The sequence below is a fragment of the Equus przewalskii genome, chromosome 25 (genome assembly GCF_037783145.1).
Source record: "Equus przewalskii isolate Varuska chromosome 25, EquPr2, whole genome shotgun sequence".
Classification (NCBI taxonomy): domain Eukaryota; kingdom Metazoa; phylum Chordata; class Mammalia; order Perissodactyla; family Equidae; genus Equus; species Equus przewalskii.
The window spans coordinates 6,162,616-6,234,221 of record NC_091855.1 but is presented as its reverse complement, the minus strand read 5'-3'; the positions used below and the strand labels follow the sequence as shown (position 1 = coordinate 6,234,221).

The 71,606-nt window shown below is 39.3% G+C and overlaps 1 protein-coding gene across 1 annotated transcript; it reads right to left on the bottom strand.

Annotated features, from left to right (window-relative positions):
- Positions 1–15,901: 15,901 nt before the first annotated feature.
- On the bottom strand, positions 15,902–63,375 carry LOC139079417 (potassium channel, subfamily K, member 16-like). The gene is made up of 7 exons (XM_070594277.1): positions 63,361–63,375; positions 61,394–61,590; positions 53,260–53,374; positions 51,351–51,517; positions 35,212–35,380; positions 26,866–27,073; positions 15,902–16,123 (listed from the first exon to the last, which is right to left on the bottom strand). The coding sequence occupies exons 2-7, from the start codon at positions 61,538–61,540 to the stop codon at positions 16,120–16,122; spliced, it is 810 nt and encodes a 269-aa protein (XP_070450378.1). The 5' UTR covers positions 61,541–61,590; positions 63,361–63,375; the 3' UTR covers positions 15,902–16,119.
- Between the last annotated feature and the right edge of the window lie 8,231 nt (positions 63,376–71,606).

The following is a 71,606-nucleotide window of genomic DNA, read 5'->3' as shown; positions in this document are numbered from 1 at the left end:
AAGGCTCAGAAAACTTGAAGATCAGTCATTGGAAATTATCCAGTCAGAGAAGAAAAAAGAATGAAAAATACTGAAGAAAGCTTAAGGAACATATGGGACACCATCAAGGAGATCAATATATGCATTATGGAAGTTCCAGAGGAGAAGAGTGAGAGAAAAAGGGGCAGAAATCTCATTAAAGAAATAATGACTGAAAACTTCCCAAATTTGGGGAAGGAAATGGATATTCAGACCTAGGAAGCCAAACAGTATCTAATATGAAGAATCCAAAGAAATTCACATCTAGACACATTATAATCAAATTATCAAAAGTCAAAGAAATTTTTTTTTAATTATTTAACAATTATTATTTAATAAAGACATTACCACTGACATACATCTTAGAAATGTGTGAAAGAAGTTGATGAATGCTATTTGGAAGGATGGGCAAGAGAGATTCAAGAGCAGGGCTCTATGTAAAGAAAAATGCATTTTAGTTTATCTCACCCCTTTTAATTTAGAAAAATTCATGCTTAATATGTCCATAATCATTTTTTTCTGTGATGATAACAACTAAGATCTACCCTCAAAGAGAGAATTTTGGAAGCAGCAAGAGACAAGCAACTTGTCACAGACAAGGTTAACCCTATGAGACCATCAGCAGATTTCTCAGCAGAAGCAATGCAGGCCAAAGAGAGTGGGAGGATGTATTCAAAGTGCTGAAAGAAAAAAACTACTAACCAAGAATACTATACTTGGCAAAACCATCCTTCAAAAATGACAGATAAAAATCTTTCCCAGGCAAACAAAAGCTAAGGGAGTTCATCACCACTACATCTGCCTTACAAGAAATGCTAAAGGAAGTTCTTCAAGTAGAAATGAAAGGATTCTAAACAGTAACACAAAAGCATATGAAAGTACAAAACTTGCTGATAAAGGTAAATAAAAGACAAAGACAGAATAATGTAATATTGTAATGGTGGTGGGTAAATCACTTTTAATTTCAGTATAAAAGTTAAAAGAAGAGCCAGCCTGGTGACATAGTGGTTAAGTTTGTGCACTCTGCTTTGGCAGCCCAGGATTCACAGGTTCAGATCCCGGGTGTAGACCTACACACCGCTCATCAAGCCACGCTGTGGTGGTGTCCCACATACAAAATAGAAGAAGATTGGCACAGATGTTAGCTCAGCAACAATCTTCCTCAAGCAAAAATAGGAAGATTGGCAACAGACATTAGCTCAGGGCCAAACTTCCCCTCCAAAAAAAAAGTTAAAAGACCTAAGTATTAATAACTATAACCATAAAAATGTGCTAATGGATACACAGCAAAAAAAGATGTAAATTGTAATATCAATAACAAAGTGTGTTGGGGGTAAGTAAAAGTGTAGAGTTTTCGTGTGCAATTGAAGTGAAGTTGTTATCCCCATACTATAACCGTAAGTTGTTTTATGTAAACCCCATGATAACTACAAAGAAAATACCTATAGAAGATGCACAAAAGAAAAGAGAAAGAAATCAAAGCATATTAATGCAACAGATCAGCAAAACACAAAAGAAGACAGCAAGAGGAAAAGAGTAACAAAAGAACTATGAGACAGAAAGAAAACAGATAACAAAAAGGGCAATAGGAAGTTACTCCCTGTCTATAATTATTTTAAAGGTAAATGGATTATACTCCTCAATCAGAAGACATAGACAACTAAATGGATAAAAAAACCCAAACAATATTTAAGTACAGTCATGTGCCCCATAATGATGTTTTGGTCAATGACGGACTGCACATATGATGGTGGTCCCATAAGATCAGTACCATATAGGCTAGGTGTGTAGTAGGCTATACCATCTAGGTTTGTATAAGTACATTCTATGATGTTTGCAAAGTGATGAAATTGCCTAATGACTCATTTCTCAGAATGTATCCTTGTTGTTAAGAAACACATGGCTGTATATCCTGTCTACAAGAGACTCACTTTAGATAAAGCAAGCATTGACAGAACTGAAGGGAGAAACAGATATCAATGCAATCATAGCAGGAGACTTCAAAACACCACAGTCAATAATGGATAGACCATCCAAACTGAAAATCAATATGGAAACAGTGGACTTGAACAACACTATAGACCAAATGAGCCTAAAAGATATAAACAGAACATTCCATCCAACAGACTATATATTCTTCTCAAGAACATGTGGAACAGTCTCTAGGACAGATCATGTGTTAGGTCATGAAACAAGTCTTAATAAATTTAAGAAAATTAAAATCATACCAAGTATATTTTCCAACCATAGTGGAATGAAACCAGAAACCAATAGCAGAAAGAAAGCTGGAAAATTCACAAATACATAGAAATTGAATAACACACTCCTGAACAACCAATGGGTCAAAGAAGAAATCAAAAGGAAATTAGAAAATATCTTGAGACAAATGAAAAACTAAAACACAACACACCAAATCTTATGAGAAGTTGCAAAATAGTACTAAGAAGGAAGTTTATAATAAGCGTCTACATCAAAAAAAGAATGATCTCCAATAAACAACCCAACTTTATACTTCAAGGAACTAGAAAAAGTAGAACTAAGCCCAAAGTTAGAAAAAGGAAAGAAATAATACAGATTAGAACATAAGTAAATAAAGGATACAAAAATAGAAATTGAGTTGACTTTTGAAAAAAGATTTTAAAAAATTGGCAAACCTTCAGTTAGATTAACTTAGAAAAAAGACAGAAGACTCAAATAATTACAATGGGAAATGAAAGAAGAGACATTACAACTGATGCCACGGAAATGAAAAGCTTCATAACGGACTACTGTGAACAATTATACGCCAACAAATTGGGTAACTTAGAAGAAACAGATAATTTCCTACAAACATACAACCTACCAAGACAATCATTAAGAAACTAGAAGATATGAACAGATCTATGTGAGTAAGGAGATTGACACGGTAATCAAAAGATTCCTTACAAAGTAAAGCCCAGGACCAGATGGCGTCATGAGTGAATTCTACCAAACATCTAGAGAAGAGTTAATACTAATCCTTCCCAATTTTTTCCAAAAAATTGAAGAGGAGGGAATACCTCTAAATTCATTTTTATGAGGTCAGCATTACCCTGACACCAAAGCCAGACGAAGACACAACAAGTAAAGAAAACTACAGGCCAATATGCCTGATGAACACAGATGCAAACATCCTCCTTGTTGAGTTTAGCAAACTAAATTCAACAGCATGTTAAAAGGATCATATACCATGACCAAGTGAGATTTATCCCCGGGATGCAATGATGGTCAAACATATCAAAATCAATTAATGTGATATAACACATTAACAGAATGAACATTAAAAACCACATAGTCATCTCAATAGATGCAGAAAAATTATTTGACAAAATTCAACACCCTTTCATGACAAAAACTCTCAACAAACTAGGATGAAAGGAAATTACCTCAGCATCATAAAGGTCATATATGAAAAGCCCACAGCTAACATCATACTCAATGGTGAAAAACCAAAAGATTTTCCTCTAAGAGCAAGGACAAGGCATAGATGCCCATTCTTGCCATTTCTACTCAACACAGTACTGGAAGTGCTAGCCAGAGCAATTAGGCAAGGAAAAGAAAGAAAAGGCATTCAAACAGAAAAGAAGAAACAAAATTATCTGTTTCCAGCTGCTGTGATATTATATATTGAAAATCCTCAAGATTCCACAGAAAACTTTTAGAACCAATAAACAAATTCAGTAAAGTTGCAGGATAGAAAATCAATACACAAATATCTGTTGCATTTACACATACTAATGAAGGATTATCTAAAACGTAAATTAAGAGAACAATCCCATTTACAATTGCATCAAAAAGAATAAAATACTTAGAAATAAACTTAAATAAGGAGGTGAAAGACTTATACACTGAAAACTACAAAACACTGATGAAAGAAATTAAAGAACACAAATGGAAAGACATCTCATGTTTATAGGTTGGAAGACAATAATGTTAAAATGTTCGTACTATCCAAAATGATCTACAGATCCAATGCAATCTCTATCAAAATCCCAATGGCATTTTTTATAGAAATAGAAAAAAAAATTCTAAAATTCATAAAGAACCACAGAGGACCTCCAAAGAGCCAAAACAATCTTAAGAAAGAATGAAACTGGAGACATCACATGTCATGATTTCAAAATACAGATCAGAATGGGAGAAAATATTTACAAATCATATATATGTATACACATATGTATATATATATATATTTTGTGCGTGTGTATGAGGAAGATTGGCCCTGAGCTATCTGTTGCCAATCTTCCTCTTTTTTCTTTTCTCCCCAGAGATCCAGTACCTAGTTGTATATCCTAGTTGTAGGTCATTCTAGTTCTTCTGTGTGGGATGCTGGCACAGCATGGTTTGTTGAGTGGTGTGTAGGTCTGCACCCAGGATCTGAACTGGTGAGCCCCAGACCGCTGAACCAGAGTGCACAAACTTAACCACTCAGTCATGGGACTGGCCCCCACAAATCATATATTTGATAAGTGGTTAGAACCTCAAATATGTTAGAAATTCCTTCAACTCAACAGCAATAAATAAACAAATAACCTTATTTTTAAAAACTGGCAAAGGACTTGGATGGATATTTCTTTAAAGAAGTCAAATGACCAACAGGTATTTGAAAAGATGCTCAACATCACTAAATGCAAATCAAAACCACAATGAGATACCACCTCACACCTGTTAGGATGGCTATTATAAAAAAAAAAAAAAAAAAGATGGACTGGCCCCATGGCCAAGTGGTTAAGTTCATGCTCTCTGCTTTGTCGGGCCAGGGCTTCGCCAGTTTGGATCCTAGATGTGGACATGGCACTGCTCGTCAGGCCATGCTGAGGCAGCATCCCACATGCCACAACTAGAAGGACCCACAAGTAAAATACACAGCTGTGTACTGAGGGGACTTGGGGGAGAACAAGGAAAAATAATAAAATAAAATTAAATTAAAAAGATAATAAATGTTAGCCAGGATGTGGAGAGATTGGAACCTTTCTACACTATTAGAAGTGTGAAATATTGTAGACTCTGGGGGAAACAATATGCAGGTTCCCCCAAAATAAAAATAGAAATACCACATGATTCAGTAATCCCACTTCAGGGTATCTATCCAAAAGAAGTGAAATCAGGATCTTGGAGAGATATTTTCACTGTTCTGAACTGATAGGTTAATTGCAGCATAATAACGTGAATTGTCAATAATAATAATTGTGCAGCATAATAATTGTGAGTACACAATAGCCAAGATGTGGAATCAAGCTAAATGTTCATTGATAGATGACTAGATGAAGAAAATGTATTTCATATATATATGTATATACATATATATACAATAGTATATTATTCATATATGTGAACATATATACATATACAATAGAATATGGTTCATTTATATGTGAATACATATACAATATATATATAGTATATATACTATATATATATTGTATATACACAATAGAATATTATTCAGACTTAAAAAACAAGGAAATCCTACCATATGTGACAACATGGATGAACCTTGAAGACATTATGTTGAGTGAAATTAGCCAGTCACAGAAGGACAAATACAGCATGATTCTACTTGTATGAGCTATCTAAAGTAGTCAAACACATTGAAGCAGAGAGTAGAATAGAATGGTGGTTGCCAGAGGCTGGAGGGGGAAATGGTGAGTTGCTAGTCAATAGGTATAAAGTTTCAGTTACGCAATATGATTAAGTTCTAAAGATTTGCTGGACAACAGTGTGCTGTATTTAATAATACTGTATTTGACACTTAGACTTTTGTTAAGAGTAGATCTCGTGTTAAGTGTTCTTAACACTGCAAAAAAATAGACCTCAAGGAGGAGCATCATGGCAGAGCGAGTTGTTCCCCTTGCTTCTCCCCTCCAAGTTACCCACAGACCAACAAAGGAGTCCCTGCACAGCACACCAGAAGACCTGAGAGATCCGTACATCTGAACATCTGAAGGTGGGTGGACTGGACCTCCTGGAGGCAATGGAACTAGGGGAGCAGTAGTGGGAGCTTCTGAGACCAAAGGCCACAGGGACTGTGTAATGCCTGTGAATAGAGGCCCCAGGAACCCAGGCAGCCCACAATCCTGGGGGAGCCAGAAACTGCTGCAGGCAGGTGATCGGATGTCTGGGAACTGCGATGATACCTGACCCAGCCCGCTCCTTCTCTCCTGGTGGTGGTGCCTTTGACCTAGGTCATCACAGCAGTGGAAGTTGCATCCAAGACCCTGATAGCCCCTGGCAGTAGCAGCAGTGCCCATGACCTGAGGTTCCAGGAACCATACAAATGCCTAGTACCAGAGGTTTCACAAACCCTGGAAGTAACTGTGACCGGGGTACCCCTCCTCTCAGGGTGGTGGTGGTGTAGCCTACAATCCAAGCCCATGTGGCAGCTGCAGTGACACCTGCAAACCCAGCATCTCCAGCAGTGGTGGTGCCAGCACACCTATAAAACCCAGGAGCAGCAGTGCAGGAGGTGGATGCAGCAGCAGCACCCAAGCCCATAGAGAGCTTGCAGAGAGCCAGGTAATGGCAACTGTGGAGGCTATGACACCAATCCCCACCCCACCTACAGCAGCACCAGCAACTTCATCCACCCTACCCGTAGTAATGGCACCTGCAGACCCAACAAACCCAGACATGAAAGAGGAGCCTGTGACTCCAGCTCCTGCCCCACTCTACCCCACCCCCTGCTACACTGGGGGAACTCAGGACCCGGGAAGCCTGGGAAACAGCAGAGGTATGTGCCAGCCTGGTGACCCTGTGGTGACACCTGTGACTGCAGTGACATCGTAAGCAGCAAAGCATCAGTAACCTCAGAGACACAAGCACTGCAACAAAAGCATTGATGACACCTCTGCAGAGGCAGTGGAGGGTGGAAAGTGCAGGCTCAGGGCCAGTCTTCCTCAGCAAAAAGAGGAGGATTGGCAGCAGATGTTAGCTCAGGGCTAAACTTCCTCAAAAAAAAAAAAAAAAGAAAATATTGAAAGATAAAAGCTGTCAGCTGAGAATACTCTATCCAGCAAAGATATCTTTCAAATATGAAGGAGAAAGAAAGGGTTTCCCAGACAAACAAAAGCTGAGGGAGTTCATGACCACTAGATCTGCCTTACAAGAAGTCTTGAAAAGAGCTCTCTTACTCAAAACAAAAAGGCAAAAGTATACAAAAACATAAAAGTAAAAGGGAAAAAAAGCACTAAAAATAAGTATAACCACTTCAATTTAGTAACAAACTCACAATACAAAAAGGGACAATGTGTGACAACAAAAACATACAAAGGGAAAAGGAGAAGGACAAAACCTGCATGGGCAAATGGAGATAAGATGCTAGCAGCAGAAAAAGGCCTATCCCAGCCATGATATCTTTTATATAATTGTCAAGGTAGCCACAAAAGAAAGATTTGGAGCAGTGTCACAAAAAATAAAAAAAGAGAAAACTGAGAAACACATCACAGAAAACCACCAAACTGAAATGGCAGACAGAAACACAAGGAAAAAGAAACAATGGAAATACAGAGCAACCAGGAAACAAAAGATAAAATGGCAATATTAAGTCCTCACATATCAATGATCACCCAAAATGTAAATAGGTTGAATTCACCAGTTAAAGGACACAGATTGGCTAGATGGGTTAAAAAACAAGACCCAAAAATATGCTGCCTCCAGGAGATCCATCTTAGCTCTAAAGACAAACATAGGTTCAAAATGAAGTGATGGAAGATGATATTTCAAGCAAATGGTAACCAAAAGAAAGTGGCTATAGCCAGACTTGCATCAGACAAAATAGACTTCAAGTGAAAAAATATAATGAGACAAAAATTGACATTATGTAATGATAAAGGGGACAATTCACCAAGAAGACACAACACTTACAAATATATATGCATCTAACGTAGAACCACCAAAGTATACTACTACCAAAGGCAACTACTAAAAAACCTAAAGGGAGAAATTGACAGCAACACAATACTCGTAGGGGACTTTAATACCCCAGTAACATCAATGGATAGATCATCCAGACAGAAAGTCAGCAAGAAAATATTGATCTTAAATGAAACACTAGACCAGATGGACTTAATAGATATATATAGAACATTCCATCCAAAAGCAGTGGAATATACATTCTTCTCAAGTGCACAAAGCACACTCTCAAAGATAGACCATATGTTGGGAAACAAAATAAGTCTCAATAAATTTAAGATTTAAATCATATCAAACATCTTTTTCAACCACAATGATATGAAACTAGAAATCAACTACAAGAAAAAAGCTGGAAATTCACAAATAGGTGGAGACTAAACAACAGGCTACTGAACAACTGTTCAATCAATCAAGAAATCAAAGGATAAATAAGAAAATACCTGGAGACAAATGAAAATGAAAACACAACATACCAAAATCTATAGGATGCAGCAGAGGTGGTACTAAGAGGAAAGTTTATAAGAATACAGGCCTACCTCAAGAAATAAGAAAAATATCAAATAAAGTATTGAACACTACACCTAAAAGAACTAGAAAAAGAACAACAAATGAAGCCCAAAGTCAGTAGAAGGAAGGAAATAATAAAAATCAGAGCCAAAATAAATGAAATAGAGACTAAACAGACAACAGAAATCATCAATGAAACTAAGAGCTGGTTCTTCGAAAAACTAAACAAAATTGACAAATCCTTAGCTAGATTCACTAAGAAAAAAAGAGAGAAGTCTCAAATAAATAAAATCAGAAATGAAAGAGGAGAAATTACAATGGATACCACAAAAATACAAAAGATTATAAGAGAATACTATGAAAAGCTATATGCCAACAAATTGGATAGTCTAGAAGAAATAGGGAAATTCTTAGAATCATGCAACTTTCCAAAACTGAATCAAGAAGAAATAGAACAGAAGGTGAAATATAATGATGTACACCTGAAATTTACACAATGTTATAAACCAATGTGATCTCAATAAAATAATAAAAAAAGAAGAAATAGAGAATCTGAGTAGAACAATCACTAGTAAAGAGATTGAAACAGTAACCAAAAACCTCCCAAAAAGCAAAAGTCCAGGACCAGACGGCTTCTCTGGTGAATTCTACCAAACACGCAAAGAAGATTTAATACCTATCCTTCTCAAATTCTTCTAAAAATTTGAACAAGATAGGATGCTTCCTAATTCATTTTACAAGGCCAACATTACCCTGTTACCAAAACCAGACAGGGACAATACCAAAAGGAAAAATTACAGGCCAATGTCATTGATGAATGCAGATGTAAAAATCCTCAACAAAATATCAGCAAATTGAATATAACACATTAAAAGTTTCATACACCATGACCAAGTGGGTTTAAGTACCTCAACATAATAAAGGCCATATACAACAAACCCATAGCTAACATCAAATTCAGTGGTGAAAAACTGAAAGGTATCTCTGTAAGAACAGGAACAAGAAGAGGATGCCCACTCTTGCCACTCTTATCCAACATAGTATTGGAAGACCTAGCCAGAGCAATTAGGCAAGAAATCAAAAAGGGTAACCAAAATGAAAAGGAAGAAGTATAGCTGTCACTATTTGCAGATGACATGATTTTATATATAGAAAACCCTAAAGAATCCACCAAAAAACTGTTAGAAATAGTTAACAAATACAGTAAAGTGGCAGGGTACAAAATCTGCTTACAAAAACCAGCTGTGTTTCTATATACTGAAAACCACCTAGCATAAAGAGAAATAGAGAATACAATCCCATTTATAATCATGCAAGAAAAAGAATAAAATATCCAGGAATAAATTTAATCAAGGAGTTGAAAGACCTGTACACTGATACCTGTAAGACATTGTTGAAAGAAACTGAAGAAGACATAAAGAAATGGGAAGATAGTCCATGCGCATGGATTGGAAGAATTAACATAATTGAAATGTCCATGTTACCTAAAGCAATCTACAGATTCACGGCAATCCCAATCAGAATCCCAATGACATTTTTCACAGAATAGAACAAAGAATCCTAAAATGTATATGGAACAACAAAAGACTGTGACTAGCCAAAGGAATCCTGAGGAAAAAGAACAAAGCTTTAGGTATCACATTCCCTGCTTTCAAAATATACTACAAAGCTATAGTAATCAAAACAGCATGGTACTGGTAGAAAAACAGACACAAAGATCAATGGGACAGAATAGAGAGCCCAGAAATAAACTTACATCTTTGGACAGCTAATTTTCAACAAAGGAGCCAAGAACATACAACAGAGATAGGAAAGTCTCTTCAGTAAATGGTGTTGGGAAAACTGGGCAGCCACATGCAAAGGAATGAAAGGAGACCATTATCTTACACCACACACAAAAATTAACTCAAAATGGATTAAAGACTAGAATGTAAGACCTGAAACCATAAAACTTCTGGGAGAAAATATAGGCAGTATGCTCTTTGACATCAGTATTAGCAGCATCTTTTTGAATCTGTCTCCTCAGGCAAAGGAAACAAAAAGAAAAATAAACAAATAGGACCACATCAAACTAAAAGGCTTCTGCAGGGCAAAGGAAACCATCAACAAAATGAAAAGACACTCTAAAAATTGGGAGAAGATATTTGAAAATATCTGATAAAGGGTTAATACCCAAAATGTATAAAGAACTCATACAACTCAACAACAAAACAACAAACAATCTGATCAAAAAATGGGTAGAGGATATGAACAGACTTTTTTCTAAAGAAGATACAAAGATGGCCAACAGGCTCTTGAAAAGATGTTTAACATTACTAATTATTAGGGAAATGCAAATCAAAACTACAATGAGATATCACCTCACACCCATTGGAATGGCTATTATTAAAAAGACAAGAAATAACAAGTGTTGGAGAGCATGTGGAGAAAAGGGAACTCATGTACGCGACTAAATATCACACTTCCTGCATTAAAAAATTACAATGCAAAGGCAGTAAAAACAGTGTGGTATTCACATAAGGACAGACATATAGATCAATGGAGTAGAAGTATGAGTGGAGAAATAAAGCCATACATCTATGGTGAATGGATTAAAAAAAAAAAACACCTTTTTTAGAGCAGTTTTAGGTTTACAGAAAAATTGGGCAGAGAGTACAAAGAGTTTCCAGATATCCCTCATCTTGCTGCACAGTTTTCCCTATTATTAACATCTTCATTGGTGTGGTACAATTGTTACAACTGATGAGCCAATATTGATATTTACTATTAACTAAAGTTCATGGTTTACATTAGGGTTCACTCTTTGTGTTGTATGCTCTGTGGTGGTCAGCTGATTTTTTTTTTTTCCCTGAGGTAGATTTTCCCTGAACAGGCAAAAATTAATGTTTCATGTGTCTTTCTACTGACAGAGTTTTAATAAATTATAATGCTTAGAAACATTAATTCATTTGGAATTGCTCATTAACTATAAACATTTAGAATATTTTATACAAGTTAGTGTAGTTTCTAGCTTGGTTTCTGTATTAATCAGAGTTCTCCAGAGAAACAGAATATATAGGGAGAACCTATGTATAAATGCAGAGATAAAGAACCTATATACGTAAACAGACTTATTAGAACAGGTTGTCTCACACGATTGTGGAGGCTGAGAAGTTCCGTGATCTGCTGTCTGCAAGCTGGAGACCCAGGAATGCCAGTGGTGTAGTTCCAGCCTGAGTTTGAGGGTCTGAGAAGCTGGAGAACAAATGTCCTAGTTCAAGAGCAGTCAAACAGAGCAGATCCTGCCTTTTGCTCTATTCAGGTCTCCAACAGACTGGACGAGGCCCACCCACACTGGGGAGGGCAATCTTCTTTACCCAGGTACCCATTCAGACGTTAATCTCACTTGGAAACACCCACATAGACATACCTAGAATAATGTTTAACTAGATATCTGGGTACCTGTGTCCCAGTCAAGCTGACGTGTATAATTAACCACCACAATTTTCATCAGAAAACGACCTATTAAAAGGTCAATTCATTTCTAGAGACCCTTAACATTTCCATGATGTTGTATAGAAGCCTCTATTTGTCATATGGGAATGTACTCAGACACTTTATGAACTAAATATAATTATTATACTCATTTTACTGATGTGGAAATTGAGGGTAAATAGCTTGCCCAAGGTTATCCAACTAGTCAAAAGACAGGGTTGTGGTTCAAACTCCGGTCTATTTAACCTAGGAGATGCCACCCTTAACCACATCACTCTAACTCTCGTGTGAAGGCACACTCGAGGGGTTGTGTAGTGGAGGCAGAAAGACAATTACAAGCCTGTGACAGTGTGAATGGAGATCCTGGAACGATTTTAGGGCTTTTAGGAAGAAGAATCAGAAAGACTAGATGGTCAATAATCATATATGTATTTTTTTGGTGGGAGAGGTTGGGTGGGTATGTACAAAGGAAGGCAAGGAGTCAAGGATGACTGAGGTTTCCAGATTGGACATCTTCTACCCAAACTACCCGTGTTAGTACACTTGACTCTCACATGAGTAATAAAGATAATAGCAGATTACATTTGCCCAGGACAGGAGTCATGAAGCATGTTGAAATGAGCGTCTTTAATTGGTTCACAGAAACCATACATAGTGCAATAATGAGCAGCAGACAGACTTAGTCCTAACAGATCCTCCTTTCTCTCCCAAGCTGGTAGACAGATACTGGCTCTTGCCAGACTGTTATCATCAACACAGTGCGTTGGCGGGTTTGTAACAGAGGGAAACATACAGGGATGTGGTGTGAGAAGTATGCACTCCTTTATGATCTCTGGGCATACGGCTAAGGTCAGGAGGAGGAAGCTCATTGTGCCTACTGACATTTGCCAGTCCTACAATGAATCTTGATTAAAAAATTCATTACCTTTCTCTCTTTTGAGATGTTCATTAGTTGTTACCACCTTAATATAACAAAATTTTTTTCTCTTTCTACAAAAAGCATATCCTCATTATTGGGAGTATTAACTCACTGAGAGACACAGAAGTCAGCTAAGTCCCTCTAGCCAAGTACAAGAACCACACTCGCCAAAATGCTCTGAGAAATTTATCACTTAATCAGCCAGCTTCCAAAAGCAAAGTATCTTCTTTTAATTTCTTGGAAATTATCTTCATCCATGCCTTTAGCTTTTGAGGTGTTTTGACTTACCAGCAAAGGCCTGCCAATACCTTAGAGAAACTACTAGAAAGGGAAGCTGAGTTTGGGAAGAGTGTCCTTAAGGCAGAGATTAGCCCTTTCTTGGCTAAATGTTCCAAGTACCATTGGGGAATCACAGAGCTGTGCTTCTGGGCATTTATAAGGGCGATGGAGACGTGGGCTCTTTCCATCTTTGGAAGCTCTTAGTTTATAAAAAATTTTTTAAATGCCAAAATAGTTACAATACTTGAAGTATAGCCTGTCTACACTTAATAAATTACTACTTTCAATGAAGAAATATAGCATAACATAATTACGCTATTTAGAAGATAATTACACTTGCAAAGTTATATATTCATGACGCATTATGGGGTTGGACTATCATTGAATAGGATGCAAGCATAAAATTGTATGATGAAAGTCATCATCTTTCAATGCGTTCAGTAGATCCAATTTGGAGATCCACATTTGAGGCCCTTCACAAATGTGGGCCTCAAACAGATGGTATCTCCAGCCCCCATTAGGATAGGGATGGACCCAACTCACTTGACCCAAGAAAATACTTCTCAAATGGACCTTGGACGTAGTTGGCAAATGACGATATCTTCTAAGATAATTCTGCCCCCTCCAGTCAATTCTCCTCCTAAGACATATTTTTTTTTGGTGCTGTATATTGAGTGTTTATGACTAGGAAGTTCTAGAACTCAGTTCCTCTTAGGAATGACCCAGAGCGCTTTGTTCTTCATAGGAATTTCTTTTGATCCCACAATACATCCTTCCCGCAGAACCTCTGCAACAGTGTCAACTGGATTCCGGGATCAAACAGTTTGGGTTCAAGTTCTGCTCTTGAACCCAAGACTAATTAAGTGACCTTGAGAAATTACCAACCACTGTGAGGCTGCATCTCAACTGTAAAATGGGGATAGAACAGCCCCTGTTTCACAGGGAGATCTGAGGATGAAATGAGTGGCTGCAGGTGAAGGACCAGTGCCGCCTGACATCTAGTTGGGTACCAAAACTCAGCGAATGCTAGCCGGGGTGATTGTGACTCTTTCCCCAGAATCACACTCCAATTTCCCAAGGAACAGATTTCTATGTAGAAGATACAAAAACCATTCAAAACAAACTCTCTTTTTTAAACTACTTTTTCATATTTTTTATGTTTTACTTATTTTAAAGGGGGTTGGAGTGACTGCTCTGATGTGTAATAACCCTCATGTAGTACCAAACTCTGCCTCCAGATGTCAGTATGAACTCAACGGATTGAGGCAGGTTGACGTTCGAGTGAAGATCTTTGGATGCTTCTGGTTCCTGGCAAGGTCTGCCAGGTTAGGGATGAAGCTGTTTTAACTTAGAATCCACTCTAAAAACCAATCAACCAACTAACTAACCAGCAAGCCCCCATAATCTTTTTATGCTAATGGATAGCTTCTTGGGAGTAGATTATAGTTGAAGTTTAGAGAAAATAACCTTTCATTTCATAATAGTGCAAAAACAAGGGTCAGAAAAAATGTCGGCACAAAATATCCATAGAGCACAGTGATTTTTATGGGAGACAAAATGCAGGTTTCTCTGTCCCTGGCAAAAATATTGGGACCAGATTTCTAGGAATCCTAGATTTCTAGGAATCCTAGATTTTCTTTTTAATACCACACTTATCTCAGAAATACCAATTCAGTGTTTTTTTTTTAAATTAATAGACTTTATAAAAAGAGTGGTTTTAGGTTAATGGAAAAATGGAGCAGAAAACACAGAGAATTCCCATAAACCTCTCCTCTCTCTCCTCTCCAAAGCGGTTTCCTCTATTATTAAGATCTTGTATTAGGGTGGTACCTTTGTTACAATTGATGAACCAATATTGATACATTACTATTAACTAGAGTCCTTCGTTTACATTGTTTCACTCTTTGTGTTGCACAGTTCTATGGGTTTTGACAATGCATGATATAATCCATCCACCGTTACAGTATCTGACAGAACAGTGCTCTGAAATCCCCTAACCCTAACCCTACTCATCTCTTCCTCTCTTCCCCTGAGCCCCTCACAATCACTCATCTTTTCTGTCTGTTAGTTTTGCCTTTTCCAGAATGTCTTATAATTGGAATCATACAATATGTGTGTCATCTTTTCAGTCTGACTTCTTTCACTTAGCAATGTGCATTTTAGGTTCCTCTATGCCTTTTCATGGCTTGATAGCTCATTTAATTTTATTGCTGAATAATATTCCATGTGTGGATGTATTAGTTTCTTTACTCATTCACCTCTTGACATTTATGAAAAAGCTGTTATAAACATTTGTGTGCAGGTTTTTGTGTGGACATACATTTTCGACTCATTTAGGTAAAACCAAGGAGTGCAAATGCTGGATTGTGTGGTAAGACTATGGTGACCTTTGTGAGAAACTGCCAGACTGTGTTCCAAAGTGATTGTATCCTTTCGCATCCCTCCCTCAATAAATGAGAGTGCCCCTTGCTTTACAGCCTCACCAGCATGCTGATGTGGTCAGTGTTTTAGATTTTAGCCATCCTAATGGGTGGGTAGTTTTATCTAATTATTGTTTTAATTTGCAGTTTCCTGATAGCATTTAATGTTGACCATCTTTTCCTTATTTGCCATCTGTATATCTTTTTTGATGAGGTGTGTATTTTTTGCCCATTTTTCAATGTTGAGTTTTAGGAGTTCTCTGTATATTTTGGACACAAGTCCCATATTGGATACGGGATTTGCAAATATTTTCTCCCTGTCTGTGGCTTTCCTTTTCATTCTCTTAACATTGTCTTTGCCAGAGTAGAAGTTTTTAATTTTCAGGAAATCCAAGCTATCAAATATTTTCTTTCATAGATTATGCTTTTGGTGGTGTGTATGTAAAAACTCATCTCAAAATCCAAGGTCACCTAGATTTTCTCTGTGTTAGCGTCTAGAAATTTTCTTTCAGATTTGTCTTGAAATCTCTTGCCTGCTGACGTCCTCCCCCTTCCTTTCATCATCAATCTGGTTTACCTGGAAAGAGTATTAAAAAAGATGAGATATGAACATTTTCTATGCCTATCATTATATTTTTAAAATTTTTTTAGTATATAAAAAATTTGTTAGATTTTGTATATTTATTTTTATCACAACATGGCACTGTCATGGTTGATTCTTACTTGACTTAATTTTTCACTTGTTTTTGGTTGATATGAAAACCTTCTGAAAGACACCATCTATCAAAAAGAGATTTTCCATCTCTTTCTAGCTTACGAAGTATTTTCTCAGAAATAGATACTGAATTTTAGCAGATAGCATTTGGTAGATGACCAGTTTTCAAAATGTTTGCAGAGTTTTTTTCTTCTCTAGCGTATGTTCTTTGTCATCTATATTTGTCATTTTAATTCTATATTTCTTTTTTTCTCTGAATGCTGGATGAATTTTTCCTGATATTCTTCTAATTTACATTTTCGTCGGTGTCTATTTAGTATTTGTCATTTCTATTGAGTATTTAATACTGCTAGCCTTTTTATTTTTAATATTTTGAGTAACTTTTCTTTTTGCCTGATCGCATTTTCTGCTTTCAAATTAAAGAATAAGTTCAAATCATTAAACCACTTTTCTGTTTCCTCATCAATTATATTTCAGTGGTGGCCATTTATATGTCAGCTTTGTTACTTCTCTGAGCTTTATAAAATTTTAACGAGAATTTTATACAGCATACTATACACAAAAATATATAACTAAGAAAAAATGTTTACAGACAGTTTTGATATCAGTATCCAGTTCTTCCTCCCCATAGAACTGGCAATAATTCTTAACCCGTGTGCTTAAAAGAAGTTTAAGCAAGTTTTTGAACTTCTTTTCATGTGTCTCATAATTGTTCATTTTCTGTCTATGTTTATATGTGGGAGTCTTATTTATACACTGTTGGTGGTGGTATGAACACCATAAGTACTTATTCATTCATTTTGCATTTTAGCTCCAGTTATATTTCAGATGCTGTATTGTGTGTTTTTTACTTTTCCCACCCTCAGTCCCAAGCAGTGGTAGACTAACTAGCTGGCAGGGAGGCAATTAGGCAAACTCCTGCCGTCGTGTAGTCGACCATCTTTAACTTATGAGTGAGGGAAACATTTTAGGAGATGGCAGAGTAACAACCTAGGAGCCTGGAGGCTGTGTCACCCCTGATTTATTCTGTTGAGACTATCATATGAGAAATATTGTCTTTTGTCTTATTATGGAGTCATGGCTTAACTGGCTTGCACATAAAAACTTTCTTTGTATACTTTGCAAACACTTATTTCTGTAAGTTGTTCTCTGTGCTTATTAAATTTTCCAGCTCTTTCAAATCTCACCAGCTTGCATAAAATTTAAGGGAGTCCCAAAAATCTCACTAATTAAGATGCATCATATGTTAGTGAAATATTTTTAAAAATAAAAATTATGCAAAAAATCTATGATGAACAAAATGTCAAATTTTTAAATAAAGACAGGATCAGTATTTTTTCCTGCTTTTTCCTATTGCTTCAGACTTCAATATGGCTCAGAAGGGCACTGTTACTAATCCTGTCTTTATTTAAAATGTTGATACTTCTAACAATTTTGACTCTTTTTATTGAGTTTTTTGGCTCATGACCCCTTAAATTTTGTACCCGAGGCGATGAATGAGAGCCTCATCTGTATCATCCTAGTCCTGGCCCTCGTCTTTTACTACATATGTACAACCCACGGATTCACAGAATCATGTCCTCTAACTTGACCAGAATCAGGTTTTCCCAGGCGTTTCCAACTCACCAAGATCCCCTTTCTTTGACTTTAAGATGATACTCTATTCAGGTAAACCCAATTGATGAGGAAAAGGGGAGAAGGCCATCAGCAGACAACAAATTTCTAGAAGACAGAAAGTAAATAGAGGAGTGATGCCTGGTGGAGCAGCAAGAAGAAGCCAGAGCCTAGTACACAAAGAAAATCATGGCCTCAGCCCCAAAGAGTCTCAAGGCTTGGAAACTGCAGGGTGAGAGTGGCATGTGGAGCTAAAAACACAGGCATTTATCCAAAGAATATGATATCAACCATTCAAAAAGATTTATGCACTCCTCTGTTCATCACAGCATTATTCACAATAGCCAAGACGTGAAAGTAACCCAAGTGCCCATCAACAGATGGATGGATAAAGAAGATGCGGTTTATATATACAATGGAATGCTACTCAGCCATAAAAAGACAAAATTGTGCGATTTGTGAAAACGTGGATGGACCTTGAGGGTATTAGGCTAAGCAAAATAAGTCAGACAGAGAAAGACAAATAGCTTATGGTTTCACTCATATGTGGAAGATAAACAAACACATAGATAAGGAGAACACATTAGTGTTTACCAGAGGAAAAGGGAGTGAGTGAGAAGGGGAAAGGGGGAAACAGGCACATGTGTATGGTGATGAATAAAAACTAGACTATTGGTGGTGAACGTGATGCAATCTATTCAGAAACTGAAATATGACAGTGTACACCTCAAATTTATACAACTTTAAAAGCTAATATGACCTCAATAAATTTTTTTTTTAAAAGTCTGTGTGAGGAACTGTTAATACTCCAATGCTTTCTCCAATCCAACACTTCATAGTCACTGTATTTCGCAAACCCCAAACTGGAGGATATTTCTCTAAAGAAATTCAGTGCCCCACAAGCCAAGACTTCTCCATTCGGGCATTTAGAGACCTCCCGGCATAATCGATAGATCCCCTTCTGGCCATCTAAAAGCAACACCCACCAGTTGCTATGGTTTTATCCATGTGCATTCTCAAAGACTACAGCACTATTGAAGTTAGTCCCCAAAATGAGAGACCAAAATAAGCAAGCAGGAAACAAAGGGGCCCAAAGGAAATCAAGAGGGAGCAGGGGACAGAAGAGACCCCGATGAGTCTCCGCAGAGGTGAAACGAGAACTGGATGACAGGAAAACAAGGAATTGGCACTTTTTTTTTCAAAGTCTTTGGACATGAAAACGATTACATCCAAACCCAAAAAAATCAACAGAGTGTTGGAAGATAAAGCCAAGAAAATATTCCATAAAGTAGAGCAAAAAGACAGTGGTTGACATTTTTTGAGAGAAAATATGAGGTCTAGGGCATCTATCCAGGAAGCCTATCATCCCAGGAATGGGAACTCCAACATGAAAAAATAGTATTGCAGAGTTTCCCAGAGAGGAACGCAACCTCTTCCCCTTGAAAGGGCCACCAGGGCCTGACACAGTGGATAAATGAAAGTCCCACACATTGGATCATTACTGTGACACTTCAGGAAAAAAAAAATAAAGAAAATCTGAAGAATGGAGACAGAGAGAGAGGATTAAAGAAGAATCAAACAATGGGAAGCCCACGGACACGTGATTTCTGACCGCCACCTGGGTGCCAGAAGGATGTGGAACACATCATCACAGCCATGAGGAAAAAACATCTTCAAACTCAACCCCAGGATTCAAGAACTCATCCCCTCTGGCTGCCCAGTGAGAGCACAGATCCCTGAGCAGATCTGAGGGTATTTATGACTCAGAAGTAGTGCCTTTGACGGCGTAAGGAGAGGATGACCAACAAGCAGTGCCAAATCCACCATTCTAAGCTTGGCGAGTTTGCAGGGCACTGTTCCTTCCTACATTAACAGGATGGGCAGCAAGGGAGAATCACTCAAGGGTGACATGAGTGACCACTTTGTAAGTGCTCACTTTTAAGGCCTGTCCTTCAGACACACATTTCTTTTCAGAGATTACATCTACCATTTAGGCCGCTGTCCTTAGGAGAACAAAGGAGACCTCTCGAAGTGTTGACCTTGTGGACTAACCGGCTAGAATTTCACAGGGCATGGGAAAATAAAAGCTCAGATTTACACATGAGTCACTTAACTGGGAATTCTTTTAGTAAAATAAAATGATAACAGAATTTAAAACATGAAAGTAGCAAGCACAAAACATACATCTACCCAAACACACTGCTTGGGAAAGAATTGCGGATTGGTTTTGCATACCTTCTGGTGCCAGGAAGAAAAGGAAGCTGGAAGAGTGTCTGAAGGTGAGTTTCTGTCTGAAGGTTTACGGTATGCCTGGAGGCCCCATCTTCATTGTAGGTCCCCAGAGCCCTTGCAGTGAAAGGCTGCCCTGGGCAAACCATGAGACACAAAGTCTGCGAAGCTTCGGTAACTGACACGCTCCCGGGAACCACCTGCTCCTGTGGTGGAGGGGCAGGGGGACAAGACCCAGCATCTGTACTTCAGGGTTTTTTTATTGCTTACTAACATAGTCTTGACCTCTTATGCCCTTCATACTTTCTTTCTATTTATCTTCTGGTTTTAATTATTTTATTCCTCCTAGTATATTTACTCTTAACTTTATTACACCATTTTATGTGGTTTTTATTACATTTACCTGGATGTTTGAGTTGAAGTATGTTCTTAGCTAATTTAGTCTGTAGTTTTATAACCTGTATGTCTTTTTGCCACTTGAAAGTACAAAATAACATCTTTTCTGCCCATGTTCTGATCAAACTGTCGAGGGCCCTGTCTCAGTAGTGGTTTAAATGGCTCCCTTTCCTCCCTGGGGTGGCTCTTCTGCAGATAAACCCTGAAGTCTTTGGGAAGCATTTCCTGTCCAAAGGGCTAATCTTGGTTCTTCCTGTTTTACCCCTGGAAATGTAACCAAGCAGGAGCTCGTTCTGCTCACTGCAATCCTGAAGCCGATCAATTGCAAAATGCATCAGTGGTTGAGAAAGGGATTTATTCTATTAGCCAGCAAATTGGAAGACGGTGGACTCATGTCCCAAAGACCATGTTAAATAAGCACAAACTTTAAGCAGTTATATAGCCACTAGCAGGCTATAAACGTGGGGCTAAGGAACATTGACCATCTGGCATGAGCGACTGGAGATGACACACTAGGTTTTTCAATTGTCATCGACAATGGATGCCAGCATAGATGTTCTTCTCTGATGTCATCATATTCCTAAGAAACTCAAAAGAACAAAGTTATCACTTATCACCGCATGGAAGTACATGCATCAGCCAGGATTATTTCCTGGAGGGTAGCTATTTATCTCTTAGAGTGCAAGGTAAAACATATACAGTGTGGGTGAGTTACTCAGAGGTCATTCTGAGTTACAATATAACTTCCCTCAGGTCAACCTTGTCCTAGGCTGGTATCAGAACTAGAACTCAGACATTTCCCTTAAGGCCATAGGACATCACACCCCCCACTAGAAGCTGGTTCTTTGAAATTATACCAAAGCTACTTTCAGGGAAGCCAAGCTGACTTTTCTGGCCACAGCAGAAGCACTTGTCCCCAGTTGTGTCCAAAGGGACACCACCATTGAGCTCCTGCTCTGTTCACTGCCACAGGCCCCTGTGGGGATTCCTGCCTGAGCTGCAGTGGATCTTCAAGGCTTGATGGCGAATGAACCTCAGGCCCTTGACCTCTACACCCTCAGGACTGTGAGGTGATTTGGGGTGAACCTGGCCTGGGCTCTAATACCACGGCATTTTGGGTTCACTTATCCAGATTATTTCTCAGGAAGATGACATCAGGACAAGATCTCTGACTGTTGCATGTGATGGAAAAAGATAAAGAAGCGAGCAGTCTGGGTGACATTTGGTCATGTCCACCATGAAGAACTCTGTAATTATACTGTAAAGAGCCCTGAACCTCAATTAAAAGTAGAATAGCCTCATTTACTCAATCGTGAGAAAGAGTATATGGTTCATTGAGAAAAAATCCCGACTAATGAAAAACTGCAATTAAATATTCATTGGGACGGGAATATCCCAAACATTTTTGTTTCACAAAATCAGAGGGATCCATTTTAGGACAATCCACTGACTAAACCTGGACAGAGAACCATAAGATTGCAATTCACCAAAGGGATTAAAGCAAAGTGGAAAGTCCCTGAGGCCAAACAGAGCACGTTTTGGGGTAGCTGTAGGCTCAGAGGCTTTGGGCGTGGGGACACTGAACGCACAGCTCAACAGGACCAGGAAAGAGGAATGGTCGCCCAGCAATTACTTAAAGGCTGCTAGTTAATTTTTCCCCCTTTCCCAATATGGTTCCCTTGACCCTGTTGCTTCTAAAAATGTCTGGCACTACTCACAGATGCAGGTATAACGTCATTTCCTGTAAGACCACTTCCTCTTTAGGAAACAAGGCAAATTCCAGCTAAATGGGATCACCAGGACAAGACTTTGGCTTCCATGGCAGGAGAGGCCATATAGAGACACTAACTGCAGATGTAAACTATTACTAACATCCAGATCACGTGCTCAGTATCAATGGTGAAACCTGGGCCATATGGGATTATATTCAGCAACAAAGTGATCAAAATCATTATGTATATACAGCAATGAGAGAAGTAATATTTGTCATGTACAATGCCTAACCTAGCTTCTAGGTGAAGAATATGTACCCATTGTCAGAAAGATTTCTAGAGAACTTTTATCAACGTAAGAGTGTAAATAAACTGTTTCCATTAAGAAGGCAAATTTCTTAGGGAAGATTCATAGGTACTTGAGTGAAGGAAGTCTCAAAGAAATTCCTTTTATTCTCCTCGAGTCTAGAATAAGATACTTGCTTGACAAGTATGGATTGTTCAGGCAAATGAGCTTGACGCCTGGAATCTTATGTGAGAAGAACCATGTAGCAGTACGAGAGACCACCTGAAGACTCAAGCCTAGCACTTAACAACTTGTTAATAACACAGATCTAACTCTCTCTGCGAGGTCAAACATTAAAATTTTTGAGAGCTGTGATAAACTGGAACAGGACAATTTTCATCTAAGTCCTAGTCTATTCTGTTGTGTGGGGCTGTCATGTGCTTTATAGGAGATTTAGCAGCATCCCTGGCAGCTTCCCATTAAATGCCAGTAGCACCCCCAGTTGTGATGACCAAAAATGTCTACAGACATTGCCAAACATGCCCTGGGCTGCAAAATCACCTCCTGAATTGAGAACCACTGGTTAACGAATAGGCTTTAGTGGGAGGATTTAGCTCAAGAGAAGACACAGGTCCTTCAGTCTTTGTGTCTTCCCAAAAGACGAGTGCTGACGCTGGGCACTGCTCAGCGGTCCTAGGTCTGTGAATAGTTATAGGTCTGAGGACTCCAACCCACGACTGGTCTCCATTCTGAGAGGCTGAATATACAAACAGACAATGGCCAGACCACATGTGACAATAAAACTGTAACCCACAACCTTGGCAGCACCAGTCCAGGAAGCCAAACCACAACCTCTGCAGCCATCTGCCCAGAGCGGTCAGGCCCTGGGCAATGACTGCCAGCTTCCCTAAGTTTTGCCCCTGCTTCCAACTCAGGACCCCTCAGAGTAAACAAACATGTTCCCCCAAGGCAATCACAAGAGATGCACTGTTTCTAATTAGCCAGCCTCTGGCTTCCCATGACGACATCTCCAATCAGAGCACAGCTGAAGTCTTCCCTTTTTTTCACTATAAAGCTTTTCCATTTCACTTCTCTGCCTTTGAGTCTCTGCCAAATGCAAGTAATGGTGGGCGACTCCCTTGTTATAGCAAGCTCCAAATAAACAAGCCTTTTTCTTCTCAGTTGAGTGGTCTTCATTTATTTCCACAATTCTTATTGGTCAGGCAAGAGATTGTCTTTATCAGTAGAAAGAAGCAAGGGTGTTTAGGTGCCAGGCATTCTGGCTTCAGATGTGACCTTTAGGGAATTGTCTGGGAAAGACAGCTGCCAGACACCTGGAGCTGTGGGGCTTGTGGAAAGTTGCATCCCCTCCTGGGGGCGGGGTGAGGGATGGGGGATGGGAAGCTCTGGCAGAAGGGGAGATGCCCTAGTCCCTACCATCTTACCATCCATGCTACCTGGAATCATTCCCAGGGTCACCATTAGACAAATCTGCTCATTGCAGTGTAGTGGCACTCTCGTCGTGATGAGGGAGGCAGGCAGAATAGGGCTTTATTCAATATTTCTGAACCCAGAAGATAGAGAGAAGTTACTTCTTGCCTCTGTTCCCCTGAATCTTACCTGTAAATACGTCTCAAAGCAAGAAAGAACATTGAGGGCAAGCCCAGTGGCGCAGTGGTTACTTCAGCAGCCCAGGGTTCGCCAGTTCGGATCCTGGGTGTTGACCTATGCACTACTTGTCAAGCCATGCTGTGGCAGGCGTCCCACATATAAAGTAGAGGAAGATGGGCACAGATGTTAGCTCAGGGCCAGTCTTCCTCAGCAAAAAGAGGAGGATTGGTGGGGGATGTTAGCTCAGGGCTAATCTTCCTCAAAAAAACAAAAGGAGAAGGCCACAGTGTTCTTCCTTGCCCCCTCCCCAATCCTGGGCATCTGCTTGGACAAACAGGTCTCTCACTGGCATTCTGGTCAGATTTGACCCATGTGTTTCAGTCCGTTCCAGCTGCTATAACAAAATGCCACAGTCTGGGTAGCTTACAAACAACAGAGATTGACTTCTCACAGTTCTAGAGGCTGGAAGTCCAAGACCTCAGAGCCAGCATGGCCGGGTGCCAGTTGCTTTTCCAGGCTCATGGTGGCGCCTTCTCGCTGTGCGCTCACACGGCGGAAGGAACTAGGGATCTCCGTGGGGTCTCCTTCACAAGAGCTCTAATCACCTCCCAAAGGTCCCACCTACTAACACTGTCACCTTTGGAGGTTAGGATTTCAGCATATGAATTTGGGGGGGACACAAATGTTCAGACCATAGCACCATGATTACAGAAGTCAGCAGCGAGGGTGACACTTAAGTAAGGCCAACAGCCATGGTTGTGTGTCTGCATGATGCCCAGTGGAAGAGCAGGCACAGCGCAGGGAACCCAAACACCCTCCTGGGCTCCGGAGTGCTGTAGTATTAGAGCCCAGGCCAGATTCACTCTGAATCACCTCACCGTCCTGAGGGTGTAGAGGTGAAGGGCCTGAGGTTCATCCACCATCAAGCCTTGAAGATCCACTGCAGCTCGGGCAGGAATCCCCACAGGGGTCTGTGGCAGTGAACAGAGCAGAAAGCCACCCCGAAGACACTGGACAAGAGGTCCTCGGGAGAAGGGAATTCAATCCTTGTTAGAGACTGGGACTGTGCATCCGGTCCCTGTGGCCCAGAGTCTCCAAGTCCTCTAACTCCAAAACTGAGAACGACTGGAAACTTCATTTCAAAATTGCTTGAAGAAGCCCCCACAGTCTTCTGTGCTGCCCATGAGGCTGGTTCAGTACAGGTCTCAGAAGGCCCCGGGTTCTTCCAGCCCAGAGGAAAACTAAGACGAATTCAGGCCACCTCTGCTGCCCCAAGGAACCCCTGATGCTTAAAGAGGCAGGGCGCACCCCACAAACTCTGTGCATTTTTGACCTACGATATTTTCAACTCACTATGGGTTTATCGGGATCTAACCCCATCATGAGTGGAAGAAAATCTGTATAAAAATTGGTTTTGTTTCTCTGGAAAACCCAGGCTAATACAGAGTTAAATCCCACGTCATGAACAAGGGTCCCTAAACAACGATTCTTGCATGACCAGTTTTACATTCTGTACACTTTGATCAAGTACCCTCCATACTCAACCCCAATCAATCAAACAAACCCCAATTCAATTCATTGGCACCAGCCAATGACTTCTTCCAGCTCTTTGTTGCACAATATCTTTTCTCCCATATCAGGCCCAACATGGCCCCTGGAAGCTGATTCAGGGGTTTAACTCTAGTTATGGGCCTGGCAGCCAGGAGAGGAGGGAGGGCCTGCTTCTGAGGAGAGCCTCTGCTGCTCGTGGGGAAGAGGCTTTGCAGCACTTTCCAGCACGGCACAAGCACGCGCTCTTGCCAGGGAGAGATGAGCCATCGCTACAGCCCAGGGGATCCACCGGTGAAGGATGCAGAGTCAATATCCTGAGAAGTATCCATCCAGATTTCCCCACCCCTGTTTCAGGATGCCCACTAGGGCCCTGGTTTTCGCGTTATAGACGTGCCCTGACTGAACATTCAAAGGTCTCTAGAGCACTGTGACTCTAAGAACGAGGTTTCCAGCCTGTTGTTCAGCTATGACCGTCCACTGTGGGAGATAAGGGTCTTTTTCTAAGTACAGAGGGGCCCTCTGGCTCTGACATTTATCTATTAACTACAGACACGCACATATCCACATCTATGTCTATATCTATACCTATATAGAAAGAATTCATACCTTGGGTTTTAAAAAAGGTCACATCGGGAAATATTTCATAATGTCAAAGGCTAAATTTCCTCATTGTCCAAAAAAGATATTGCTATAAGGTACAAATCATACCTTATGAAACAAACAAATCTCTCAAGCCATACTTTTGGGTTAAAATGCTTTTTGTTTGATAGGGCTAAAAAAATGCATAAAACTTCAAGAAACACTGGATTGATAATTAGAAATTATGTGTACAAGAACCCAATAAAAATAGCTCCATAGTTTTGTACATGCGTATTTCTACTTTAATTGAAATGCACGGTGGAAAAAAATGAGAACACAGCTTTCAGAATAGCTACTATTGTACACAAATGCAGTGTTAATCTACACATGGGGCAAGGCTGATGTGGGGAAAATTAACAAGTAAAGTTGAGATTTGCATTATATTTTAAAATTATTTTTCTTAATGACAATACAAAATTAAATCAATAAATTTCACTGAGGAAATGTAACTCACATAAGAAGTTTATGGAGAGACATCTGGGTGTTTTTCTGTTTTTCCTTCCTGTTCTGACACCTTTGAAAGGGCTCTGTGGAAACCCTCTGCTGTCTGGATCGAGGAAACCTACCGACCGTGTGGATCTCCAGCGCCTGACTTCATGCTTTCTGCTTCAACTTCTATTTCAGATATGTTCTTATTTAGCTTTGATTCCATTTCTTGAAAAACGTTGGTTATCAAATGAAATACAAGAGCAATCCAGGCAAGACCATGGAGATTCCAAATTAATAATAAGATTGAGTAAGCGATGTTCTGACTCTCTTTCATTGGGTTTGAAACTAAAGACAGGAAGCAAATAACATGCAAATAATCAGATGGTGACTTTTCCCCATAACGTTTTCTTTCCATTCATCGATACCTAGAAAAATGCCTCCTTTTAGAGTCTGATGTTGAAAACAAATTAGAAATTAAAATAATCTCTACTTTCAAGGAAAAAATATAATTTAAATTCCAAATATTCAGATTCTTTTCATTTTTTAGATCACATCTGGAGGTTGAAAAATTCTCTTCTTCTTTGAAAATTATCCTTTTGAATATCACAATAAATACAATACTTCGCAATGAGGTAATTTATTTATCATCACTACTGCTAGGAAACCTTTAAAATGGGGGAAGAAAAAATATATAACACAAAACCATTTAAAACGGGATTCAGATTTTGTTGACAAAAATACAGTACTTTTCATTGTGCCACTTGTCTGTATTTCTGAGTTTAAAATTCTATAAATTCATTGCCTTTGTCATTAAAAATCTTGCGAGAACTTTTTGAAGAAGGGAAAGACAATCACTCATAATTCATTCATCCAAATATGGCAAACTATAACTTTCACATTCCCTTCAGGTCTTGTCATTTATTTTTTATGATTGCAGTCTACACATATGAGGAGGGGTAGCTGAAAGAGCAGGAACTTCGAAGTCAAAGAGAAGTAAACAGAGACAACACAGTGAACACATTGCGATTTATCACAAGAACACAATTTAACTGTGCTTATTAGAGTATGAGATAACAGGAAATATTTTAAATTATCAGACATTAAATTATTCCATATTCATCTATAATTTCATAAATTAACCAGCAAAGATTTACGAAGCATAATTATCAGAGAATAAATTGAAGGCATCTAATTGGAAGGCCACATGCACTTTTGTTTAAAGTGATATTCGGTTAACTGCTGTCTGACGCACCTTCTTCCAAACACCACCTCCCTAAAAGCATGTGCTTGTGCACTGGCACATGCACACATACACACACAAACACACACACGCACAGATCAATAAAAGCAAAATATACCTAAGACTGTGAGTCCAATCTATTGCCATAATCTGAGTGTCTATGTTACTAACGAAAAAGCAAACGTAAGGAACTTCTGTATTATTATGTAGAAAGACAGAAGAGATTGTCATACCTACAGTCACCAAGAGAAGAAAATGATAGGATACAAAATCATAGTTTTATTTTTAAAAAGTCAGAGAGCAGAGGACATGAAAAAGAATCCTAAATGAATGAAATTTTAGAAAGTGAGCAGCCCTTCCTGGCAGAGAAGATACTCATGGCTACCTGCTTCCCTGTAGAGTGAGACCCACGGTGGGCATCCCAGGTGCAGCAGAGACTGTCCACTGAAGCCTGGAGGCAGGGCAGGAGGGCTGAGGAATCTGCCTGAAGAGCATCTGGCCTTCAAAGGGGGGAAGTAGGGGACTGGAGAGTAAAGAGAACACTCCAGGAACCCAAATAGCTGTGGCCGGGCTGTAAGCTGAAAAAAGAACACCCCATGATGGTGTAGCGGCTCACCGGTACTCAGCTCTCAAGACTGCTGAAGGGTTTGTCTTCGTTCAACCCTCAAAATACTCCAAGCCAGTGATGAACTGAATCCAACTGAAGCTGCAACAAAGCTCAGATCCTCAACATCTAAAGATTCAATAACCATCACATCCGCACACCGCCTGAGCATACTAGAAGCCGGGAAGAAGAAGGAGCGTGCCTTTTTCTGAAGGTAAACATTGCAGTCTCCACTGCTGTTTTACACACAGGGTGGCATAAAATAAAAACCTAAGGAAAGAAGAAGTAAAATGTGGCACATGCTCAAAAGAAAATGCAGTCAATAGTCTTAGAGATGGACAAAGTATTAGAATTATCAAATAGACATTTAAAATAAACTATGACAAATATGATAAAGGATATAGTGAAAACAGTGGATAACATTAGGAACAGTTGGAGGGGATTTCAGCAAAGAGATGGAAACTAATGGAGAGCAAACGGAAATGCTAGAAATGAAAATACAGAATTGGAAGTGAAGAAATGATGTAAGGGGCTCAGCTTGGCCAGAGCAGAGGAAATCATCAATAAAACCGAAGATAGTCCAATAGAAATTATCCGTAATTAAATACAAAAAGAAAAAAGAGTTTAATAAGAAAGAATAGGATTTCCGGGATCTCCAGGTGAAAATCTTTGGGACCTTGGACTATGCAAGGAGTTCTCAGATATGATATGAAAAGAGTTATCCATCAAGAGGAAATGATAAGTTGTATCTGATCAAAATTAAAGCTTTTGCTCTGCAAAAGAGATTGACGAGAGAACTAAATGGCAAGTTATAGACTGGAAGAAAATATTTTCAAATCATATATCTTACAAAGGACTTGCACCCAGAATATATAAAGAGTTCTTAAAACTCATCAAGAAAACAAATAAAAGCACTGAACAACATTTCAAAAGGAAAAGATGCAGATTTCAAATAAACACATAAAAAGACAGTCAACATCATAGCCACTAAGGAAATACAAACTAAAACTACTAACAGATACTTTACTAATCTATTAAAATGCTAAAGTAAAAAATATGGCACAATACCAAGGTTGCACAATGACTGGAATTCTCCTACATTGCTAATCGGAATGCAAGTGTTACAGCCACTTGGAAAACAGTTGGAAAACAGTCATTTATCACATGACTCAACAATTTCACTCCTGGCTATTTATTCAAGATAAATGGAAACTTATGTTTGTTATAAAAACCTATATGTAAGTGTTTATTTAATGTAAAATGTTTATATAATGTAAAAGTGTTATTCATAATTGTCTCAAACTGGAAACAACCCAAATATCTCTCATCTGGGGATTGAATAAACAAATGGTATATACTCTACCATGGAAACTACTCAGCAATAAAAAAGAATGAATTATTGATACATGGAACAATAAGGATGAATCTCGAATGCATTATACTAAGTAAAGAAACCAAACTAAAAATTCAACATACTATATGATTCCATTTAAATGACATTCTGAGAACAAATAAGTAGTTGCCAGGGGTTAATGGGAGGATGGGCCGTTTGATTATAAAAGGTTACCACAAGGAAATTTGGACATCTGTGTGTGTGTGTAGGGGGGTGATGGAACCATTCTGTATCTTTTTTGTAGTAATGGTTACACAACTCCATACATTTTCAAAATTCATTGAGTTGTACATAAAAAAGTGAATTTTGCTGTCTGTAAATTTAAAAAAGAAGAAATACCTAAAAATAAGCAAAATATTTGAAAAAGAATTCATGTAAGGAGATATGTGAATGGCCAATAAGCACATTAAAATGCGCTCAACCTTATTAGTTATCAGGGAAATGCACATCAACCCCACAATTTTATGGCCACTGTAACAGTCAAATTTAAAACAATGATATCAAACGTTAGTAAGTCTGTAGAACAATGGGAACTCTCATAAATTGCTGACGAAAGAATAAAATGGCTAAACTCCTTTGGAGAACATTTTAAGCTTTATTTTATAAAGCTAATATATATCAACCTATGATCCAATAATTCCACTCTTGCCTAATTACTCAAGAGAAATGAAAATATAGATTCACAAAAACTTGTATGAAAATGTTCATAGTGGCCTTATTTATAAAAGCCAAAAATTGGAGATGACTCACCTGTCCATCAAGAGGAGAAACAATTGTGGTATCATCACTCAACGTACTACTACACAACAATAGAAAAACCATGAACCACGGAAGCAATAACACGAATGAATCTCAAAAAGATGTCAAGTAACTGCAGACAAACACAAAAGAACACGTGTTCTCTGCTTCTGTTCCTTTGTAGTCCAAAACACACAAAATAGCAATGCTGCTAGAAATCAGAAAGTGGTTGCCTCTTTGAATGGGAGGGAACTGTTGCATAAATGAGCCAAAGATGGCGTCTGCGTACCGGCCCTGTGCTGCTGATTTCCTCACAGAAGGCTGGGCCACTGGCTCAAAAGCCCACCAGCACCAAACTCAAAGTATTCCATATCTAATTGTTTTATAAATAGCCCAAATAAGTAGATTTTTAGCCGTTTGGACGTGCCAGCTTTGCACACCCCGCAAAGCTGCTCCTCACCTCTGGAAGCCATAGATGAGGTAAGCCCTGGGGCTCTCAAAGCCTCCGCATGCCTGCTGCTCTCTGGAGCTCTCTGACCTGGAGCCCTCTGACTCTCCTCTGCCTCAGAAGGTCCCTTGCCCTCCTCTCCTCCTGGGTGGAGGCCCCCATGCTGTAGTCTCTGGATGGTCTCATGCTGTGAGGGATTTACCCCCCATGGAAACTCATCAAAGCATACCCCAAATAAAATTCATGCATGCTCCTGCCACCTCACCGTCATATTCTCTTGCTTGATCAGCTCTCGAATCTCCTGACCTCACTACAGGAATGGATTGTATAGGATCACAAGGGTACTTTTGAGGGATGGGATGGAATAAAGTGTAACTTCATTGTTGGCATTTCTCAGCATTATCCCTCTTTCTTTCCCTCTTGTCCCACAGATGGGCAAATCTATAAGAAATCCCGCATACTCCCTTCCTTGATGGTGGGAAACGCAACCATGCAAGCCTTGGTCCAGGCATGGAGCTCTCATCCTTTCCCAGCTCCCCAGTCCACAGTAAAAGCCAAATCCAGTCACTCTTTCTTGCTCTCTCAAGAAATTTTCAGACCTGCTCAAAAGTCATCCTGCTCTGCTCAGAAAGCCTCATTATGCAAATAACAAATCTCTTTACACCACTACTACACACTACTCTACATACCGCACTACACCACTACTGCCCACCTACACTCTTGGGGGGGTGGTGTATGTGGCATCATCTCAACATCCAAACCAATTTTGGTTGCAAGGTCTATCCTGCCTCTGAAGAGTGATCACAACGTGGAAATATTCTACGTCCTGTTGTCCACATGGCTCACTGAGGCATACAATAACCAAATCTCATAGAACTGAACAATTATAATCTGTGTATTTCACTATAGGTAAATTATACCCCAATTTTAAAAGGAAGAATATTTAAAGAAACTTCTATTTATGATATTCACAGCTATGGATATTTGGACCAACTTTCCTTGCTGAAAACTAATAGAAATGTTTGATTCATGTTAAAAGCATCAGAAAACACAAAAATTTGGGACTCTACTAGACAACATTATAAGCACCAGAGGACCTAAGCCATTTTTCCTTAAGTGTATTTCGCTATTCTAAAACACTAGGGCATTGATTTTGGCAGCCTCCTGTGGTGTGGTGAAAGCAACTTAAATCAATTTCCAACAGAAACACTCTTTATACTAAGTTGGGATCCCAACAGGCCATATCTTTAGGGTGTATTTGAATCAGAGATAATCTCATCAGGCATGCAAAGTAGCAGGAACATATCCCTCTCCAGAAGAAAAATCAATCAATAGAAGTAGACTCTGAAATGATTGAGAATATCAAATTACCCAATAAGGACTTTAAATCAGCTGTAAATGAAATTTGAAATTTTATTTAAAATAGCAGGCATTTCAATTTTTGGAGAGTTTTTAATGACTTAGGGAAAGCCTGAGGATATAAAGCTACATAAAAGGATACAGAATTACATATGCTAATTATGTCAAGCAGGTAAAGATTTTAAAAAATGCATGGAATTCAGGTAACATGTTAACAGGAGCTACTACAATTACATTTTGATTTTTTTCATGCTTATTTACATCAAGCTATGCTTTCTAAAATTTCTTCAATGAGCACTGGAAACTTCTATGTCTTTGAAAATGTTTTTATTTGTCATTCTTTTTACTGATAAGAGAATGTGATTTAAAAAAAGATGAGTACTAAGTTTCATAGTATAAGATGAAAAGTTTTATTGTAAAATTAGGAGCAAATTTCTACAGGAATGCCAAGAAAGCACCCACTATCTTTACTCTGAGAATCCAGAAAAATGTAACAGAAACTCTTCTGAGTGATATTTAAAAAACGCTTTTAGATTTTTAGGCCTATATCCTCAAAATATGTTTATTTATTCAAAATTAGGTATATACTAAATATTCATGATTTAATTTTTAGTGCTATTTAGATTAAAAATAGATATAATAGGGGCACTTTCATTTCTGGGTAGGATGGAGTACCATTGTGATGGAACAATGCTCCAGTTGAGAACAACTAGAAAGCTCAGATAAATTAAAAACAATATAAAACAAAATCATATGTTTAAAGGCACTACAGCTGCTAAAGTAATGAAGACTGCAAGGATTAAGATTCCAGGTAGAAGAGATAGGCAGAGACTCTGCAGCTGCTTTTTCCCTTGGGTCTTTTGCTGATTCTTGGCATAGGCAAGAGGCTATGGGTCTGGGCTTTGTCTAAGCGGAAGGATACTGCTGAGCACCGGAGAAATTGGCAAAGCTTTTGGTAGTCCTACATGGTTGGATTGACAAAATTGGAGATCTGAGGGTTTCAAACCCATGGCTTGTTTCACCCTGGAATACACTGCCAAATTCTGAAGTTGCATGAGGTGGCAGGCAAAAAAGGTAAGCCAAAAACCTTTAAGAGGTTTTGGAACAGAACAGAGTTTTCAGTAGATTGGAGTACAAAGAAACAAAGAACTGACTTCAAGACCAGCTTAAGGAATGGCTTTGTGAACACATCAGGCTTTCATTTGAAGGTCTTGAAGAACCAAGATTTAGAAACAGAAAGAAACCAAAGGGAGACTAAGCCTTACCAAACCTGCAATCCAGTCTCGAATAAGATCATTCCCTGACTGAATTAAGGTGTTTAATTCTACTCCTCGCTCCCTCCTACCTCTATATGCCTAGCATAGGAAAAAGTAAAACCTCTCTGGAGGAAACTAATATTACCTGGAGCATCTATAATTTTTAAAATATACAGTGTCTGGCATCCAAATAAAAATTATCAAGCATTAAAGAGACAGAACCATACAGCCAAAAATAAGAAAAAAAAGACTATAAAATAGACCCACAGATGTTCCAGATATTGTAAGTAGTAGATAAGAACTTTAAAATAGCTATGATTATCATGTTTTTAAAATATAAGATAATATGGAAAAACAGATGAGGATTTCATCAGAGAATTGGAATCTACCAAAAAAGGGGGAGATTAAATGGGGATTTTAGAACTAAAAAAATATGATATTGAAATTAAGAACTCATTAAATGTATTTAAAAGCACTTTACATATAGCAGAAGTTAGAATTAGTAAACTAGAAGACAGCTTAAGAGAACATATCCTAAGTTAAGTCAGAGAAAAAAATGGAAACTACAGAAAGCACATTAGAACATGTGAAACCCTGTGAGCTGGCCTTGCATTTGTGTAATTGGACTCTCAGAAGCAGGAGAGAGAACAAGGGACAATCAACATTTGAACAGCTAGTAGCTGAGAACTTTTCAAAACAAATGAAAAATTTCACTTCCTCATTTCAATAATCTCTGTGACCTAAGATTCCTAAGCAGAATAAATACAAAGTAAACCACACTGAAGTAGATAACAGTTAAATTGGGGAGAACCAAAGACAAAGACAAAAGCTTAGAAGCAGGTCACAGTGGGTGTGAGGGAAAGGCTCCTCACCCAAAGGAGCAGCATAAGACTAACAGCTGACTTACCATCAGAAATGATGGAGCCAGAGACAATGGAATGCAGCTTTAAAGTACTGAAAGAAAATAACTGCACATTTAGAAATCTATACCCAAAATGCTGTAGGGGCCATTTTAATCTTGGTTCACAGATGTTTATGGAAACATTTAATGTCTGTATGGCTCTATCCCCCTCCTTTCCTATCTTTATTTCAGGGAGGAATTTGAAATACCTTTTGGAAAATTTATATAAGCCACATGATACAGGTTTAATCACTTAAGCCTAGTGTTTTGATTACATATGCTTTTTAAAAAATGTGTGATCAAGCAGAGATATTTAGTTTAAGAGGAATTTTATTCCCATAGTCAGCAATCACCGTGGTGTGAGGAGAGAGGAATGTGGATGGGGTGGGTTTATTTATACCATCGGGATTTATGTAAAAGAGCCTGGCCTTTATCTTACGTCTCAAAGAAATCTGTTGACATTTCTATTTTATCCTTTATTTTACATCCTGTTTCAATGTGTTGCTGTGATAGCTAATCTTATTTCAAGATTATTAAGACTCACCTATTGTATAGTCTCCAAAACCAATAGCACTTATGGTGGTGAATGAATAATAAACTCCTTCAATATAAGTCCAGTTCTCTAATGACATGAAAACAAATGGTGGTAATGCCAGAAATAAAAGTGCTCCAGTCATAATGAAAAACAGATTCTTCGAAAGAGAACTATTTTTCTAAAATATATTAGAAAAAGAGATAAAATGTTAGCAGTTATATCATAAACCAGCAGCATTCAAAAACTATTGTTTGCTCCACTAGCTTAGTGTTATTTACTTCTTCCTTGCTCAGAGGCTTGGAGCCCTACAAAGGGATCATTCCTTTGAATAATCCTGCCTCTGGGAGTATGCCCAGGCTCTACTACTCTACCTCCTATCATCCTTTGCTCTGTCTTCTCTTGTCTTCTCTCTTGTTCTTTCTTTCCTATTCTCAAAATCTAGACCATGATTTAAGATTAATTTCCATGTGACCCTTCAAGACCCCCATTCCTTCTAAGAATGCCCTTGGCTAGATATCAGGCCACAGCTCCCATTGCTCTGGGCTGTGCCCACACACCCCCAGCCTAGCCCAGGATACCCCATCTGGCACAGCCCCACACCTTCCTGTCTGCTTGCATAATAAGGTAAGTTAGACAACTGTCACCTGGAAGATAGGGCACTATTGGCATCAGTAAGTATCTCATTTATTGTTTAGAGAGCCCCAAACTATATTTACATTTTCACACAAAATCAAGACATCATCTCATAATTTAATTTCTTATTTATCAATTTCTTTTTATCATGTGATTCAAGTCTCTACTCATTTATTATAAAGTTATAATTTATCATTCATCCAGCATCTTTTACCCTTACTGCTGTCCAGCGTTATATGAGATGCAAGGCAAACAAAGGAATAAAGGACATATTTGATGCCTTCACTGAGCTTTGATAAGTAAATAAACATTTAGAAAATGTGTTTATCATTTACATGTGTAAATATCATTTGCTTATATTTACATATAATTTACTTCACAACACCAGGGACTGTGAATTCTAAGTAACATAATGACAGGGGTGGTTTTTAAAAATACTATTGCATATGGAGATTTATGTTTTGATAGTAATTTGTTGTACTGGTCACATTAGAGCCTGAGGCATACTGTGTTTTCTTTTGTGGCAGTACAATATTCTAATAGAATTTGTAGATTATCCTGAATACTAGAAAAGGGGGATACGTGAGGAACAGGGCTTTGGAATCAATCAACCCTGGAGAGGTCCCAACTGGGAACCCCCCAAAAAACCCTCCTGGATAGTACAAAGGAAAATCAGGAGAAAAGGGCAGCAGACAGACATTTGGTATACATTTTGCAAATTTTATTTTTCTGTGGAATCAAGGAGTAATTGTGTTGAAGCATTCATTTCTCTGTAAGCATAATGAGAATGTTCTCATTTTACTAGATTAAATCACATTCAGGCAGAAGCTGAGCATTTAAAATGGTTGGGAATGTCTTATTTGAATTCTGCTAATACCTAGTACAGTGTTTATAGGCCTCTCTGGAGAGTGTGGATGGGCAAGATTGCTGAGCTTTGTTTGAGAGGGGAAATAGAATAAGTTGGATTTGGCACTGTTGTGACATAGTCTTGTCATTGATTATGGACCATCTTGATCTGTTTTCAAGGTTTCTGAGGACCACGTCAGAGAGGCTCGGAGGTGGGGACCTGCCCGTCTCTGTTACTAGGTGGATCTGGGGGAGAAGGGAGAAAGGTTGCTGAAGAGGTCCCTTGAGGTCACGGCAGATTTCCCTGAGAGGCACATCAGCATCCCTGACTGACCATACCTTATGCCTTTGTGTCCACTGGGTTAACAGAAGAAACAAAAACACTGAGAAAAGCTGGCTTCCAGTGAGGGCTAAGTGCTCTTCCCACTCCACCTCTTCCCTACCATTGAGTCATGTTCAGGAACATTCCAGCATCCAGGGCTAGATGTGCGGTCAGTGTTTCTACCTCTTTGGAGTTTCTCTCTCTGCATTCTAGTATGGGCTGAATTGCGTCTCCTCAAAATTCATATATTGAAGCCCCAACCCTGAGTACCTCAGAATGAGACTCTGCTTGAAGATAAGGCTTTTAAGGAGGTGATTAAGTTAAAATGATGCCGTTAGAGCTGGCCTTAATCAATCTGACTTCTGTCCTTATAAGAGGAAGAGATTAGGTCACACAGAGAGACACCAGGGCCCACGTCCTCAGAAGGAAGACCATGTGATGAGGCCACAAGGGAGCGGCCATCTGCAAACCAAGGAAAGTGGCTTCAGGAGAAACCAGATCTGAGGTCACCTCGACCTTGGACTTCCAGCCTCCAGAATCGTGAGAAAATAAATCTCTGTTGTTTAAGCCCCTCAGTCTACGGTATTTTGCTACGTCAGCCCTAGCAGACTAATACAGGCTCTTTTCTCCCGCTCTTCTCTCCCTCTTCGTGTCTCCCTGACACAAGGGCTGGAAGATGTTGCCTTGACTTGGAGGCTACACTGCCTTGAGAAGTCTTAGCTCTCTACTCAGTATTTAGGCAAACATTCTTCTTTTGGGGGCTTGCCATTCCCTAACAGGCATTTGTCTAAACTTGTCTTTGCCTCTCATCAGAGCTTTACATGAATGTGGGCCCAGGGAAATGGAGAACAAAGAAGCTATTTAAGTTTGACTCAAGTTCTTTTTGTGGTCTATCCTGAGTCAACACGAGACTACATCCATTTGGTCCAAAAACTTCAAAGTTTTATAAAGCACACACTTTCCTGGTCCTTCCCCATGGCTCTATCTGAGCCATCATGGAGTGGTGGTTTTAGTAAAAAAGGATAAGTTTCTTCAGGCAGGCTTATTTTCCCCAATTTTTTAATTGTATGTCTTGTCTTAAGCTCAACGCAATTCACATAGCACTTTTTCATTCCAGAGGCAGGAGACATAGCCCTGTATCTGTGCCTACTGTACAGAGAACCGTGTGAGAGAGATTTAGGTTCTGATGGTAGAGGTCCCAGCTCCCTCACAGTTGCTCTCCACTGAGTTTCACATAGTATTGGTATTCCTGCCTGCTTTGTGGGGTTGTCACAAGGATCAGACAATGATGTTGTAAAACTAAACTACACACTATAAATCTCCAAACAAATATTTATTCATATAGTGACTTTTAAAGAAATTCAGATATTATATTCTTCTCCAAAAGAAAGATGCAAGTGCTATAGCTGTCTGCTGAGGTCTCGTCTCTCGGACCCAATTATTTCAAAATGTTCAGACTTAGTTTCTTGATCTCGCTGTGTCCCTGTATCCCCATTTATGAAACAAGATTCCAATAAATCAGTTTTTACATATTTAACTTTTACAGTGACTAAAGTAGTGTTCTGTAGGCCAGGGAGTTATTACAGTTGAGGATGGGGCAATACACAATATGCACAGGGCAGAATCCCTGGCCCCTCACGGGGGAATAAAACTTCTTTATACGATAACATAAAACTAGCAATAAAAAAACACTAACTGATGAATGCTAAAGACAATAAAAATTCACATGCACCTCCAATAACATTAAAGATTTACTAGATGTCCAAAAAGGATAAAATGATTAGAAGTTGTATGCAATATACATAGTTTTTTCTTTTTAAAATGCTTCATTATCATGACAAATCTATTTTAACCACTACTGAAGTTCTGTTTAAAAGTTTGTGAGTGGTTTAAATTATTAATATAAGTATAATTTAGTATGATGTGATAATTAAGGATACATTATGATACTAGTTTAAACATGATAAGTAAATTATGAAAAATACAATGGAATATAATTAAGTCATTAGATTTAATTAGGTAGCTCTTTAAAATTCCATCACAGAGAGGTGTCCATAATAATTTTGGAGCTAAAGAGATAATATGACCTAACTGTTATTTTAAAAAATCCTGTGTAGAAAGTGATGTCAGCATGATGGTGGTATGAGGCATCCCTTGTTTTTGTCCCCCCGACAGGAGAAATTCCTGCATGAACCGAAGCAGCCACCCATGCACAACAGTGCCGTGGAGGGAGCTGTGGGACCCAGCACTACAGGCCACCGGAGGAGCCTTGCCCACCTGCTGTCAGGTAGTAGGCAGACAGAACTTGGTCCTGGCTGTGGACCCTGCAGTGGCCTAGAAATATCTCCTGCCCTCTTGGCTGCGGTCTGAGAGGCCCTGGTGAACACTGACTTTGACAATCACTCATGGGCGAGAGAGCCTTTGTGGAAATCTAGGTTTCCAGAGGAGAAATTCTAGCACTTCGTTGGAGAAAAAACAGATACAAGTTTGGATCCATTGTAGAGGGGGAGACGGACAGTTTGACTTTACCTGCATCACCCCTCCCCCAAAGTGGCACAGCTTAGGGCCAGGGAACCTCTTCCTCGACCTGTGATTTGTCCCGTAGGGGAAGGGAGAGCATGTGAGTGAGCACCCAGCTTCCCCAGCTTCACAGGATGCTGCCAAAGGGGCTCATTTCTCTCTCACCCCATTCAGAGTGCTGGATTGAGAGCCACACGACTGCGGCCTGTGGCGCAGGAAGAGGCAGGGAGAGTGGCAGGAACACTCTTGGGGGACATTAAAGGGTCACAGTCCCTACTGCCTCACAGATTCCATCAAGAAGCCCACCCATGAACTACTGGGAATGCCTCACTGGCCCACGCACCCCCAGTGCTCTGTGTGTCTCACCCACATGCCTCCCTACCCTGGGGCCAGCTCCCTGTGTGCACTCCTGACAGCAGCAGGAGCCAGCTGGCTAAGGAGTGAGCGCAGAAGGTCAGCCAAATATGCCTACCAGAGAGACCACAAACTTGAGGTTTAGCGCCACCTTTGGGAAAACAAGAGAGGGTGTCAGTGCTTGGCCTGATGCCTTGAGGATCCAGAGAAGGCATACAAGCTTGAGAAGAGAGAGCAAGAAGGATGGAGCCGGTGTACACGTAGAAGGTCTGAGACAGCCTCAGAATCCCAGCAGGGCAGACGGAACATATCTGTATCCTGAAGGCAGTCAGCAAAGACTGGAGGAGGTGACTGCTACTTCAAATGCAAAGACAGCAACGCCAACTCCAAAGAACACAAACAATCAAGGTGACATGACACTGCTAAAGGATCACAATAATTTCCTGGTAGCCAAATTCAAAGTCACAGAGATTTGCAATTTACTAGATAAAGAATTTTTTTTTAAAAAGGCAAGAGAGGGAAGGGGCGGAGCAAAATGGCAGGGCGAGCTGACCCGGGATTCTCTCCCCTCCAAAATACAACAAAGGATTGGAAAAACTGAAGTTCAGAGAATAAATCTAATGCCAACACGTTAGAGACCTACAATACCAAGAAGGCGGAGAACATAAACCTTGCTTACAGCCTTGGAGGTGCTGGAAGGGTAGGAGACAATGTCGCTCCCCCCCTAGAGTCTGCGATGGCTGCTGCGCGGGGTCGGGAAGGAGCGGGGGAGGGGCCACACGACCGGGGATCATCCAGGACTCCTGCCGCTGATTCAGTGGAAACCTGCTGATGGGGGAAAGCTTCTGTCCGTGGGGACCCCATAAACCCAGGGCCTCGGGAGACCAGAGAACAGAACTGATCTGAATCCAGATCAGCACGCGAGAATAGCAGCCCCTCCCTCCCGGCAAAGCCACTGGGCGCAGCCATCTTGCCCGAAGGTGGAGAGCTCATAACACACGGCTCTCGACCACCATCTAGTGGCGACAGGCTGTAACTGCAACCGAATTCTACCACCATGTGAAAAAGCCACTCCTCTACCCTCCAGCAATTTATAAAAGCCCCAGACCAGAAGGAAAACAATAAAAACATAGAATTAAGTCCTGAGGACTTGGAATTAGGTAAACTAAGTGATAATGAGTTCAGAGCAGCTATAATCAAAAAACTCAATGACGTAGAGAGAAAGATAGAGAAACAAGCCGAGTTCTGGAGTTACTTCACAAAAGAGATTGAAATCATAAAGAAGCATCAAACAGAATTACTAGAGATGAAAAACACAATGGACCAGATAAAACAGAACACGGATTCCCTGAATGCCCGTGTAGACACCATAGAAGAGCAAATTAACATAACTGAAGATAGATGGGCTGAATGGCTCCAGACAGAGGAAGAAAGAGAACTAAGAATTAAAAAAAACGAGGAAAATCTCCGAGAGATAGTGGATTCAATGAGGAGTAAGAACTTAAGGATCATAGGAATTCCCAAGAACGTGGAAAAGGAAAATGGAGCAGAAAGTGTGCTTAATGAAATTATTGAAGAGAACTTCCCAAATCTAGGGATTGATGGAGAAATGTGTGTAGAGGAAGCTTTCAGATCTCCTAGATTTGTCAATGTAAAAAGACCTACAGCAAGGCACATAGCAGTAAAATTGGCAAGAAGGAAAGATAAAGAAAGAATACTCAGGGAAGTAAGAAAAGAGAAGAGAATAACCTATAAAGGAGCCCCTATAAGACTGTCAGCGGATTTCTCTACAGAAACCTTACAAGCTAGGAGAGAATGGAGTGACGTATTCAAAGCTTTAAAACATAAAAATCTTCAGCCAAGAATACTCTATCCAGCAAGAATTTCCTTCAGATATGAGGGAGAAATTAAATCTTTTCCAGACAAACAAAAGTTAAGGGAATTTGTAACTAAAAGCCCTCCACTACAAGAAATCCTCAAGAAGGCTCTCATACCTGAAAAAAGAAAAAAGGGAGAAAGGGGTCACAATCCACAGACTAGGGAGACCGATGGATAGAACCAGAACAGGATAGCAAATATTCAACTATAGCATTAGGGTAAAGGTAAGGAAACTACCAAAGCAAGGACGATCTTATCACTCTAAGTACAAATTCATAACACGAGTTGGAATAAGAAATGAAAATAATTATTTAGGAGGGGAAGAGCAAAGGGTCTAAATCAGTATTGGTCAAGTAAGTAAGAGACCACCAGAGAATAGACTATATTATACATGAGATTCTAAAATACAAACTTCAGGGTAGACACTAAAATAAAATACAGAACAGAGTCACAAATCATAAATAAGGAAAACTCTAAGAAACCCAGCATAAGAAATTGCAGTATTAAATGGGTAGGCTAAACCACACAGGAAAAGAAACACAGGAAAACAAGATGATGAGCGACAGATTGACAGCATTAAGTCCACATGCATCAATAATCACTCTCAATGTAAACGGATTGAACTCTCCAATAAAAAGACACAGAGTGGCAAAATGGATTAAAGAACAAGATCCAATAATTTGTTGCCTCCAAGAAACACACCTCAGCCTCAAGGACAAACACAGGCTCAGGGTGAAGGGGTGAAGGACAATACTTCAGCTAATGGCAAGGAAAAAAAGGCAGGTGTTGCAATTCTTATATCAGACAAAGTGGATTTCAAAATAAGACAGGTAAAGAGAGACACAGAGGGACAATATATAATGATCAAAGGGACACTTCATCAAGAAGAAATAACGCTTATAAATATCTATGCACCCAACACAGGAGCACCAAGATTCGTAAAGCAACTATTAACAGACCTAAAGGAAGATGTTAAAAACAACACAATAATAGTAGGGGACCTCAACACCCCACTCACATCAATGGACAGATCATCCAGACAGAAAATCAACAAGGAAATAGTGGAGCTAAATGAAAAACTAAAACAATTCGACTTAATAGACATATATAGATCACTTCACCCTAAAAGAGCTGAATACACATTCTTCTCAAGTGCACATGGAACATTCTCAAGGATAGACCATATGTTGGGAAACAAGGCAAGCCTCTACAAATTTTAAAAAGTTGAAATAATAACAAGCATCTTCTCCAATCATAGTGCTATAAGGCTAGAAATTAATTACAAGAAAAAAGCTGAGAAAGGCACAAAGATGTGGAGACTAAACAACACACTACTGAACAAGCAATGGATCATTGAAGAAATTAATGAAGAAGTAAAAAACTACCTGGAAACAAATGAAAATGATAGCATGCCATACCAACTCATATGGGATACAGCAAAAGTTGTATTAAGAGGAAAATTCATCGCAATACAGGCACGTCTTAACAAACAAGAAAAATCCCAAATAAGCAATCTTAAACTACACCTAACTGAACTAGAGAAAGAGGAACAAATAAAGCCCAAAGTCAGCAGAAGGAGAGAAATAATAAAAATCAGAGCAGAAATAAATACTATTGAAATGAAAAAGGCAGTAGAAAGGATCAATGAAACAAAGAGCTGGTTTTTTGAGAAGATAAATAAAATTGACAAACCACTAGCCAGACTTACAAAGCAAAAAGGGAGAAAGCTCAAATAAACAAAATCAGAGATGAAAGAGGAGAAATAACAACAGACTCTGCAGAAATACAACAGATTATAAGAGAATACTACAAAAAACTATATGCCAACAGAATGGATAACCTAGAGGAAACAGATAAATTCTTGGACTCCTACAATCTCCCAAAGCTCACTCAAGAAGAAGCAGACAATTTGAACAGACCAATCACAAGGAAAGAGATTGAAACAGCAATCAAAAACATCCCAAAGAATAAAACCCCAGGACCAGATGGCTTTCCTGGGGAATTCTACCAAACTTTCAGAGAGGATTTAATACCTATCCTTTTCAAGCTATTCCAAAAAATTAGGGAAGATGGAACAGTTCCTAACACATTCTATGAGGCCAACATCACGCTGATACCAAAACCTGACAAGGACACCACGAAAAAAGAGAACTACAGGCCAATATCACTGATGAACTTGGATGAAAAAATTCTAAACAAAATTTTGGCAACCAGAATTCAGCAATTCATCAAAAGGATCATACATCATGATCAGGTGGGATTCATACCAGGGACACAGGGATGGTTCAACATCTGCAAATCAACCAACGTGATACACCACATCAACAAACTGAGGAATAAAAACCACATGATCATCTCAATAGATGCAGAGAAGGCATTTGACAAGATCCAACAGCCATTTATGATAAAACCTCTGAACAAAATGGGCATAGAAGGAAACTACCTCAACATAAGAAAGGCCATATATGACAAACCCATAGCCAACATCATACTCAATGGGCAAAAACTGAACGCATCCTCCTGAAAACAGGAACGAGACAAGGATGCCCTCTACGACCACTCTTATTTAACATAGTACTGGAGGTCCTGGCCAGAGCAATCAGGCAAGAAAAAGGAGTAAAAGGAATCCAAATAGGGAGGGAAGAAGTGAAACTCTCACTGTTTGCAGACGACATGATCTTATATATAGAAAACCCCAAAGAATCCATTGGAAAACTCTTAGAAGTAATCAACAACTACAGCAAAGTTGCAGGGTACAAAATCAATTTGCATAAATCAGTAGCATTTCTATACTCCAATAACGAACTAACAGAAAAAGAACTCAAGAACACAATACCATTCACAATCGCAACAAAAAAATAAAATACCTTGGGGTAAATTTAACTAAGGAAGTGAAGGACCTATATAGTGAAAATTACAAGGCCTTTCTCAGAGAATTGGATGACGACATAAGGAGATGGAAAGACATTCCATATACATGGATTGGAAGAATAAACATAGTTAAAATGTCCGTTCTACCTAAAGCAATCTACAGATTCAATGCCATCCCAATCAGAATCCCAATGACATTCTTTACAGAATTAGAACAAAGAATCCTAAAATTCATATGGGGCAACAAAAGACCCCGAATTGCTAAAGCAATCCTGAGAAAAAAGAACAAAACGGGAGGCATCACAATCCCTGACTTCAAAACATACTACAAAGCTATAGCAATCAAAACAGCATGGTACTGGTACGAAAACAGGTGCACAGATCAATGGAATAGAATTGAAAGCCCAGAAATAAAACCACACATCTATGGACAGCTTATCTTTGACAAAGGAGCTGAGGGCATACAATGGAGGAAAGAAAGTGTTTTCAACAAATGGTGCTGGGAAAACTGGAAAGCCACATGTAAAAGAATGAAAATTGACCATTCTTTTTCACCATTCACCAAAATAAACTTAAAATGGATCAAAGACCTAAAGGTGAGACCTGAAACCATAAGGCTTCTGGAAGAAAACGTAGGCAGTACACTCTTTGACATCAGTACTAAAAGGATCTTTTCGGACACCATGCCTTCTCAGAGAAGGGAAACAATAGAAAGAATAAACAAATGGTACTTCATCAAACTAAAGAGCTTCTTCAAGGCAAATGAAAACAGGATTGAAACAAAAAAACAACCCACTAACTGGGAAAAAGTATTTGCAAGTCATATATCTGACAAAGGCTTAATATCCATAATATATAAAGAACTCTGACAACTCAACAACAAAAAATCAAACAACCCAATCAAAAAATGGGCTGGAGACATGAACAGACATTTCTCCAAAGAAGATATACGGATGGCCAATAGGCACATGAAAAGATGCTCATCATCGCTGATCATCAGGGAAATGCAAATCAAAACTACACTAAGATATCACCTTACACCCGTTAGAATGACAAAAATATCTAAAACTAATAGCAACAAATGTTGGAGAGGTTGTGGAGAAAAAGAAACCCTCATACACTGCTGGTGGGAATGAAAACTGGTGCAGCCACTATGGAAAACAGTATGGAGATTCCTCAAAAAATTAAAAATAGAACTACCATATGATCCAGCCATCCCACTACTGAATATCTACCCAAAGAGCTTGAAATCAGCAATCCCAAAAGTCCTATGCACCCCAATGTTCATTGCAGCATTATTTACAGTAGCCAAGACATGGAAGCAACCTAAGTGCCCATCAACAGACGAATGGATAAAGAAGATGTGGTACATATATACAATGGAATACTACTCAGCTGCACAACAGAACAAAATCATTCCATTTGCAACAACATGGATGGACCTTGAAGGAATTATGTTAAGTGAAATAAGCCAGTGAGAGAAGGATAATCTGTGTATGACTCCACTCATATGAGCAATTTAAAATTATGGACTAAGAACAGTTTAGTGGATACCAGGGGAAAGGTGGGGTGGGGGGTGGGCACAAAGGGTGAAGTGGTGCACCTACAACACGAAAGACAAACATTAATGTACAACTGAAATTTCACAAGATTGTAACCTATCATTAACTCAATAAAAAAAAAAGGCAAGAGAAAACAAATGCTGACAAGAGTGTGGAGAAATCGAACCCCTGTGCACTGGTGGCGGGAATGTGTAATTGGTGCAGCCGTTATGGAAAACAATATGGCGGTTCCTCAGAACATTACAAATAAAACTACCCTATGATGCAGTGAGCCTCTTCTGGGTGTATGTCCAAAGGAAATTAAAACAGGATCTCGGAGAGATAGCTGCACTCTCATGTTCACTGCAGCATATTCACAACAGTCAAGACATGGAAACAGCCTAAGCGTCCACTGACAGATGAATGGATAAAGACGTGAGGTACGTATACATAAATATTACAATTAAATATAAATTATATATATAAATATATATTTTCAGCCATGAGAAAGAAGGAAATTCTGCTACTTGTGGCAACATGGATAGAAGTTGAAGGCATTATGCTAAGTGAATAAGTCAGACAGAAAGACAAACACTGTACGATCTTACTTACACGTGTAATCTAAAAAAGTTGAGCTCATAGGAAGAGAGTAGAAAGGTGGTTACCAGGGACTGGGGAGGTGTTAGTCAAAGGGTGTAAACTTCCAGTTACAGGATGAATAAGTTCTGGGGATCTAACATACAGCCTGATGATTATCATTAATAATACTGCATTAGATACTTGAAATTGCTGAGAGAGTAGATCTTAAATGTTCTCACCACAAAGAAGAAATGGTAATTACGTGACGTGAGGGAGGTTTTAGCAAAGGCTGCAGCGGCAATCATTTTGTTATGTGATATCAGATCAATATCGTGTACACTTCAAACTTAACGCAGTGTTATATCTCAATTATATCTTAATAAAGCTGGAAAAAAATCCTGTAGATATATTTCTTTGTATATCCATACAGGAAATTCTGGAAAGATATATAATGAACTTTTTTAAAGCTTAGTGATTTATTATAAGGTATTAATATGTCAGAATCCCAATCACATGCCCCTTTCCTCCATTCTCCCAAAAGTAACTCCTAAACTGACTTAGACAGGAATGACTTCCTTGCGTTTCTTTATGGCAGTGGTTCTTAAAGTGTGATCTACAACTCCCAGGAGCCCTGAGAGCTTTATGGATATCTGCAAGATCAAAAGTATTTTCATAGTAATACTAAGATATGATTTGCCTTTTTTACTATGTTGCCATTTGCACTGACGGTGGGTAAAATGGCTGCCACCTTCCCGGGAATCAAGGCGGTGGCAGCTGACTGTAGCAGCACTCGTCATATTCTGGAGCACCGGGGTCTCACGGTTAAAAAAGAAGCCAGCTTCACTTAAGAATGTCTTAATGAAGTAGTTAAAAATTAATTTTATTAAATCATAAGCCTCAAGTACACGAATTTTTAATATTCTGTAAAATTAATTAATTTTTCTGAACACTAATTTAATATTCTGGGGAAAAAAATGGGAAAGTATGCTTAAAGCACTTCTGCTGCTTACTGAGGTATTGCAGTTTTCCTAAAGAAGAATCATGAAAAAAGCCCTTTGGGGGAGTCTCAATATTTTTTTTTTTTGCTGAGGAAGATTCACCCTGAGCTAACATCTGTTGGTAATCCTCTTTTTGCTTGAGGAAGAGTCGCCCTGAGCTAACATCTGTGCCAATCTTCCTCTATTTTGTGTGTGGGACACCTCCACAGCATGGCCGTGGGCAAATGGTGTAGTCCTATGCCCGGGAACCAAACTCAGCCTCCAGAAGTGAAGCACACTGAACCTAACCACTAGGCCACCGGGGCTGGCTCCTCAATCATTTTTAAGAGTGGAAAGAGACCCTGAGACCAAAAGGTCTGAGAACCACTGCTTTCTGATTATGGCACCATATGTGGATCCCTAGACACTTTAATTTACCTTGCCTATTTGTTTTAACTCGATGTACTTTTTAAGCTCCTCCCATTTTTAAAGAGAGGTATAACTGACAAAAATAAACTCTGGGCAGTTTCATACGTTTTGACATATGTATATACCTGTGAAACCGTTATCACAATTAAGATAATGAACTTATCCATCAACTCTACAAGTTTCCTCATGCCCCTGGATGCTCCCTCTCACGCTGTTCCCATCTCGGACCTCCAGCACTAACAGGTCTGCATTCTGTTACTCTACGTTAGCATACATTTCCCTGAATTTTCTATAAATGCAATCATACGCTAGGCACTCTTTTTTGTCTGGCTCCTTTCAGTTGGAATAATTACTTTGAAAATCATCCACGTTGTGGAGTGTATCAATAGTTCACTCACTTTATTGATAAGTCATATTCCTATATATAAATAGGTCACGGTTGTGTATTCATTCACCTCTTCATGGACATTTGGATTGTTTCCAGTTTTGAGCTACTTCAAATAAAGCTGCAAAGAACATTCATGTGCTGGTCTTTGTAAGGACAGATGCTTTCACTTCTTTTGAGTAAATATCTAGGAGTGAAATGACTGGATCACAAGGTAGGTGTATGTTTAATTTTTTAAGAAATTGCCAAAAACTGTTTCTCAAAGTGATTGTACCATTTTACACGCCCACCAGCAGCATACGAGAGTTCCGTTTCCTCCACAGCCTCACCAACACTTGGTGTGGTCAGTGTTTTTATTGTGAGTCACTATGTTAAGCGTGTATTGGTGTCTCATGGTGGTGTTATCTTGCGTTTTCCTAATGACTAATACTTAGTATATTTTAATATGCTTGCTTGCCTTGTGTATATTTTTATTGGCAAAAGGTATGTTTAAACCTTTCACCCATTTAAAAATATTGAGTTGTTTATTTTCTGATTATCGAGTTTTAAGAGTTCTTAAATATTCTGGATGCAAGTTCTTTTATTGGATATATAATTTGCAAATATTTTCTTCCAGTCTGTAGCTAGTCTTTTCTTTGTTTTAACAGTTTCTTTCAAAGAGCAGAACTTTGTGAAGTTTTAATCTTGCTGAAGTATTGATTAGGCTTTAGCTTGGTGTTTTTGTTTTTGTTTTTTAAATTGTTATTTATTTTTATGAATAGGGAATTCATTCACATGGTACAAAATTCCAAAGGCACAAAAGCGTATACAGTAAAAACTCCCTCCCTCCCTACCCTGTCTCCAGCCACCCAGTTTTCCTTCCTGGAGCCAAACACCGCTTCTAGTTTCTCGAGAGTCTTTTCTGAGGTACTCTGTGTGTGTACAAACAACATGTATATACGCTCTCCCCTGGTTTGTTTTTGTTTTTGTTTTTGTTTTTTGAGGAAGATTAGCTCTGAGCTAACTACTGCCAGTCCTCTTTTTGCTGAGGAAGACTGGCCCTGAGCTAACATCCATGCCCATCTTCCTCTACTTTATATGTGGGACACCTACCACAGCATGGCTTGCCAAGCGGTGCCATGTCCACACCCGGGATCCGAATCGGTGAACCCCAGGCCACCGAAGTGGAACGCGTGAACTTAACTGCTGTGCCACCGGGCTGGCCCTGTATTTTTTTAATTTAATTTTTATTGAGTTAATGATAGGTTGCAATCTTGTGAAATTTCAGTTGTACATTATTGTTTGTCAGTCGTGTTGTAGGTGCACCTCTTCACCCTTTGTGCCCTCCCCCACCCCACCTTTCCCCTGGTTAGCTCCGTGTTTCTTAAACTTTAGTGTGCATCTTAATCATTTGCAGGGCTTGTTAAAACAGCTTGATGCGCCCCATCCCCAGAGTTTCTGATTTATACTCAGGGGTGGGGGTTGAGAATTTGCATTCCTAACAGCTTCCAGGTGACACTGATTTTGGGACCATCCTTTGAGCACACTGGTCTAGATCAGAGCTTCTCAGCCTTGACACTACTGATGTTTGGGACCTATTAATGCTTTGTTGTGAGGGGTCATCTTACGCATTACAGGATGTTTAGGAGCATCACTGGCCTCTACCCATGACACGCCAGTAGCAGTCTCCTCCTGAACTGTGATAACCAAATATGCTTCTGGACATTGCCACATGTCCCCTTGGAAGGTAGAATCACTCCACTTGAGACCCATTCGTCTAGATCCATGGTTGTCAAACTTCTTGCACATTGGAATCACTTGGGGAGTTTTAAACGCTCTTGAGGGTTCCACCTTCCAAGATTTGAATCAAATTGGTCTGGAGTGGGGCCTAGGCATCAGGATTTTTAAAAGCTCCCCCAGGTGATTCTAGTGTGTAATTGCAGTTGAGAACCACTGGACTAAACTCTAATTAGAACAGCAGAGTAGATCCTACAGTAATCATAGACTGCCAAAAAGGACACAGAGAAATAACACAGAAAGCGGAGCCCCACAGAGTGAAGGGCTCCGCTCCAGGGTGAGGACTTTATTTACACCAACGATTAATGGGATTCTCACCTTGCCCACCTGCTCCCATGGGCTCTCTGAAGGGGACCCCTTCTTTATATTCCTTTACAGAAAATAAAAACAGCTTCTTGAAGAATGTCTACAATTCAATTTAGTAATAAACTCTCAATCATTTTAGTAACGATATTGCTAATTTTTTGAAAAGTGTAAAACCTGTGCTAATTACTCAGTTGACCACACATGACTCAACTTGATATGTGGACAAAGCCTTGGTCCAGGCATCTCTGGGGGTGGTGCCAGCACTGCAGCTGATTCTCTGGTTGATCCTGGGTAAGCCAGCCAGCTTTTAGGAAATGTTTTCCTGTTCTCTAAAACAAAGGGGTTGACTAAATGACCTCTGAGAACGCTTAGGTTGTACACAACTCACCTCTGCTCATCTTATGATAAGTTAAATGACTAAAGGCAAATTACCCAAGAGGAACTAGGTGGTCTCTTGAACACTGGATTTTCTCACTTCTGTTTTTATAACACAGAACAACTTGCTTTTTCTACTCCTACAAATTTCATTCAACATGAGTTCAATAAGTATTTATAAAGTGTCCTATGCCTATAGTCAATCTAAGGTTGTAAATACACATAATATATATTTTTTTAAAAAAACAAAACTTCTCTACCAGGTATGTGCATGTGTTTGTGCGTTGTGTGTGATTTTGCGTGTGTGTTGTGTGTGTGATTGTGTGGAGACAGCGAGAGAACGAGAGAGAACTTACCTCACTTATTCCCTTATGTTTAAGGCAGTTTCCAAGTTTTTCAAATGGCAGAGAAACTAATTTACCGATGTTTTTAAAGAACACGATAGTTAGAGGGATTCCAATCGCAGCAAAGACAACACAAAACATCTGCCCACCAGGAGTTCTGGGAAAAACTGTCCCATAACCTGATAAGAGAAAAAAAGATTAATGCAAAGCCCTCTCAGCACGGCACCTTGGTATAAGGGGCACATTTGACGTCAGGCTTTGAGGGCCAATTTTCAGTTGTTGGTATTCTTAGAGCCCTGGCACACACCGCACGCATTAAAAAACAAACAAAAAAACAAGGACTCAACCAGATCTTATCCTAAGAAAATAATCAAGAAATGTGAGCTAAAATAAAAAGGGTTTTCATGGTATCAGTATTTCAAATTGGAATCAGCATCAATGTTCAATAATAAAGGGGACTGATCTCCTTTACATGTACAATATGGTGTATCAATATAATGAATTACTGTGATAGCTTTAAGAATTATAGTGAGGTGTGCATGACAGAAAATACTAATGATGTATTGCTCTGGGAAAGAAGTCTAAAAGTGCATAATGACATTACATATATGAGGAACTTTCTATGACAAAAGGTTAAGAGTTATTGTGTGTGGAACAGTGAGATTATGGTTAATTGTTTAAAAATTATGTTTTTCCATGTTTGCCAAGCTTTCTACATTTATTACATTTGACTCCTGCAGTTAAACAAAAAGTGAAGAGTACTTACTTTAGGAGTGGACTAATTTTAAGAATGCATGCGGCACTGGATGCTCTCGGGCCCTCACTCAGCTTCCCTTGACCCCTCTGGTACACCCACCCCCAGGTGCCATGAGCATCAGCTGCCGAGGAAGCAGTTGCCTCCTTCTCTCGAGAACTGTCCTTTGCCCAGTGGAGCTGCCTCACCTGGCGGTTTGCCCCACCTCAAACTGGAAAGCGCAAGTACCAACAGCTGACCGGCAGGGGATACAAAGGGCCAGACCTGACACAGGGCGCAATTTCTGCCCAGAGCGGTCCTCCGGGTTAGACTGATGAATATGGTTATACGTCCATTGTTGATTTACCAATTTTATGTCATGTTTTTGATATGGAAGATAGGGATTCAATTCCTTTAATCGCCTTCTTCCTCCTTCTCTCCATGTTTGATATTTACTGTATATTGCTACTTTGCTTTCTTCTGTATTTGCCTTTATACTTTTAAACAGTATTCTTAAAGCTTTGTTTAAATTTTCTTTATAAATTCTTGATTCCTGACATTGTGTGATGAGAGTATTTTCCCTCCCTGTTATTTTCTCCCTCTCTCCCTCATCTCTTCGTCATTTCACATTTTGGTTTCTTTTTTTTTTTTCATCACCCTCTATGATAAAATTAGCCTCTGTTCCGCAACTACAGCCTAGCCCTTTGGGAAGCTCCTTATCCTAAGAAGTTATTTTTTTTACCTCAGTCATGGGCCCTTTTATGCCTAAGAGTTGGTGATGAAGCTTTTTGGGGAGTGGGAGAGGAGAAGTCAGTCCCATTTGACTTATTTGGGGACATTTTTCTAGATTTGGAACACTTTTTGTTGAAATGGAGTGAGAGGAAAGCTTTTCTTATTCCCCACACTTCCTGGTTCAAAGAGCATATTCTCAAGCCAAGATTTTAAGGGACCCAAGTGTAGGGAAAAAGAAAAATTGTCCTTTTCACAGCGAGCCGAGAATCCGGCCAGCTCCCCTCCTTGATCTCAGCAGACAGTTCCACAAGGTCTGCTGCCCTTTGAACTAACTACTTCATTTCATTAAATCTAAGATGCCACATACAGGTATGGACAGTATGTAGACAGGACCTTATGCAAAACATTTATAAAATATTTAACATCCTAATTGGGAAAAAAAAGCACAGTACCTACCTATTGTGGATAAGATAGTTAGAGAAGTTGTAAAGGAGCTTCCAAAAGTCCAAAGGAGAGCGTTAGTCTTATTTCCTAGGGGAGGTATTCCTGACAAGATGAGAGAAGTCATCATCTATAAATTAAAATAAGAGAAAAAACAGAAACGAAGTCTGAGCTTGTCTAATTTATACTTCTTCAAGGAGAACACTAAAGAAAATTAGTCCCACTTATTTGGATTAAAACCAAAACCCACATCTAATTGGGTCAAGTTGTAAATTTGCCTGAGGATCAAGTAAACTAGAAATGCTTAGTCTGATAACTTATAACGGACAGCCTTATTTGTTATAGTGGTGTCAACCCTTTTAGAAGTTGTACATGGGTTGGATACGTGGCTATAACAATACTTTTTGAGGAAATTTGTGAGAATGATGTGTATAGATATAGTACAATGATTAAAATGTTAATAAAGTTCAATTATTTTCAAAAACTTAGCAAATCTGGGTCAAAGACAGCGGCAGGGAGACCTCCAGTTGAAGCAAACTGAAATCATGAGAGAGGTATGAGAAAAGAAGAACACAGCAATTTTATCCCATCACTGGAAAATAAGAAAGGAGTTAGTGAGAGGGCCAGCAATTTCCGGAAAGTCTACAATACATGGAATTCTGGGAATAAAAGAACCTCGGCCAAATAACTTCACAAACAAACAGTAATAGTAATGACCTATTCAAGACGTTGATGTCTTTATTCCTTAAACACCCCTGAGAAACTGCAAATACAGAGTCAGGAGGAAAGCAAAGTGGGAGTGGAAAGTGGTACAGTGAGCAAAATAATGAAAAGATGTTTTCTATGCTTCCTGATTCTTTGCAGAGTGCTAGAATGAATCTGACACTAACATATGCAAAGCAGACGTGATTAGCACAGGTATAAGAAAGGAAGGAAGGAAGGAGGGAGGAAGAAGAAGGAAGGAAGGAGAGAAATTATAGAGTGCCTGTAAATATAGATTTCCAAATTCTAAATGAAATATTATTAAATCAAATCCAGTGGAATTGTAAAAGAATACATTATAACTAAAGGAATGCAATAAATGTCTAACAATAGGAAATCATTAAAAATGTAAGAAAGATGAAAACCCGTATATTAATCATTTCAATAAATACAAAAAGAGGTAAAATAAAATAATTTTAGAGAAATATTTTGTAAGTTAGAAATAGAAACAAAATATTTTAATTTGATATACAGTAACTGTAACAAACCCCAGCAGATTCATGCTTAATGGTGAAACACTAGAGGCATTCTAATTAAAAAACAAGGTAAGAATGTCCCTGTGAGAGTGACAGAACAATCTAATAGCAGAATTAAAATCCTAAAGACTTCAAGTATTGAAGTAATTGGATAGAGAATATATAATGTCTTTAAAGTGTTTAACTAAACAAAAGGAACTAGAGACGTGTAGGAATATAAGTAACAAGAAAGACCAAACAAAGTTAAAGAGAATAAAACAGAACTTTTAGAAAGAAAAAATATAACCATTGAAATTAAAATTTCAAAACTTCAGATATGATGAGTCAATGAGAAAATAGGTAAATAAAAGATATGTCAATGAATTACTCAAAATACAGCTAAAAAGGCAAAATAATGGAGAATATTAAAGAAAGGTTAAGAGATATAGAGGACAGAAATAACAGATCAACCATATTGTTCATTTTAAAAAAATTAGCGGCTTGGTGTTTCCCAGAATTAATAAGAGAAACAAATATGAAGATTCAGGAAGTAAACCCCAAGCAAAATAAAAACAAAAGTCTCATTTACACTGTTGAACTGAAACAGCAAATACCAGAGATCAAGAGAAGTTCATAAAATCTGAGGACTCTGATGCCAGAGAGAAAAGATAAGTTACCTACAAAGGATAGGCAATTAGATTGACAGAAAACTTCTTAAAAGCAGCTGAAGGAAGCCACAAAATAGTGGACAAACGTCTCCCACGTTCTGAAAGAAAACAATTGTCAACCTAGTATCGGATACTCTGCTAAAGTATGTTTCAAGAAGGATGAAGAGATGAATGTATTTTTAGACCAAAACAAAATAAACAAAAAAGAGTGTTCTCATTAGCAGACTCTCCTGAGAGAAATTTCTCAGACATACTTCACAAGAAGGAAAATTATCCCTGAAAGAAACTCTGAGATGAAGACATAATGAAGAAAGAAATCAATAAAATTTGGGTAAATGAAAACAAAAAATAACTGTATAATAATACATACGGGAGTTTTAAAAATAAGATGGAACAAAAACACTCTTGGATGACATTTGAGGTGAGGGCAGAGGTGATGGTAATGAGGAGTGGACTGCTGCCCCAGCAACGATGGAGGACACAGTCCAAAATTATCTTTCTGCAGTAAACAGCTGGAAAACTGTACAAAACTTAGGAAAAAACTATTTCCAGACATTGGACAAGAGGAAATGCAGAACTGTAATCACCAAGAGAAGGAAAACGAATGAAGTGAGTACTACTATTGCCCCAGCTATTTGGAGGTCATTTCTAGACTGGGGTATAGGGAGAGGGACCCCCAAAGAGAGCATGGTGATTTTGCTGAGTGGAGGGGCCAGAGACTGGAGTTCAGGGCAGCTGAGGTGGCTGCAATTTGTGGGCAGGATTCCATAGAGGAGAAAGCTGCACAGAGAAAGAACTACAGAAACCTGCATAGAGGTCTCTTTGAGTCTTTGGCTGAATGACATCCTGCACATGAAAAGGGTGGAACTTTATGAGGCTGGTCAAAAACAGTTTCCTGAGTGTGGCAGACAGACTCTCAAAGTGGCGCCCGTGGTCTGGTGTCCATGCCCTTGTGTGACTCCCTCTCTGAGTGTGGGTGGGATCTGTGACTTATCTCTAGCCACATATGTGGCTATGAATACGTCAGAGGTGACAGGAGCTGTGTGATTCCGTGCATGTGATTAGGTTACGTAAGACTATAGTGCTGATCTTGCTAGGGTCTCTGTCTCCCTTGCTAGCTTCAAAGAAGGGAGCAGCCATGTTGTGAAAGACCTATAGAAAGGGCCTTATGGCAGGGCCCCGGAGGTAGCCCGTAGCAGACAGTCCACGTGAAAACCGGGTCCTTGGTCTGTTCCTGGGGGACCTGAATGCTGCTAAAAGCCACAGGAGTTGGCAAGTTTTCCTCAGCTGAGCCTCAGATGAGACCACAGCCCCATCTGACACCTGGACTACAGTCTAGCAGAGGCCCCAGTGAGGCTGTGCTCAGACTCTGGACCTACAGAAATTGCAATAATAAATGTGTTTGAACCTCCGAAGTTTGTTGTAATGTTGTTACGCAGCAGCAACTAACTAATATATTGCGAAAAAATTACTGTGGCCTGTAAACTGACCGAGTCCCAGAGCTCACGCCAGGTTAGGAGCTATCCGAGTTTTCTCAGCAAGGGTGAAGAGGCCTCGATCGTATGTTCACAACATTCAGTAGAGAACCCCAAAAGGCTGTAGCTGAGAAGTGCAGTAAAATTAGCCCTAGGAAAAAAGACTACTTTAAGTCTGAAAGGAGCTTAAAACAAATCTTGAAAGGATTACAAGAAGGTTTAAATAACTTCCTTAATTTCCTGTCCAAGAAACTCCACGGAATTTAATGAAATATAGTAAAACCAAGCATCCCAAAACAATGCATAATGTCCATTATCCAAGTTTTAAAAATTAACAGACACACAAAGACAATTACCAGGAGAAAAATCAGTGAAGAGAAGCAGACCCGTAAATAACAATTCTATTAAAGTGATGGAATTAGCAGACAACTATGTTGAAAGAGCTCTTATAAACATGTTCAAAGATAAAAGGAAGTATTAACATAATGAGAAGAGAAATGGAATATTTAAGAAGCAACCAAAAAACAAAACCAAAAAAGCAAGTAACCAAATAGAAATTCTAGAAATAAAAAATATAATACCCAAAAAAGAATAATTCACTAGATGGGCGTATCAGCAGAAGAAAAGATTAATAAACGGAAAGATATAGCAGTAGGCTTTACGCAAACTGAAGCTCCCAGAGAAAAAAAGAGATGAAAAAAAATCAAATATCAAGTATGTGTGTTGGGAGAAAGGGGGCAGAGTGGGGACAAAATAATGATTGAAAATTTTTGAATTTGATGGAAACTGTAAACCCACAGTCACACGAAACTCAATGAATCATAAAATGAAACTCATGAGTCTAAAATGTAACCAGAGAAAAAAGGACAGTATGTAAAGAGCAACAAAAACAAGAATAATAGCAGGCTTCCCATCATAAGCAATGAAACAGAAGACTACGGAACAACCTTTTTAAACTTCCAGACTAGAATTACAGATCCAATGAAAATGTTGTTTTGAAAAAGGCAAAACAAAAGCTTTTCAGACAAACAAAACCTGAGAGGATTCATTGCCAGACTTTTGCGGTTCTTCATGTGCTGAGTACTTTCCGACTGTCTTCCGCATTTTGCAAACTATGTTATGAGACTCTGAGTCTTATTTAAATCCTATGGAGAACGTGGATATTTTCCCTTTAGCAGGCAATCGACTTGGTTAGATCCAGACTACAAGTTCCAGCTCACATCTTGCGGGATGTGGTTCCAATGTCAGTTCAGCTCTCACAGCCTCTACAGTATCCTTTTGACCTATGCCATATGTCCATCACTCAGAGGTCAGTCTGAGACCTAGATGCATGTCTACCCACTAGTTCAGTTCTCAAAGTCTTTGGTGTGAAAATTAGGATCGGATCCATGTATGAGCAGGTCACGGGTGAGCCCAGAAGATCTTAAGCAATTTTATATGGTTACTTTCCCAAACAGCTCCCTCTCTGTGATCTCCTCATTACTTTCTTATTCCTGGGGGCTCCTCTTTTTTGGTCTTCCAGCCAGAAACCAACTACTTCTATGACTGCAACATATCTGGGGTCAAGTGATGAAAGGACAGAGAGAGAAGGAAAAAAAAGTAAAAGGCTTTGGCCCTAGCCTTGAAACAACATCTTCAGAAAATAGAGGGCAATTTTCCCCTCGCTCAGAATTTTGCCTTTTGTGGGTTTCCGTTGCTTCCACTGTTGCTGCCGCCACCACCACAGGATCACTTGGGAACCGGGGTGCAAGACAACAAAGAAAAGAAATAAAAGGGAGGATTTCCACACTGTCTCTGAGCATTAGGAGTTCCCTTTCCCGTTCCTGGAGCCAGAACTAGAGGGCATCTCCTAGAGCTGTCGTCTTGTTCACATCAAAGTTTCCAGCTGCATTAAGATCAGGCTGGGAGATGTGAGGCGGGTACAACGCTTAACTCACTGCCGGTTCAGTACTAAAGTCCTGGTGTTCTTCCCCTACACTGATGCTCCCGTTTACTTTTCAGATTCCTCCAATACCTGACCTATATATTCTTTCCAGATTTTATAGTTACAGTCAGTCGGGGAGAAAGAGTGGAGTGTGCTGACCCCACCTTACCCATAACTGGAACCTAGTCAAGTGACTTTGGACAAAGTTGCCACGGTAATACCATGGAAAATAAAGATAGTCTTTTCAGCAAATGATTCTGAAACCATAGGATGTGTGTATTAAAAATAACAACAAATCGAGTTGCTTATCTCATACAATTCACCAAAATTAACTTGAAATATATCATATAATGTAAATAACTAGAAGAGCCAAATTACAAAAAGTCAAAAAATCTTTGTGACTTTGGTTTAGCTGAAGGTTTCCTAGAACACAAAAAGCACAATCCATAAGATAAAAAAAATACAAACTGGAATTTATAAGAAATAAAGTTCTCTTCAAAAGAAACCATGAATAGAATGAAAATTTAATCCACAGTTTAGGAGAAAATATTGGCAATACCCATGCCTGAGAAAGGACTTTTCTCCAGAATATTTAAAAAAACACTTACAATTCTGCATTTGGAAAACAAATGAAAAAAACAAGCAAAAGATTTGAACAGACAATTCACAAGAGATGATATAAAAATGGCCAGTAAGCCCATAAAAATATTCAACATGATTAGTCACTAGGGAAGTGCAAATTAAAATCACCATGAAGCATCATTAGATTGGTTAAAATTAAAAACCTTACAACACCAAATTTTGGTGGGGCTGTAGAGAGACTGGAGCGCTGACACATTGTTGATGGGAGTGTAAAACGACACAAGCGCTCTGGAGAACCACTCTGTTTGGTAGTTTCTTACAGAGTTTTACATACTATTTCACACAGCAGTTCTACTCCCAGGCATTTACCAAAAATAAATAAATAAAAACAGGTTTCCTCACCAAGACTTACATAAAAAGTATTTGTAGCAGCTTCATTTTTGATAGACAAAACCTGTAAACAACGCAAAGCTCCCCAATGGGAATGGAGAAACACATTTTGTTATAGGTCTACAATAGAATACTACTCAGCAACAAAAAGAAATGGCATACTGATAAATGCAGTACTAGAGCTGAATGTCAAAAACATCACGCAAAGTGGAAGAAGCCAGTCACACAAGACTATGTATTATATGGTTCCTATATACTGATTCCATTTTGCGTTTAAGAATACTCAACATCATCACATAATTCTCCCCAAATTCAAAGGAATTTCAATCAAAACCCCAGCAGAAGATATTACGGAATTTGACAATCTGATCTTGAAATTCTTACAAAAGACTAGGAAAGTCCGTTTTAGGACGTATTGTAAGCCTGTTACAATTCAAACAGAATGGACAGAATCAAAAACCAAGAAAAAAATTTATGTGCATATGAGAACCTGGAATATGACAGAGCTAACACTAAAAATTAATGGAGAAGTAATGAATTAATCAATAAATTGTTCTGGAACAATGAGCTTTCTACATGGAAAAATATATATAATTAGATTCTACTTAACATGTATACATACGTGCATACACACACAATCCAGATGGATTAGTGATTTAAATGTAAACAGCAAAATTAAAAAGCTTTTAGAAAAAGGTTAAGAAAATGTCTTTACAGAACAGATTAGTGGTTATCAGAGGGGAAGGAGTATGGAGGGAGGGCAAAAGGGGTAAAAGGGCACATATGTATGATAACAGATAGAAATTAGATCATTGGTGATGGGCACGAGGCAGTCTACACAGAAACTGATAAATAATAACGTACAGCCAAAATTACGCAATGTTAAAAACCTTTATGATTTCAATGAAATAATTGAAAGAAAAAAAGAAATTGTCTTTACAATACCAAAGTCAGGGGTGATTAGGCACATGTGTGTGATGATGGATTATAACTGGTTTTTGGGTGATGAACATGATGTAATCTACACGGAATTCGAAATATATAATGATGTACACCTGAAAGTTATATAATGTTATAATCCAATGTTACTGAAATAAAAAATTTAAAAAATTTTTTAAAAAAAGAAACAACTGATTAAGCTGTACAAACCCTAAAGGAAAAGAATAATAAGAACAACTACATTAAAATTAAATTTTCTCTAAAACAAAAGATATCACAAGGATAATTTTAGAGACAATGCGTCCAGAACTCAGAGCAAGACAATCCCTGGAAAAAGTGGAAGGAGAGTAAAGCCTATCTCCTGCTAAGTTCTCTCTCTCTCTCTCTTTTTTTTTTTTTTGCTGAGGAAGACTGGCCCCGAGCTAACATCCATGCCCTCCTTCCTCTACTTTATATGTGGGACACTGCCACAGCAGGGCTTGACAAGAGGTGTGTAGGTTCATGCTGGGGCTCTGAACTGGCAAAGCCCAGGCAGACAAAGCAGAGTGCATGAACTTAACCGATACACTATTGGGCTGGCCCCTCCTGCCAAATTCTTATCAGAACATCTTTCTGAACTCCACGTGGAGTAATGAAAAGGACCACTCCAGTCAGAATATTCTCAGCTTTTACACTCATCTAGTGACTGGGCTGTAATTCGACCCCTCTCTTTCACCTCCTTCCATCCTCTTATTATCTGCTGCCTTCCTTTTTCTTCCCAGTCTGCATGATTTCCTTATTTCTATTCAAGTTCTCCCTGTGTGACTCACAGCTAAAATGAAAAGCCTGTTTTGGTGAACTGTCTTTCGTTTTGATGAAGGAAGTTATTATTTCATAGAATTTTCACATTAAATGGCTTCTCTGCATAGACAGCAGTCGCATGACTCTGAAAATAACCAAGTCTTCATCTCTTACCTGCACAAAGACTTCAACGTCTTCTTGAGTCATATTAGAACGATTTTTCAGAAAATCACATTTCGTATCAACTGCCAATTCTCGCCGCTCTACCTCAAAGTCTTTCTCCAAGGCTTGAAATATCATCGCCCCAAGAGCAATGTACATTAGGTAGGCCAGCAATAGTATGCCCTTCCGGACTGTGGGGTTTGTCTCCTCTTCACAGAGTGGAGTGAGGGTCAAAGAATTCAAATCACTTTAATGCAAAATTTAATGTCCTCTCAAAGGCAATCCAATACAACAAAGCAAAATAAAATTCCCAGATATGGAATGTGCACTCTGTTATTTATTAACCTATCTTTAAACAACTATACAAAAGAGACCAATTCCTAAATAGTCATGGAAGCAGAAATTGTAACTCTATTTTGCTCCTGACTACAACCTTCCTTGTTTTTTTAAAAATGAAGAATTGTGCTATTCTGGGAGATAGGGAAATATTGCAGGGTCAAAGTTAGCCAAACGACTCAGTTATTCACTCAATTTCCCTAGAGGAAATTTTATTACAGAGTTATACTTTAGAGCATGTCCAGTGAATATTTTTCAAAGCATGCAATGTTAATGCTGTAACTGTCTGATAAAATGGATTAAGTTAGACCGTTCACGCTCCGCCAGCTACTAGTGGTGTGAACTTAGGCCAGTTATGTATCCTTGCCGTGTTTCAAATGCTTCATCCGTAAAATGAGGATAATAACAGCTACTTGATAGGGTTGTTATAAAACGGTAAATGAGTTAATAGGTTGAAATCCTTAGAACAAGGTCTAGCAAACAGTAAATGCCCAGTAAATCTTAGCTGGTAGTCAGGAAGTGGGAGTGTTTGTAGCAGCAGGAGCGACGTCAGCAGGAGCTGCTCTGGCTCCTTCCTTTGCCCTCTGCCCTCTGCCCTCTGCCCTGCAAACACAGGCAGAAAGGGCCAGCATGGCTGCTGGCAAGAGAAGCAGACCCTTATCTTGACGAGGCCAGATTCTCATACTCAGAAAGGTGAAACCTCTGTGTGTGACAGTGACACGGAACTGAAGGAGCAGTGCTGCCCCATCGACTCTGCCTCCTCCAGCCTCTCCCCCATGAGAGAACAGGGCCAATCTCAGGAGCACTGACCCTCACCACTGGGGTGAACTCTCCTTCCCAGGGGCATTTTAAAATGAAAGTACATATTCAAAACTGTAAGAAATTGTTACAAGAACAAGCACATTTTAAAGCCAATTTGCTCAAAACATACAAAATGGACCCTGATAAAATATGACACAATATGCCATAGTCACAGCTATTAATATACATTTCCATTGTCAAATAATAAATTCAATCTTAATACATGTAAATAATTCAGAATAATAAAGAAGGACAGTGAGCAGCTGTCCTACTTTCATTTCTACCAGAATAATAATATGCTTCTGTTATCTTCCATTCCATGTTTAAACTAACGATAAATACTGTGACTAGAATGAAGACATCTGAGTTAAACCTCGACTGAGTCTTTCTTAGGTCTCCCGGGCTTCAATAAAACATTGTGACTAGGGAGCAACCAAATCATTATCTATACACCTAGAACTAACACAATGTTTTATGTCAATTATATCTCAGTTAAAAAGAAAAAAAATACTTTCAGGAACCATTAGTTAGCAGAGCATTCAAAACAAATGCATCTGATTTGGCCACGTTTTGTGAGCGCTTTCCTTGATCTTTTGGGGTAAAACACTACCCTGGGAAGACTTTAAACTTTTCACGAACACTCCCGCATTTGGGGGAATATTCTCCAGTAGTCACACCACCAACCCGAGTCTGCTCCCTACCATCCCTGTCACCAAAGACCAGGCCCCCCTCTAGCGAAGCCATTTCAAAGTAGTCCTGCCACTAGATTGAAGGCTTTGCAAGTCAAAACTATGGGTTAATGGCCAATAAAGGACATTTTGAGCCTGTCTAAATGATCTCACCATGACTCCACAATTCCATCTGGAACCCTGGGGTTGGTTAATTCCACACACAGTCACCTCCCCATTGTTACCGCCTCCCTCCAGTTGGCTGTTGCCCGGTTCCTTCACCCCGTGACTCGCAGTCATTCTGCACCTGAACCCCTCCAATCTGCTATGTTTTTGCTGTGATCCCAGTCAGCGTGACTGTCCCACCCTGTCAGCCCTTCCTGAGCCCCTTCCCGGCAGTGATGTGACTCCCACCCTGTGGCCAGGGAACCTCTCCATATTTGCCGCTTCCAACCACCTGCTGCTTGGTTCTCGTCCCTTCAGACTCCTGCTCAGTACTGTCAGGCCTCTGTGCCTTAGCCATGTTCTTCCCACCCTCTTCACCAGCTGCCAGGCTCCTCGGCCTTCCAGACCAGGATACCACATCATCTGTGAAACTCCCTCTAACCAGAAATAAGGTCCCCTGCTGTTGACTCAATTATGGCATTTATTGTACTATATTCAGTCACAACCCCCTAGAGAAGCTGTGGATAGACTTGACTCTATCCAAATTGTTACACTTCCTTTGAATACCTAACAGGGCTTTACTGCCTCAACAAACGCTTCTTGGATGCAACTGAATGATTTCCATATAATTTATATTATTGACAAACTTTATCTTTTCTCTTCTAGGTTACAATATGTAGAAACAATATAAACTATTGCAGAAATCCTCGTCTTGAGAGTTTGGCAGCACGGAGTTTGGGTCCTGGCTCAGTCACTGTCTAGTCTGTGACCTTGGATGGCTGACTTCTCTGAATCTCTGTTTTCTTATCTGTAATGTAGATTTCACCATCCCCTCACATTGTTATCATTTTGGATTTGAGTTCCTGCGTAGACTGCTTGACAAAAGATAAATTCTCAATAAATAGCTTTCACAACTTTTATGACTAGTTGTAATAATTGTCTTCAGGCAGAAAGACTCTTGAGGGCACATTTTATGGTGCCTTTCCTCTAGTGTTTATTTTTTTAAAAAATGTTTGTTGAGTGAATGGAAGATGTGGCAATGAATAAACTTGGAGCTGAAGTCTTGACTAGAAGTCCTTGGAAATTAGTCTGTGAGAAATATGAATGGGTCATTTTCTCTCCTTTTGAATGCCAAGGGACCAAAAGGGATCCTTTTTCCACTAATTTATCCTTGGCTGCTATGAACTAGGAGTGAGACGGCTGTTTGGAGTCTATGGACCATGAGTGTGGCCCCCCTATACTCAGGGAAACACTGGAGCTGTCCTAGGTTTCATATTTTTGCAAACATGAGTGACTCTAAACTTGGACCAACACCTATGGCTGTCCCAGACCATGTAGTCGGAGGTTACAGAGTCCGTGTTCAAACAGCTGTCCTGGTGCCAGATCCCCCTCGTGGGGCAAAGCAGCAGAGGCTTCCTGAATTACGAGTGTTACCTGCATTGTAATGCTAGGACACACTGAAGGGGAACATGAGTCAGCTGTGGCAGATGGAAGCTCCCAGATGCTTTGTGTGCTAAGCAACACATTGGAACTCTGGGAACGAAAAATAACAAGGCAATGCTTTTTTATTTCAAAATAGTAACAAGAAGAGAAGGAGGAGAGGTGGGAAGAAGAAGGAGAAGGAGAAAGAGGAAAAGGAGAAAGAGAAGGAAAAGAAGCTTTGTTGAGCGCCCGCTGAGTGCTAGGTACTGTTCTAGACGTTTATGATAGAACCTCTCTGAATCATCTCAGCACCCTATAAAGCGATTAATGCCTCTGTTTTACAGATGAAGAAACTGAAGCCTAGAAAAATTAAGACACTTGCCCAAAATTACACAGCTATTGTGACTTGAATAAGTGGAGATTCAAACCAATGTCTAATTAGCCCCAAACTTATGTGTGCCCTTCACAGTTATTCATTCATTTATTAAATAAATATTAATTGAGCACCTATTTATTATATGTTAATAATAGTTCTGGCACTGAAGATACAGCAGTGGACAAAATACACAAAAATTCCTGCTCTCATGGAGTGTACATCCTAGTGGGGGGGTTCAAATAAACAAAGGAAATGGTAAGACCTATGGATGACGAAGCATGCCCCGGAGGAGAGTAGAACCAGGCAGGGAGATGGAGGTGTGGGGCTGGGGACTGCCATTTTACATGGGGCGATTAGATAAGATAGATTTGGGCAAAGATCTAAAGGATCAAGGAGGGAGTTATGGGAATTTGAATTATGAGTTTTCCAGGCAGTGTAAGTGGCAAATTCAAGGGCCCTGAAGCTGAAATATTTTTCATTTATTTTGGCGTGTGTTAGGAACAAGGAAGCCAGGGTAGCTGGAGCAGATTTAAAGGGGGAAGAGAGGGTACTGCTAAAAATCGGGGTGCAGTCGCAAAGGAGAGACATGGATGCTGTGTGATCAAAGCATCACGTGGCACACACAGAATATGTGGAGGAAATTCACAGGAGAAATAAATGCACAGGGAGCGTCTGTGGTTTTACGTCCAAGGAGCTAACTCGGGGTGGGGAGAAAGGACAGGCTAGAGCTTACACTTTTCATGTAATACACTTCTCTACTTATCATTTTTATACCAAACATGTATTTCAATTTTAAAATCTAATTAAATAAAGGAATGAGTATTCATATAAATGTGCCTAAGTGCATGCACAAGACTGTTTATTGCTTCATTGTTTATCAAAACAATCAATTGGGAACTGCTTTTAAATACCAGACTACCCACACAAGGAAATATAAAGATAATGATAAAGCAGGTCTACATATTGGCTTGGAATATGATCCAGGGCTCAAACACTGGAGTATGAAGTTTATCCCATGGATGTAATTGAATAAATGTGTCCATTTATTTATGAACCAATGTACATACAAAATTCCTCAAAAAAGTTGTCTATACGGTAACAGCAAAGAATAATGGAAACTACCAGTTTATAGTTATGGAATTGGATAAAAAAATTATGGCGTATTCAAATCTTGAACTATTAAACAATTATTTAAAATTACTGCATAGATCTATATTTAGCGTGAAGATGCATGCAATGTATACTTTAAATTGATAAAAAGCAGGTTTTAAAATTGCAGGTCTGAAATGATTCCATCTTTTACAAAAGATACTGGAATGTGAGTTACATGAAGGGAGGGACTTTTTTCAGCACAACATTCTCTAAACCTAGTTCCTAGGGTGTGGCCCGCACACAATAGACACCTATTGAATAATAAACCAATGAATAAAAGCGCACATCCACACACAAAAACACAAAACTCAAAGGACCTTTCACAATGTGTTCATTTTTCTTTTTCTTCGTACTTATCTATATTCCCTAACTTTTAAAATGAACATATACCATGTAACAAAAATATTTCTTTCACTTAATATTTATTTAAAGAGTTATAAGTTTCAATATATTTCAAGGCTAAGAGTTTAGAAGATATCCATTGTCAGGAGTCGCTATAGTTCATCATTATCCACCTCAGGGCTCAAACAGCGGGCCAGGCGCGCTCAGCAGGACCATCGGCTTTTACTGGGTAGAAATGGAGCTCTTGCAAGTGGCTGATAGGGAAGACTGAACAAATAAGAGTTAAAAACAAAGCCAAGTTTCTAAGCTTACAGAGTTTTCGGGAGCTGCTGGATTCTAGAAGACACACAGGGAGCAGAGAGTCCTAACCATTGGGGAATTTGACTAGTACCCTTACTCTTGATTTATTTTTAGATGCTGCGCTTGCAAACTGGGTAGCTGCCCTTTGTGGACTAACCAGTCAGGATTCCCCAGGCGCGGGTGTGATTCACACCTGATTCAGTCAATTATGCCTTTTCTCTCGAAAAATGATGCCTTCATTAAAATAGCAAGAATAAAATGTGGACTTGATCTGCCTGAGCAGAAATAACGCAGAGGCTCTGCATCTCCACCAGCCGGGAAGGGAACACGTTTGGAGCTGGGCCAGTTACTTGGCAGTTCCTTTACAGAAAGTTAAAGAAATTAAAAGTCTGGCGATAGCTAGGTTCAGCATGGGGCTATAGAGACAGGCTTTGTTACATTTCAGAATCATGTCAGACATTTAAGATGCTTGCTGGCCTCTGTAACTAGCACAGCCCCAAGAGCTGTAAGCCGAAGCTGTATAAACCCCATGCTTTCTGGAGCTGTGGCTTCTATTGTTTTCTAGCCTGTTTCAAGTACTGGCACTTAATTGAATTTGTTGTATCACTGTATTTGATCTTTGTCTTCTTCTATTCTTTCCTTTTATTCTTTACTCGTGTACCTGCTGCTATGGTTTTATCCTGTTTCTATTCTTCTACCTTCTCATTTTTATTGCCTCATTTACCTGTTAGATTTACTCTTTACATGATCTTTTTTAAAAAAAAATTTTATCTCACCACTTCATCCTAATATATCCTCTTAGATAATTTTTTCCCTCTACTTTATAAAAACATCATCACGACATTGCATTTTACCAGCATGATGAATAGTCCCATTTCTTTTAAATATTCCCATTAAACCACCTGAATCCCACCTGGGCCCTCCCTCCGGTGATGGCCAGAAGTGTCGGAATGCTTTGTTATCCAGGAGCTCCATCCCTGACCTTCACCCTGACTCATTGCTACATTCACCCAAAATGCTCCACACCAAATCTGGCTGGGGCTCCCAATTTACAATGCTGCAATTATTTGAATACACAGCTGTGTCACCCAAAGGACCAGGCAAGTTCTGCTATTTACTACGTCACTCAGAAGAACTTGCACAGACAATGATTGTTGCCTACCCAACAACCATTCCCTTTTCCCTACTCTCTTGCTGGCATGCAATCCTGATCAACAGGGACCAAGGGAAACTATATCCATAATAAGAAGAAATGCATGGAGGAAAAACCACTTTTCATATATGTTCAATGTGGTCATGTCTGCATGTGATCCCTGGAACTACCGCAGCCATCCTGAGACAATGAGGTGAGATGCTGTAAACCAACTGGGGATGGTACGGGGAAAGATGGGAAGGTGCCAGGGTTCATCACTGCAGATTAGATAGCTGAACCAAACCTGGAACCACTCTGCTTCCAGACTTCTTCTCAGGGGACATACTGTCTCTGTGTGAAGACTACAGGAATCACCCCACTGACCTCATCTCTTTTCTACACTCATGATGATTTTCTTTTACAGATCCCAATCTCACTTCACTGCTGCTTAATTAAAGCCGCTGCAATTCTGCCCGGCAGGCTGCAGTAGCTCTGAACCACGGACAGAAGAGTCAGATCTTGTTCTTCAGCTCCCGCCAAATGTTTGAGCTGCTTATGCAAATTCGCCTACTAATTCCTAAGCCGCTGTCAAGTTCATCATATCAAAGTTTCTGACAGAGTAAAAGTGTCAAGTTCTTCCTCACTGTGTACCTGCTACATCATAACTTTCTCCATAATTACAGAAGCAAAGTTTGTTTCTATAAGAAACTGGAAAATGCCAGAAGATAAAAAGAAGGAAATTTCAATCTACCTTCCAGAAATATGTTCAGCTAACATTTCAGAATACTTCTTTTGAATCTTGTACAAGTGAAGTCATAGTGCAGGTACAATTTTATATCCTGGATTATTCATTTAACAGATTGCTTTTAATCTTGCATTACTATTCTTCAAAAGCATGATGTTTAAAGGTTGGAAAATATCCTATCATGAGGATATACCAAAATGTATTTAATTTCCATTATATAGAAAGAAGCTGTATAATATAATGTTAAACCTATGGGGTCTGGAGTAAAAGGCCAAACTCTACTTTATTTTTTTTTTCAAAGATTTTATTTTTTTCCTTTTTCTCCCCAAAGCCCCCCAGTACATAGTTGTATATTCTTCTTTGTGGGTCCTTCTAGTTGTGGCATGTGAGACACTACCTCAGCGTGGTTTGATGAGCAGTGCCATGTCCGCACCCAGGATTCGAACCAACGAAACACTGGGCTGCCTACAGCAGAGCACGCGAACTTAACCACTTGGCCACGGGGCCAGCCCCGCCAACTCTACTTTTTATTTTTATTTATTTACTTTTTTGAGGAAGATTAAGCCCTGAGATACTATCTGCTGCCACTCCTCATCTTTTTGCTGAGGAAGACTGGCCCTGAGCTAACGTCTGTGCCCATCTTCCTCTAGTTTTTTTTTTCATATGTGGAACGCCTACCACAGCATGGCTTGCTAGGCGGTGCCATGTCTGCACCCGGGATCCGAACCGGTGAACCCTGAGCTGCTGAAGCGGAACGTGTGCACTTAACTGCTGCACTACTGGGCCGGCCTCCCAACTCTGCTTTTTATTGGATGTGTGACAGGCAATTTGCTTAACCTCTTGGAACCTTCTTTTCCTCATATGTAAAATGGGTGTAATAATAACATCTACCACCTAGGCTTGTTGTGAGAAATAAATTGTATGAGGGCTTAACATAGGAGTTGGCACAAAGTTAAGACTCAATAAAGGTTTATTATTATTATGAAACTTTGGGGCTATTTTCCATTTTCTCAAATATAAATAAAACATTCATGTCTTCAAACATCATTGCACATAAAATCACTTTTTGCATCCCTGGTTATTTTTTGCAATCATTTCCCAGGAAGGGAATTCCTGGTTAATGTCTGTTTGTTTTTGACACTTTGTTAGAGTTTTATAAAAATAAAAAAGCAGGAAATTCAGGCCTCAGGAGGTCATAGAGAGAAGACTACATTCTCTGAACAAAGTAAGTGTTTTTCCATTTTAGTTAGTTTTCTAGTCGTTCTCCCGATGTCATAAGGGAGATTCACCCATTTCCTCCAAAGTTGGGCTTCCTGCTCTTAAATTGAAGTAATCCAGTCTAAAATTTGCTCCTAACATAACAACAGATCTATTCTGGGGGCCACTCTGATGACCTATTAGAATAGTATTTTCTTTTTCAGTTATAGATTTTTATTTTCCTTTTTGAAGAAAAATGTGATTTAAACAAAAATCTATGCTTTTTTTTTTTTTCTGCTGAAGAAGATTTGCTCGGAGCTAACATCTGCTGCCAATCTTCCTCTTTTTGCATGTGAGCTGCCGCCACAGCATGGCCACTGACAGATGAGTGGTGTAGGTCCACACCCAGGATCTGAACTGGTGAAGCTGGGTCACCAAAGCAGTGTGTGCTGAACTTAACCAGTAGACCAGTGGAGCTGGCCCAATCTATGCTCTTTTGTTCCACGCAATTTTTGAAAATTCAGGGGAGTACAAGGAGTGAGGGAGGGAGTCCTTTCTGGAGAGAGCCTTATTGCAGCCCCTAAGCATAATTTTAATTAAGTATGTAGTTTAATTAATTACTTAATTAAGCAATTAAGTAGTTTCATCACCCAATGGTCAATTTCCTCAGACACACTTTCCTTCATTCCATGTTCTGATTGACAATGTTAGTATAGCTTTAGCTGCCTGCATGCCACCACCTCAAAGAAAGGCCACAGCATCTGTCCTGAATTCTTAGTTACTAATCCTAGAATTCTCCATCCACCATGGCAGACAAAGGAAATACGGGAGTGAAGAATACATCTGTTTTTTCCCTACTTAGAAAATCCTTTCACCAGACCCACTTCTCCTACTTACTTCTTTGAATCTTTAAATTGAATATAAAAGTTATTTTGGGTTAAATTACATAAGAGTCATTAAGAAATATTCCACTGACTCCCAGAAGTTTTAAGTCTGGATCTGTGACAGATTTATATCTTTAAAAACTTATGCTTCATGAAAGGATGCCCGGGGAACGTGCATCTGTGGTGCTTTTGCTGCCCTCCTGTGGCTGTTCTGGATCCCAACAACCCGTAAGCCTTTTGTGCAGCTGCCCGGTCTCACCCTTTGTCATCTGCTTTCTCTGCTGGTTAGCCTCCTCCTTACGCTCATCTACGGTATCTGAGGAATTCGGCCCCTCAGTGACTCATCCAGACTCATGGCTCCCCTTTGACCCCAAGACCGCAACATTATCCTCTTCTAGACTCTCTCTGTCTCTCTTCTGTTGCTGGTTCTCACATGTGTGACTAAACGCTCTCTTCCTCTGTGATGGGAAGTGTACATTCTTAGTAATGGAGCATTCGGTTAAGTGATCATTTGTTTAAAAATGATATTCTCAACCCTGCTTATCATATGGCCCTTCACCAGCCAGGCGATCAGGCTGGGCGCATCTGTTAGAGAAACTTAGCCTGTTCACGGAGCGTTTTGTAGGCATTTCTGGGTCTACTTGGTCCAGAGGGGGCCTTTTCCCTGTTTCCGTCTCTCCGCACCATCCAGTCAAATATACCTTT

Coding starts and splice junctions, on each gene's coding strand:
- LOC139079417 (XM_070594277.1), bottom strand. CDS start 61,540: ATGTACATTGCTCTTGGGGCGATGATATTTCAAGCCTTGGAGAAAGAC. Junction 53,375..61,393: donor ACGTTGAAGTCTTTGTGCAG/GTAAGAGATGAA, acceptor TTTAATTTATAG/ATGATGACTTCTCTCATCTT. Junction 27,074..35,211: donor TTTTGGAGACTATACAATAG/GTGAGTCTTAAT, acceptor TCCTGTCTTTAG/TTTCAAACCCAATGAAAGAG.